Consider the following 72,089-nt stretch of genomic DNA (forward strand, 5'->3'; position numbering starts at 1 on the left):
ACTGAGCTTTATTCAGGACTTTAAATTATTAGGACTTGTGTCTGTAATTCTTGGATTATTTTGGGATTTTATTCGCAATATCGTAAGTTCTTTTTTTCTTCTTCTCATTTTCACTTTGTATTCAGGGAAATAAATATATTTGTTAAATTTTACAAAGCTTGTTGTCTTTCACTCTTTTCCGTTACAATGGGTCATCTTCGCATGCCAATTTTCCGATGTGAAGGCTTATCCACTCCTTGGCGGATCGATCAAATATTAAGGTGCTTTGCACTAGCGCCATCTATTGGTTTTAACGCTTTTCCTCCATTATTATGTAATTCCAGCTAACCAATAGCTTGTAACGCGGCGGCAGAAAATGGTTGAGGCAAATGACTTCAAATGGATACTTGGTAAGTTTAATATCCAAAGTACCAGAATGAAGCAATTACAGGTGTATTTGAGGAAAATGATTTGTACAAACACGAATAGGTAGTGGATAAACTCTTATTTATTAGTCCATTCCAGTTTTTTGTACCCCCTGGAGGAACGATGTTACGATCTGAAGAACTTGAGTTTGACTGGATGCGGTAGCCAAATACCGCATCCAATGAAATTCACGGACCCGAAGCACTGAAATATATTATCGATCCGCCAAGTAATTGATGGCTAACATATCGGAACCTTGACTTGCGAAGATGATTATAGGGATACTTTTATGACAGCTATTTTTTTAAATTTCATTTTAAATATTTGAATAATATTTTACCTCCACTAACGAAAATTGAAATTTAGATGCGTCTCAAAAAGAGTGACTCAACTGTACAAAAATTAGATCACATTGATCTAAATTTCATGCTTGAGTGACTTGGTTATTTTCAGCCATATATGTATCCTTTGTAATTTTGCCTTCATTACGTCTAGACTAATTTAACATTTATTTTAACTCTACACTAATCAAATTTAGTTCATTAATACAGCTTAATGAGTAGTATATTTCAGAAATGTATCCTTTCTCCACAAATTGTATTTTGTATTTTAAAGATTTTACTAATGTTTGGCTTTATCTTTGCGTTGTGTGTCTATAGTTGGATATCTCATCTTACGGGCATTGAATAGCCATGACTGTGATGATGTGCACTTAAACCCTGTGGTGACTGAGTCATTAATCTAGAAACACATTTTTTTTTTAGCATTGCGTTCTAATCCAGCACCAACAAGTAATCTAGGCAGGTGTCTTTGCAAGGGTCTTAACTCCCATTCCTTTAGCACCAGTACTTTATCCCAGTGTGTACAGTATAACAGCAATTATCCTTTATACCAGTGTGTACAGTGTAACATCAATTACCTCAGTATCAGTCCTTTATACCAGTGAGTACAGTACAATATCAATTGTCCTTTATAGCAGTGTTTACAGTATAACGTAAATTGTCCTTTATACGAGTGTGTACAGTATAACATCAATTATCCTTGTTACCAGTGTGTACAGTATAACACCATTTATCCTTTATACCAGTGTGTACTGTGTAACATCAATTGCCTCAGCATCAGTTTTTGTTTTTTTTTATACCAGTGTGTATAATGCCAACTACTTCAGATGTGCTCCTGTTGGAGAGGGAATTCGTGTTTTCGAGTTAACACGCGTTGTTTGGATAGATTAAGAGAATTAAAAAATAATTTAAAAAAATAATTATTAGAAGAGACAATATTTATCTTGATGATTGAAAATTCCAAATAATTGATGTATATATAATTGACATGTTACTATACCTGTATATAATTGGGTGTTTTAGCATATTGATTATTATTTTACTTGAGTGACCATATTGTAAACTTGTCAGATTTATAGTATTGCTTTTATTTGCTTATCAATCTTTTATCATCTTTCTTACTTTAGTCTCAAAACGCTTTTTTTCCCGTTGATTTTTTGATGTAGTCCCTCATGAACATGAAATTTATCAAATCTAAAGTTTCGTATTCATCTGTTTAGACAGTTTCAGTTTGCTATAGTCTATACAGTTTTCATCTGTATTGGTCTGGATGTTGAGTGTCCGTTATCTTTCAAGGAAATACGCGCGCGCGCGTGTGTGTGTGTGTGTGTGTGTGTACACATTTCAAAGTGTGGTTTGTATGAAATGAAACTTAGACTTAATCGTCTAGATCCCAATCTAATGAAAGAATAAACATCGTCACGAAGCATCACAAAATTTTGGATCCCGTCACAACGATCCACTTAGACTCTTACTTCAATATTAAAATGTGATCAATGAAATATATCTAAAACCAGTCATGCCTGCTCCAAACTTAGGGAGACGTAGTATTAACCTGTACTTGCGAAACTAAAGCAGTAAATTTCTGAAGCTTGACGTGTTTACTTGGTAGGATTTGGCTCGGGACATGTTTTAATCTTGGTACTTAATGACTTGATTTGCGTACATTTTGCCGTGGGTACGTTTTGACATGTTACTCTCGCTTCACTAAGTATTATCGGTTAGACAGGGAAGTAGATTCAAGATATATCTTTAAAATGGCAACTTGGTCGGACTGGGGAGCTAGATCCACCAAACCACAAGATCGTGATCTAGTATGTCCGATTTGTCTGGAGCAACTTAATATACCCAGATCGCTGACATGTCTACATACCTTCTGTACTAAATGTATAAATTCGCACATCACCAGCACAGTAAAAAAGGTAAACGGGTTACGCACATTTCAGTGCCCGGTTTGTCGCGCTGATATATGTCCATCATTTGGGGACACTCCGTTAACAACATGGGCGGAAAGGTTCTGTGTTGATGTCGTTCTGGCTTCTATGTTGCCTGGAAACAAATCATTAGTTGATAGAAAATGCGAACCATGTTCTATCCAGGGAAAACAAATCAGGGCGAAATATTTCTGTGTTGTTTGCAAAGAGGTTTGTTGTCAAACCTGTTACGAGCATCACAAAATTTCTAAATTGTTAAAAGATCACCAAATTCTCACACTTGAAGAGTTTCTTAGCGATCCTGCGAAGGCCGTCACAGTAGCCAACCTTATAACATGTACAGATCATGGAAATAAAGAGTTCGAGTTCTTCTGTTCAGATCATGGTAAAGTTTTGTGCGCCACCTGTCTTGCGGAAGTACACAAGGACTGTACAAATTATAGGGAAATACATCTCCATGCAAAGGATGTTATCAAAGAACAGAGGTCAAATAAAGCATTAAATAAAATGAAAGAGCTTGAGAAGCATCTTATGGAGGTCTCCGAAATGAAAAACCAAAATGTGATTGACGTGGATGTGGACATTAAAAAACACTTGGGTGAAATATCCACTCTGAGACAAAAGATAAATACTATTTTCGACAAACTTGAAAGACGTGTCAGTGAGGAAGGCAACAAGATGATCAAGGAGCAGTCGACGAGGAAACTGGATGCTGTTGCAAAAAATGAAATTGCTGTAAGTCTCCCTGATGAAATGAAAATTCATTTCCTGTCAATTGGTGAAACCATCACATTGACACGAATCATCTCCACCCCTCGATGGTGCACAGCTATCGCCTCTATGGACAATAGAAAGCTAATATTTACTGGGTGTGAGGATGACAGATATCACTGGGGAGTAATCACATTAGATGGTCATGAGGAGTCTTGCTTCTACATTCCACGACTCGGAAAGAAAACAGGTGGTACATATTTGCTTCCTAACCTATTAAAGACACGTGTATACATCTCATGCTGCCAGGATAACACTGTGTATTGTTTTGGTCTGAATGGGACGAAGTATTTTGAATACACGAACCACAGTCTAATAGGACCGGCTGATATGGCAATAGATAGGGAAGAAAACTTATTTATTGTGGGATGTGATTCTCATAACATCCATCAGCTATCGCAAGATGGATCAGTACTGCATGTTATCACAGTTAGGATTCCTAAGTTTCCAGTGTCAATTTGCCTTAAAACTTTTGGGAAGCAGTTTCTTCTTACAAGTAGCGACAATTTTAATCGGGACACATGCTTCGTATATCAGCTAAAATAATGGCCACTAAGAAGTCATACTTTGTCAAACGAAACAGAAATTCCGTTTCTAAATCAATGTTCTAAACATTACATTCTACAACGTGCTCTGAGTGGGTGTTTTATATTAAATGTTTATGTTACAGTATGTTAGGTCTGAAATTGCTTAAAGAAAAATGACGAGTGCCACGAAACGTTATCTTCATTTAAATTTCGATCGAATGCAGAGTTGCCAAAGAACAGCGTGAAGGCAAGTTATGGTTTACAGTATTCTGTGTGTTAACTGTGGGGGAAATCTTTATACGATTACACTATTTTGTGTGTTAATTGTGGGGGAAAGTCTTGATATGATTACATTATTTGTGTGTTAATTGTGGAGAAAGTCTTGATATGAATACAGTATTTGTGTTAATTGTGGGGAAAGTCTTGATACAGTTTCAGTATTTTATGTGATAATTGTGGGGAAAGTCTTGACACGGTTACATTATTTTGTGTGGTAATTGTGAGGAAAGTCTTGATACGGTTATAGTATTTTGTGTGGTAATTGTGAGGAAAGTCTTAACACGGTTATAGTGTTTTGTGTGGAAAGTCTTGACACGGTTATAGTATTTTGTGTGGTAATTGTGAGGAAAGTCTTGATACGGGTATAGTTTTTTGTTTAGTAATTGTGAGGAAAGTATTGATACGGTTATATTATTTGTGTGTTAATTGTGAGGAAAGTCTTGACACGGTTATGAGTATTCTCGTGTTGAACTGTGTATCGGATTTGTAGAATTGCTTGCATTCAATTGTGTACACGTTCTGGGATTTGAGATAATTCAATGAAAAGAAAATATAAAACATTACATACTTTATGTATGATTTGATCTATTCTGGATTTATGTTCCAATCTGCTTCAAATTATCGTTGTCTTATATTCTCCTGAATTCGATGTTTCTTCAGTTAACGACCTCAACATCAAAGGTTTTGTTTTCGGGTCTGCGAATTTTAATATTTGTATTGGTGTGTGTGTGTGTGTGTGTGTGTGTGTTTAGTTGCCGGTAATATACAAGAATGGATTGGCAGATTAAATGCTAGAGGTATATATGAAAATTCTACCAAAAAATAGACAATACGAGAGGTCTGTAATTCTTGTACGTTATGTAAATGTTAATAAAATTTTACAATGCTAATATTATTATCTATTCCATAGGAAGGATGCAAATGCTCGTTAAAACATGGCATTTATATATATATATATATATATATATATATATATATATATATATATATATATATATATATATATATATATATATATATATAGAGAGAGAGAGAGAGAGAGAGAGAGAGAGAGAGGTGCTCAAAACTCTGAAATTTACTAATTCTTATTTAATTCATGGCTCATCAACATTTTGGGAATTTAGTTGTAATCCATCATTTCTCCCTAAATATAATACCAGCTCACATGTAACTCGGTCAATTTTCCAGTCAGACGTGGGCGCCCGCACATAGGCGCAAGATGATGGGGGCAAGTGCCCCCCCCCCCCCCCCCCGATTTCACCTATAAACATGTTTTGGCCTACATCCGTAAAGTTTAATAGGTGACCACTACATGTTTGCCCGACCCCCACCTGGAATACAAACCGACACTGCGATACTAGACTTTTCAAAAGCATTCGGAATCACTCGGCCACTACACTTCTGGCTAGAGATGTTCTGGGCAAAGCTACACATGCAAGTGGTAGTGGATGCAGAATCATCGGAAGCAGTTACTGTCGACTCCGTTGTCCCTCAGGTAACTGTGTTAGGATATGATTTTTAATGCCGGTAAATGCTAACTCATGAGTATAACCAGTAAAACAACAAAATTATCTCAACTCTACACCTTAAATAATCAAATACTTCAACACCTCAGTGAAAACCCATATCTTGGATTTATATTATCTAAAGACTTCAAGTGGAAATCTCGTATCACCAAAGCGACCAATAAAGCAATCTCTTCATTGGCATTTCTCAAACGAAACCTCAGACACTTTCCACAGATATGTAGATGAACCGCTTATCTAGCAATATATCCGTGTTGAAGTATGGTTGTCGTCTGGGATCATTGTTACACCAGTGATGTCGACATAGTCAAAAAGGTTCGAGACCAGGTAGCAATATTTGAATCTGATGACTAAAAAACCAGCGAAGCAGGACGTGTCACCAAAATGTTGAGTGACCTGGGTCTACCAACCCAACAAAACAGACGAAGAATGATCGGATTGAGATACCCCTACAAAGTGGTTGAGGGTTAGTGCCAATCTCTTACCCATGTTTTTCCAAAACTATTAAGACATAAACGTCAAAATCGAAGCCAGGTCTTTTCCAAACTTCGTAACTAAATACTGTACAAAAACAAGTAGTTGAGCATTGTAGAACAGAACAATTTAGAAACTCCTTCATCGTAAAAACTGTTGTGGACGGAAATCATCTTAGCGACAGTGTTGTGAGAGCATCAACGGTGGTGAGCTTCATAATAGCTCTTCAACAGTTGTACTAATTTTTTAGCGGCTCACTCTTCTTGTATAAGTTTTTGCCGTAACTGGACCTGCACTGTATAGATTCCGATTCAGTTAAACGGGAGAAGTGAAATTAATAAGATGTCATTTTTGAACATGAGAATCGGTGGGAAAGTGAGTAAATGAAGTTGAATTTTGCTAAAATGACAAGAATATATGAAATAGGGTCCATTGAAACACCCCAAACTACTCCAAACGACCCCAAACCCTCAAAACACCCGAAACCTTCTAGTAACTCTTACATAACATACATAAGGAAATAAAATAAAACTACTCTTATATATATATAACCTACCGGAATTCCGTTACAACGCTTTATCTGTCAAAAAGATTAAAACGCTTTACAACAAAATTTACGTAGAATTACACAAATAGATATAAACACTTTACAACCTAATTGCAATGTCAAGAAATCCCTCCATTCAACTCTGTACACTAAAAACTGAAAAATAGTGGGGCGATTATTCCTTGAAAGAGACATTAAAGGAGGGAAATATGTGGGTAACGCAAACAGACAGATACATGGACAGATGCGTATGACGATTATATCAGTCTAAAATTTTACTCAAAAAGTGAAAAAGAGGGTAATTATTCCTGGAGTGACGATATGGAGGAAGGCAAGTATGTGATCAGACTAGCAGATCCATCTATCCATCCACACACACACACACACACACACACATACATACATACATGGACAGATAAACAGATGTAAACCTACCATGACTTCATTACATGACAGAAATACGGGGGGACAGAATGACAGAGGACGGATGCATTTGGGTAGGAATGTATTTGAATTAAAGAGATATATAAATAGATAAACAGACAGACAAATAGACAGACATGTAGGAAGACACATAGAAAAATTAAATGATCGCACAAACTTATCAACTGAGGGCATGAGACCGGAAAACAGACAGCTAAAGAGAAGGCAAGAAAGAAGAGAAACAACTACACCACTCCAAAAATACCTAATGTTGCACATAGAATGAGTCATAGGTACAAATGACATCGATCTAAAACTATCCCACACAACAATTAATCAAATATATATATGCTTAAAGTCATACTCTCGCTAATGTTATTTGTCATAATCATCATCATTTCATCATCATCATCATCATCATCACGAAGATGATATAAGACCACGAAGGAAGTGACAATATAGGCAAAACTCCGTAATTTATTTCCGCTGTTAACTTATATATCCAGTGTTTCCCCTTGGTACTTCATACGTAAACAAATGTATAGATACATGTTTTACTTCCCTTTTGTATATGGGATAATTTTTCTTCAGTCCTATATACTGTTTGTATTTCTTTCGGTTTTACCCACGTATAGTTTATTGCAGTCTTAACAATTACATATATAAAATTGTGCTTATCAGCAAAGATATGTTACGATTGAATTTTCAAGGAATTTGTATAGAATGCAATTTTTATTGTCATAACTTAAATTTTTATTTTTCTCAATAAAATCAGAATTGTAGTGCTTGAATACAACAGTGTTTCACATTGAAGAAAAAGAATAGGATTCCTCCAAAATGCCATGCTAGGTAAAGCAACATTTCAGTTCAGGAACATTGCATATACCAACAACTGCATTCACAGTATTCGTGTGCTGAAAACATGTACAAATGAGAGGAAGGTCCTGAAAGACATGATAGGTATTATTAATCCGTCAAAACCTCAGTATTTGTAATTTAATAATCCCATTAACGTATGTCCAGGATGAAAACTTTGTATGCAGTATCTGATGTGTGTCGGTTTCTTGGAAATGCACTCTAGTATCAAGATTATATTCGTGTATTAAGTTATTTCTGTTATGAACTGAAAAGTCTACAGTGTCTCTACTGATTTTAAAACTGAAGAGTGATGAGTATTCATCATATCAAGAGACTGGTCAAGTTCTTCCTCTGAATGTGCCCAAAAAAAGAAGAAAATATTATCAATAAATCTAGCTTTATACAATGGTAATTACCGTGTTCTAACATATATTTCTTTCTCCCGCTCAGCTACATAACTATTTGCAAAAGACTGAGCAAACTACCCTTTTTTCTGCAAATAAATCTTTCTTTTCGCATAACAGTACTTGTTAAAAGATAAAATATATTGGACTTGAATTCTTGGGAGTCAGATTGTCTCATTGTTTACCGCTCAAAAATATACTGAGTTTATAATAATAATAATAATAATAATAATAATATTGAGGACTTTGTATAGCGCCTAATCTTTAGAAGCTCTAAGCGCTTTACAACATTAGACAACACCTATAAGATAAAAGAACATATAATAATATTATTACAAAAACAAACACCATGAAATTAGAAAAAAAAAACATTAAAAAATAAAAAAAAAACATGCTGAGAATATTTCAGGTAGGAAACATTATTAAATCTTTAACTTTGTTCTTGCAGTCGAAATAAGTGAGTTTTGAGAGCCCTCTTGAATGTGATCACTGTGTCTTTGTGTCTAAGTTCAGTGGGCAATTCATTCCACGTTGCTGGGCCCTGGTATGCAAAAGAACGCTGTCCATATGACTTTGTTTTCATAGTGGGAATAATGAGTATACGATTGTCAGAAGAGGAGCGAAAGTATCTTGCTGGTGTGTACACTTGGGTGAGATCGGATAGGTATGTTGGACTAGAGTCCGACAGTGAAACGTAGCACAGAGAACAAATTTTGTGTCTGATTCTGGATCGAATGGATAGCCAGTGTAGGGGACAGAGCAGCGGGGAGGTGTGCTCTGATCGTGGTACTCTAAGTATGATCCGATCAGCTGTATTTTTAAATTTTTGAAGTTTCTGGAGTAGATATTGAGATGAACCAGACAGAATTGAGTTACAATAGTCCAGTCTTGAAAGTACTAATGAACACACAAGTGTTTTAGTGACATCGACTGAAAGATATTTGCGAATGGAGCTGATGCGTCTCAGCTCAAGATATGCAGCCTTGCATATGTTCATAACATGTTGGTGCAGTGTGAGAGTACTGTCCAGAGTAACACCTACGTTTCGTATTGATTGTGTGAATTTAATGTTGGTGTTGCTGATATTTATTGTTTGAGGTAAAGGATGTGAATGAGAAAGTCTTCGTGTTGTGATCACCATGGTCTTAGTTTTATCATCATTCATCTGCAGCTTGTTACATGTCATCCATGATTTCACATCAGAAATGCACCTCTCTACACCTTGGATGGTAGCATCAACTTCAGTTGCGTGGCTAGATTTGTATATTTGGGTGTCATCAGCGTACAATTGGCGAGACACTGGATGATGATATATCATACATGAGAGCGACTGAGTGTATAGAATGAAGAGAACAGGTCCAAGAACAGACCCCTGTGGAACACCACAACATAGATCAACTGGGCTGGAGTGTATTCCATTTGCAGACATAGTTTGTGTTCTATTGACCAAATAGGACTTGAACCACAGTAAGGCTGTATCATGAATGCCAAATACATGCTGGAGACGGTGAAGTAATATATCATGGTCTAGTATGTCAAATGCTGCAGACAAATCAAGGAGGGTGAGGACTGTAATCTTTCCGCTATCCGAAGCAGAGAGAATGTCATTAACTACTTTTAAAAGAGTAGTTTCAGTACTGTGGCAAGGGCGATATGCAGATTGTACATTGCTAAAAACACTGTTTAAATTCAGATGAGATACAAGCTGGGATAGAACAACCTTTTTTAAGGTTTTTGATGTGAATGGGAGATTAGAAACTGGGCGGTAGTTCTTTAAATCGTTATGGTCTAGTGTTGGTTTCTTCAGCAGAGGCTTTACAATGGCAGTTTTGAAAAATGATGGGAATTCCCCGAATGAGAGAGAGGTATTAATAACATCAATTGCCTCAGCATCAGTCCTTTATACCAGTGTGTACAATGCCAACTATTCCAGATGTGCTCGTGTTGGAGAGGGAATTCGTGTTTTCGAGTTAACACGCGCTGTTCGGATAGATTAAGAGATTTTTTAACAAATAATTAAAAGAGACAATATTTATATTGATGATTGAAAATTCAAAAGAATTGATGTATATATAATTGACATGTTACTATAGCTGTATATAATTGGGTGTTTTAGCATATTATTATTTTACTTGTGTGACCATATTATAAACTAGTCAGATTTATAGTATTGCTTTTATTTGCTTATCAATATTTTATCATCTTTCTTACTTTCTTTGATTTATTGATGTAGTCCCTCATGAAAATGAAATTTATCAAATCTAAAGTTTCGTATTCATCTGTTTAGACAGTTTCAATTTGCTATAGTCTATAAAGTTTTAATCTGTATTGGTCTGGATGTTGAGTGTCCGTTATCTTTCAAGGAAATACATGTGTGTGTGTGTGTGTGTGTGTGTGTGTGTGTGGCAGTATTTGTACTATATGCTCTTGTACAGAATAAATTCAAATACAGATTTAATAGACCCTGATCTGCTGTGGTATAAATGTACCAGCAGATCAATTTCTATGTTGTTTGTTCTACTGGTAAGCGCTAACAAACAACATAGACCCATATCTTCCAGTGTATTATGTGCCAGCAGATCTGGGTCTGTGCCATTTGTAGTTGAATGTAATACAATTGAATATATATAACAGCTATTATAAGTAATGTAAACAATACAGAGACAGGTCTGATGGAACTTTGTGTGTCTGTTACACAGAAATAAACATGTTGCAATCATCAAATAAGAAATTTTATATCAACCGGTAAACGGTGTAAAATCTTTTATATTAGAAGATAATGTCATTTTAGAATATGTGTGCTCTTACAACATAGCTCGTACCCTTGCTGTCAGGATGTGACAAATTACAGTAACTAATTTTGGTACAAAGAAGCATACCGAAGATAGTTCCAAAAATGTTCGGAAAAAAAAAACCTTTACATGGTTGATTTTGATGCAGAGAATTTCTTTTGGAATACAGTAGAATGCAAATTATCTGAACCTATTTGAAAAATATATTTTTGTCCTGAAAAGCATTCGTCTGGATAACCGGTTACAATGAACACACACACACACACACACACACACACACACATATATATAAGCAGCTATGGCATCCGCCTCGGATGCGGAAAGTCGCCGAGTCATACCAAAGACCTATAAAAATGGTACTTGAAGCTGCATCGCTTGGCGCTCATCATTAAGAGGTTAGTGTTAGGACTGGTCGGCCTGGTGTCAGAACAATGTGACATGAGTGGGACATGATGCTGCATGTCTGTGGCATGATGCCCCAGTGCTAGACATCATTATAAATTTCACCACTGCAGACATCGTAGCGATATGATGTTCATTTTTAAAAAGAAAATAAGTTTGCTATAATCGTACTAATCATCTCATAAAATCTGAAAAGACTGGTCTAGGTTTAAAATGCTTGAATTTGTGTCTCACTTTATTATTGAGTGGTTGCTTCTAGCTATTCTTTTTATTTTGGTGAGAGTATGAAATAATTGTTAGAATGAATTTGGTCTGAAAACAGAAAGAGCAGCAGGGAGGGCGAATCCTACAAGGTTTTTAGGCAAAGGAAGGGCGAAATAAGCCCTTTATAAAACCACGATGACGCTTGTGTGTAAACGCAATTGTCGCCGTTGTTGCTGCCCTTTGTTGTCGTTGCCCTCCCTGCTGCTTCCTGCGTCCCTTTTCGAAAACTAGGGTCTTTATCGAGATGCGAAAAATTATCCAAAGATCGCATCTAACCCGACTCGATACCGTGTCCGGGGATCGTGTAAATTTATTGTTACAAATCCATAGGGATTTGACTGAGCACGACTAAAAAAATGTTTAAACTGATTATAATCCATGTCACCGTCACACCAATTTTGGTAAATATATTGTACCGTGTACTTGCCAGCTCCGTTAAACACCGCCAAAAGATTGCAATCTTCCCTTTTCACTGATGGTATTTTTGTTAATTTTTGAGTAACATAAATTACGTCTGTATTTTTGTCTCTGCCTCTGGAAAATATCCTGGCGGGATTTAATTGTTTATCCAACATTACATCATCGTACACAACCAAATTATTAATTCTTCCGTCAAGATCATCCACAGACGGTGATTCATCAATGTCAGTAATAAATTCCACAACGTCGTCACCGTCGTTTAATGATTTTGCACTCTCATTAAAATATTTTAACAAGTTATAACATCGTTGATCGTCTGCGCTGGGTGCTATCAAATACAATTTATCCCACTTCATCCACTTCATTATCAGATTTAACAACAACTGCGTTTTACCCGATCCAGATGGACCTATAATAATCATTCGGATAGAATTTGGTAGCATCGGATGATGCTTAACTGGTTCACGTCGTTTTGTAGCTGAAAAATCAGTGATCTCCATTAGAATAATATAATATAAATATGGATTTATATTGTGTGAAATGCAGGGCGCGCACGCCAACAAGTGATCTAACAACCATTACAACAAAAAATAATAGATCTGCGGTTACGGGCAAGTGTGAGCGATGCGGTATAAAAAAGTTCAAATTTATCTCCCTGACTCCGTCAGGTGGTAAGTCAGCGCCAAAACCAAAGCCAAAACCAAAGTCAAGTGAAAAAAACAGGAGGTGATATTGCCGGAAAATTAGGAAAATTACCAGGAGATCCGTGGGCTAAATACCCAGGAGAAAAACATCTCCCAGGATATAATTATTGTGGTCCTGGAACCAGACTTGATATCAGACTTGATGACCAGGATCAACCAAAACCAGGGGAGCATCCGATAAATGCTATCGATAAAGTATGTCATGTCCATGATGTAGCTTATAAAAGTAAAAATCTACAAGATAGGCATCTCGCGGATGTGAAATTAATTCACGCGCTAAATTCCGTCACTGATAAATCTCTCAAAGAAAGGTTAGCTAGTTGGTTAATAAAATCTGCGATGAAATCTAAGCTTGTATTAGGTGCTGGTAATTAATTATAAATGGAGTCGATTTATTATTCCCCAAAAGGATATTGGAGGGGTAGCGCAGCAATTAGTAAACTCGCTGAAGCAGCAAAGGTTACGCGCGATACTGCTAAAAATTGGTTATCCAAACAGGCAATATGGCAAATTTACCAACCACCGCTTAAACAAATTCACTTTGCACATTTTGATATCAGTGTCCCTAATGAAGTTCATCAGGCTGATATATTATTTCTACCACATGATACCGTTAAAATCCGAAGACGTCAAATTACATATAAATACGCGTTAACTGTAGTTGACGTTGCAAGTAGATATAAAGATGCAGAACCGTTAACGACTAAAACAGCATCTGAGGTTGCTTCTGCTTTTGAACGAATTTATCAACGAGGCGGTCTGCGATGGCCAAATCTATTACAAGTTGATCCTGGCAAAGAATTTCAGGGTACAGTATCATCAACAATGAAGCAACATAATGTTGCCATTAGACGAGGACATACTGAAATTCATCGTCATCAGGCAATTGTTGAGCGATTTAATCAAACACTTGCTGAGCGGTTATTTGGATATCAGTACGCGAAGGAATTCATTCAGGATAAGAGATCTCGCGAATGGGTTGCAAGATTACCAAGCGTGATAGCTGCATTAAATAATGAAATTACTCGAACAACCAACATGAAACCTATTAATGCAATTACCAAAAAAAATATACCACAACGACGTGATTTTTCAGTACAACCAATACTGGGTGATGTCACTGTGAGATATTTATATGAACCAGGTGAACTTGAAGGTGGTAAAAAAAGAGCGACTGATCCTATCTGGAGTATTACGACACACAAGATATCTAACATAACTAGATCTACTGGTAGACCAGCAATCTACAGACTGGATTCAACTGCTCCTCAACGTGGATTCACACGTGAACAATTACAAGTAATTCCCGAGGACACACAATTACCGCCCAGATCACTTAACTAGCACCAAGGGTGCCAGCGCCACGTCTTCGATTACACTCAAGACATGTTAGCATCGCATTTTGTCGTGTATAACCAAGATTGTTATCCTTTCTGTCTACGGTAAATTGTTTTGGATTTTTATTAGTGTAACACCACAACATTATACAATTACAGCTCACACAGTGATTATTCTGCTGTTGCTTCAGTGTCATGATAAATTCAACATCGAGGTCAAAATCGCGATTATTTTTTTTTTGTCACTCTGTTTGTAACCAGCCAATTTTTTTCTTATTATATCGACTTGACATTTATCGTTGTCGTCAGCCATTGATTCATCCAAGACAATTCTCCACAGTTGAGAAAATCTTCTGACTCGAGACACTGCCAAGTAAACTAAGTTTGACCACTCGATTCGATCATCAACAATCCAAACAACTGTATCAGAAATAATCAAGTACAAGAATTGACTCCTCGTTGTTTCATCTTCCTGGCAAGTCTGTGTGTTGGTGTTAGCACAATCATATCTGAATCGAAAATCGATGATTTTCCACGAAATAATTCAATCGCTCGAGTTGCCTTACCAGAACCTCCCGGTCCGTTCAAATATACGGCTTGTGTCTGGTGATTGGATCATTCACAGACGGCGCCAACGACATTTCTGATAATAATGATTTACAATAATTATCTTTAATCGCAATATCAGCGGATTCACAATATCCATGTAACATCTCCTTTTTTATTCTCCACGAACTCCATGATTCATCATTGCTTGTAAAACGAGCCAGTAATTCTGAATATCTTTTATCGATATAAAATGAATCCGTTGCAACTCTAACTGCAGTATCAGGAAATCTATTTACTTGCGATAGCAAATTTATAGAAACATAAGCCAGCATCGAAGATCTTAAATGGGTGTACTGAGGTGATTCTCCATTAATATAACTAACAATTGTGCCCAACCGTGTTCCGTCGGACAAGAAAGCATCCTCCCGATTACAAAATATATTTCTCGCAGCGGCATCAGCAATTATAAAATTTAATTCAGCATCATCCATAATCAATCGTGAGTGATGTCGTTTATGATCATATGCACCACCTTGAGTAAATTTACCGATTATTCTTCTACCGAGATCTTTTGCTGTTTTTTCACTATTGCTGAGTTTAATTCTAAGAATATTAGGAGCGTTATTGTTAATGACATCCATGGTCTGATGGGGGCACTCTCGTGCATATTCTTCAATGACTTCATCGAGACTGATACGCTCCGGTGTTGGTAACCAAACCGAAGTCTGCGGTCGATATGATATGATTGCTTCACTGACCGTCAACGATACCAGTATTCGGCTGTCAAGCATATGTCGCAACAACACTATTGGTGTCCAACGTTTCTCTGAGAAATGTCTGCCAAACCAAACAACAAATTGGATGAAGTTTTTCAGCGAATTCAAACGATGTCACACGAGCAAATCCTGTCAAGTCAAAATCGGGTAAAGGACTGTTTATAGCAACTCGCGTCATCGAGTTCGTGGGATGTCCAAATCTTTTAAAATATCCACTACACTCGCCCATCCCAAGAAAGCTTCCCGGATAACACGCAACCATGTCTACGGAAATGATATCTTTGTGATCATACTTGGTGTTCCACAAACCGCCATTTCCATACTCGACACAACTCAATTGTATATCCTCGAGAAACTCACTTCGGGTTGGCTTCCATGAGTTTCTTTCTCTGGCGGCGTGAGCGGCAACACTCGGAACTGTAAAACAGTTAGTTAATAACTGCTCAGTGTTTTCTGAATATCTCTCTGCGAGTTTTTTCATTTCCTGTTGCAGAGATTACGTCCGGTATAATTCACCGTTAGATCTTACAAATTGATCATATTCGCCATCTTCGGAACTTTTGAACAACCACACCGACACAGGGTCGTTTCTGCTTATCTGTTTAATAAAATCAAACATATTTTTACCCTCCCCGGAAAACTTCGGCGGGTAATATTTCACAACACGATCCCGCGGAAATATCGTAACTGCGTTAGTCCAAGCGTGAGTGTTATGATCAATTATATTTATTAGAGCTCCGTTCCGATTATATTTCGATTTGTATAATACTTCCTCTGTTATCGTTGTTACAGTTATGGGAAATCTAAGTGCTTTTTCTAGCTCGGTAACATCGTTTATTGACGCTCCTGTATCCTTCACTTTTTCAGCCCACGCTGCTATCTTGGAACGTCTTAGATCTGTTAGACCGTTTCCGCGCATCGCATTTTTGAAATGTTCCATTACTTGCTAGGCTACACAGTTCAGCTTTGTCAAGGATGAGAATCTCATTGGGGCAAGTTTATTGATTTTTGATGTTTTTATCGGATAGATTCCATAAATGACCGTGGTCACAAGATACGCTCGAGCGTAATATGGTTTATCAATCCCAGTCAACATTCCTGGTTTGGAATCTTTACTTAACAGAACGGTTTTTCCATTAACAAGAACAGGATCACGTTTGTCACGGATAATCCACGTATCGGAATCTGCTTGCACAATAAATTTTATTCTGAAAAAATATTTCTGATTATCAAAGTAATCGATAATTGTTTTCGCTCGTGCATCATTCATTGTAGCGTCCTTGACAGAGTCAACATTGACTTCGTCGACATTGACTTCGTCGACATTGACTTCGTCAATGTCGCGTATAATTTTAAATGTAGACCATACGTGAGATGCTCCATCATTACGAAATTCTATTTTGGCATTACTGATAATATCAAACAGATCAGTCAGGGCTCGTCTCCGCGAGTCAGGAGTTAGTCTGTCAAGATCGAATCTTGAAGTTTTCCAGGACTTGATTGCAGATAATCTTTCAAACTCCTCCATATTATATTTAAGACAAACATTTAAATAAGAAATAAATATATATATATATATATATATATATATATATATATATATATATATATATATATATATATATATATATATATATATATATATATATATATATATATAATGAATCAGTGCAAGTGGTTTCAAATGGGATCTGTAACCGCCTGTAATAAATCCTGCAGGAAAGAATTCTGCGGGGAACATTCCCAAAGCATCCGAAGGGGGAGTTTAGGACCAATACCGTGTCTGCGATGTGGTGTTGGGGTCAGGAGTAAAACACAGTTATGTGCAAGTTGCGAGGGAAAAAGATACCATGAACTTAAAAGATATTATAACAAAAAAAATAATAATGTTGCGTTAAAATGTGAGCGCGATTATATAACTAAGTTTTCAGACAAATTATAAATTAGACAAATACATTATATATATGAAATGAATCAAGAATTTGTCCCAAACCCTATAATTATGAATTACGAAGCGAATCGTGAGGGAATAGTTAGGCATTGCACGTTGAAAAAACCAGTTGGTTTTGTTACTAATGCTGGTTATCTCCAATTTACTGTTGCTGGGAAAAAGGTATCTCTGTCATCGTTTCGTGTTCGAGGTATTTAACGGAGTGATCCAAGACGGTCTTGTGATCGATCATATCAACGGTGTGAAAACCGACAATAATTTATCCAATCTGAGGATTGTCACACAAAGCCAGAATTGTAAGTCTGGTAATACTGGATGTATTGTATCCATAAATTTAGATACGAATGAAGAAATAATATTTCAATCGATGAACTCAGCTGACAAGTATTTTGACATTTGTAGGGCTTCAGTACGAAAAGTCGCAGAAAATATATACAAATCTGCCATCTCAAAAAAATATAACAAACAAAAAATTGTTTTCTATTATTGTTAGGTACTTTACTAAAATCTTGAAGTTTTTTTAATGTAAATGGGAGATAACTCCGCTAAGCATATCTCATGCAATTAGTTCCCTCTCCTTGTCAAGGTGATTTCATCAGGGAGATTGCACAACACTCCTTGAGATGTCATTACAGGTAATATTATCCAGCGGGGCAGAGCGGTATGGAATTATTTTTTTTACAGCCAATTTTATACACACTGCGTCACAGTCTATAACACTTCCGCGTTTGTCAGTACAGGTAAGTGTTATTTTTCATAAGCAATATGAATTCTGTGTTAAAATTTAGATCCAACGTACATTTAATATTTAAAATCCAGTTCAGAATTTAAATTCAGAATTTAAATTCAGTGTTTAAAATCCAGTTCAGAACTTGTTAACTGTCTGTCAATAGTTACCTATATGATAATTTTTAAACCCTGTATTATTAGATGAGACCGTGGTACAGTGGTAGAGCGTTTGACTCTCGTCCCGACTCTATCAAATGCCAGCGGTTCGAGTCTCGTCACATATTGTCGACGGTGCCCATTTAGGGTTTTATAATAAAATGGGGGCTCCAGCAGGGGCCTTGTGTACATATCTCCTCCACGTCGAACCCCTGGGATTTTGATCTGGGGGGTATGTACACAGACAGTTTTACTTTCGCTTTGGAGCCCCCAAAAATAAACAGTAACCTTGGATGCAGAAAGCTCTACGTCACATGGGTCCAACAAAGAATGCGGCCATTGACTCTGTCACGAGGATGCCAAGAAGCCATTAGAAAGGCTCTGTAAGACTGAGATAAAATCTTCAAGATGAAATCTTGAGATTAAATCAAGGAAGTAAAAAAAGACAAAAATCTCAAGTCTGAAAGGACCTCGAGGCCAGTGAAAGACCCATGACTGATAACCGCTCATCATGGTTGCTGTTTATTTTTTTCTTTTAAATATATAATATTTATATATATATGAATTACGAAAATATCAATGATGTGATTTTTGCTATTAAAAAATTAAAAGAGTGTGGATTTAATATATCCGATGAGCTAAATCCTGAAAAAATCATGTCTGATTTTGACACACTACATGAAGCTAAATGCGCAGGGCGTTATATTTTGCTGCTCAGAATAGATTTATGAAGAGAATCCAGACGAATTTATATAAATCGCTGGCTACAGTAGAAGAAGCACAAATAAATGAATTTGTTTCGTTGTCTCGTGCAATTGAAAAAATTTGATTGGAATTAGCCCAAGAATATGAAACAAGGAAGGTGATAAATATTCGTGTAAGAAAGCTAAAAAATTGTATGTCCGTTGACTTGTAAATACTTGGAAATGAAACTGAAAGTAAAAAAAATATATCACTTTTTTTACTTCCTTGATACTTGGTTAGATAATATTTTCCTTAGTCGATCGGATTTAATGCAACAGTGGGCATAATTGAGAATTTGATCTCGGTCACATACAATTGAAATAATATGCTCGAGTCTGAGACTATCTAACTGTTGCTGTGTTAGTAAGAAATTTTCGTTTCCGTATTCGTCAATAATGAATTTAACGTTAATATCTTCTTGGGCAAATGCAGCCCTAACTGCTTGCTCGAGCGCTTGTTTGTCATACACAAAAACATTTATATGGTGGTACATATTTAAGATCTAAAGATTTAAGATCTAAATACACGTACATACTCTAAAATTTGAGGTATACTGCAATGCGCGATCACAATATGATCTTTTTTTAGTCTTTGTAGTTGTGTATCAGTTAATATAAAATAGTCAGTGCCGTATTCGTCAACAATTATTTTTTCCGGGGTAACTTTTCCGGTTTTGACAGCTTCATCGAGAAGTTCTTTGTTATGTATGAAACATTTTACGCGGTGGTACATTATATAATACTCACTGATTAATTGTCAGTGTGTGTGGATACTTCCCCTTGACAAAGTCAAGGCGAATTGAATGTGGAAATCTTACGATTTCTAAGATTGAAAATCTTACGATTTCACAAGTAAATTAATATGTATTGTTTCACCTCGAAAATCAAGAAGGTGACTAGATTGGTCTGTTAGTTTGAAATTTATTCTGGTCAGCCACGGATTATGACATCGTAGATAGACTGGATTGATCGGCTCTTGCACGATTAGATATCCAGGTGGTACATCTTTCGGGGTGAATGAATAAAGAACAAATCCTTGCTGGGCTTGATTTGATACTGACGTGTCCGTACTGTAGCTGCCATCGATTACATCACACACAAGATTGACCGCGACCACTTCAGTTATATTTACGATGCCCGGAGATACATGTCGTCCGTCTCCGGTTGGGCTATTGTTGTGTCTGAGGATAGTTGGCACCGGCAGTGATCGCCTGTGTTGTGAAAGTATGTCATCAAAGAACTCATTGATGAGGTCAGTAACGGATTTTCTTAGCTCGGTTGCATTATATCCCGGAAATTTAAAATTCGGCAGCGTAGCTTCTGTTGTTTTATATGTATCTAGAAATTTTTGTTTATACCGTTTTTCGTTATCAGTGTAATTAATTGTTGCCTGAATTACTCGCTGGTTAATATATTCCATGTCGGATACAAGCTGATTTAATATTTCAATTCGCGTGATGATTTCGCTGCGTGAACTTGTTATATCAAAAAGATGTTCTTGGAAACTTTGACGTAGTCGCTTTAGTTGTGTTTTATGTTCTTGATTAATGATTTTAAAATATTCAATAATTTGAGATAGGTCAACAGCAACAGAAAACCTTGTAAGTTCATCATTAAAAAACCACCGAATAAAATCCTTATCACCGAAGTAAAAATCAGTGCTTGATGGTGCTTCTTTTATATTAAGTAGATGTTGTTTATATGACGGGGTAACATCGTGGTATGATTGCCTGTCAGTGATATAATCAGACTTTACAGGCGTTGGTGGTATCGGTGGTATCGGTGGCGGAGTTTGGGGCCATCCTAACACTGTTCTGATCGAACTCTGATGTATGTCCACGGCGTAGTCTGGGGTGCTTATTTCGATGACAGAAGACAGCGTTGGCTCGTGAACAGTTATTGTTATCTTAGATTCTTTTCCTATGATATTTTTTATTCGACGTTGTAATTTCTCATTGATTTCTTCGATTTGATAGGACCCGGTTGGTAACCCAATGACATTCCAGTCTGGAGTGCCATCTTGCTTATTTTTATGTGCAAACACAAACGAATTATTCGCTGGCAATCCACCAAACGATTCTGATTTGATATTGGGCCAATTGTGGTATACTCGTAATTGTGCTAACGCGATCTCGTTTAATGGAATCGCAGTTGGAAAATTAATACTGAATTCTGGTTCAGTCGAAATTATTGTTATCATTGAAGTCTTCACCGGATTTGTATTTGCGACTATATCGAGCAGAGCTCGATGAAGTAATTCCGACATTATTATTTATCTTTTGTCGCTTCAAATTACTGGTGTAGTCTTCGTATATCCCAACCATTTGCGCAAATTTGAAATCTGATATTACTGTATCGTCGAGACTTGATGATATCAGCGACGATAATTTCGAGTAGGCGCTCGTAGCCGCATTGTTCAACTTTTCATACTCGTGCAATTTTGTTAGCGCGCATGAGGATATTTTTTTCGCGATAATATTAGCAACGCCTGCAATTGTCGTTGATGTTGAAACTGTAATTGTGACCGCGATTGCAGTTGTCACCGGTGTTAGCGCTGATAATAATACTCCCGTAGATGCAACTAAAGCGGATACTGAATACACTATTGTGTCTAGGATAATTACACGTTGCTTGTATTTTTTTTACTTTTATTGTGCATTCGTTAATGGTATTTTTTAACTCTCATTGCCATTCGCCTACTTGATCGTATCTATATTGCTAAGCATCTGACATCATTTTATTATTTTACGCAGTAACCAATTGAGGTGTTTCAGCTACAAATTCTAAACACCACCAGTAAGATGTTGTGGTTAATTTCTTGTCGGCGGATTCCAGTATAAATGTTTCTTCGATTCCCCCCGGAAAACTTGTCAGTGGAATGTCGCCAGGGGTACGTTGTGAAAATTTCAAATTTTGCAGCACTGAACACAGACAGCCTGTACACTCCAGTGACTGTTGCTGTATACTTAATAGTATTATTTTGTTTAGACCATGTTGCAAATCCAGATGATACTGTGTATACTATGTTGGTAATATGCCCGGCAGTTACTCCAGATGGGATTTTAATCAAACTGGTTTTGCTAACGATCTCAGAAATCCCACTTACGATATCTTGCTGTGTTTGTTTGATCGTGTCAATGTTAGTTTTGATATCAGAAAGTTTTATGTTAATGGTGTGCGGAGTGCCAAAGAATTCCTCTGCGGTTTCATTAATTTTTCTAAAGTTTCTACGGAGATTTGTAAACGCGTTTACATAAACACCATACTCGGCTCGCAACGTGGATAATTTACCATCAACGGTGTCAACATAATTTTTCGTCGCGGCATCTTCCGGGGATGTTGGATCTCATAAAACCACTATTTTGTTACCGTTCATGCTGAGTTCACCTGTCATTGTATCGCCAGTCTTTTTACGCGTTCCCCTGCAGCTTTCTGCGTATCATCTCTTAACGCCGCAATTGATATCAGCGAATCTCTGATTTTTCCGCTGTCAGTGAACACAGGGATGTTACTCGAAGTAGCTCCAATAACCCTACGAATTATTTCATGCCATTTGATATCGCTGGTTTTTAGTTTTCCGTGTCGGTCCTGAAAAATATCAACCTCCTCTGGGTCTATCCCGGTCAGACTTAAAAGATTATCGATTTCATCTTTGGTCGCATATTTTGATAGGTCTATATCGATGCGCTTCACATTTCTGTTGAGAAGAGATCTTCCGTAGATATCAACCATTATTTGATAGAAAACTGTTTAAATTGAGCCGCGGTATACTCATGCACGACTTTGTGAGGTGGTTTGGTTGACGCTGACATCGCATCGAGGACATTTAATACTTCACGACCACATATCGGAGGATCGGTCAGTGTTTGTGTTGGTAGCGTTGAGTACCAAACTTTCGATGGGATGTCTTTTGTATATTTTAGAAATTCAACTGGCGGTGCTAACCCATACGAATCGAAATAGATAATTCCACGTGGATGTATCGCGTGAGCAACCCAGTGAGTTCCTGGACCGTTACTGTTATCGAGATTAATAATTCCGGTTTCTGGATTATTCGGTTGTGCTGGTAGCTGATCTCGCATAAAGACACCTCTGAAATTTTTTATATTTAATTGTTTAACAACATGGAGTAAATCAAAATTTGACAATGGTGTAAAAGTGTTGGTTTTCAAAACACCTTGTGTGATGTCTAGAACCGTTTTGGGTACCATGAGGGCGGAGTTCCTGGAAGTCTTAGGCCGTGTCCTTTTTTTGTATCCTTTTCCAGTTGCTTTCTTCAGTGCCATTCCATTGGCGGTTCCAACAGCTCCTAACGCGGCGGCCTTAGCGACAGCTGGGGCAGCAGCAGCTATCAGTGCTGGTATCGCGGCGAGAAGAGGAAATATTCCACCGGTTTTAACCATATCTTTGATAGCTTTTGGAGCGAAATCAAGTTGAGTTCCAGTTTTCGCTTGCTTCGCTTTATTAAAATGTTTTAGTTGGGTTTTAGTCAGCGATAATTTGTTTGGTCCACCATTAGCGATTTGATCTTGTTTTAGTGCTATTGTTGCCCCACATGCGCTCGCGTTTTTCGATTGCAATTTTTTCGTCTGACCAGGAGTCAGAGTGACAATGTCTATATGACATTTATTTAATATGAAATTGATCTAATTGTCTACATGTTTTCCTCTGGTGTGTCAACGAATCTCATTCGGCCGTCAGCACCTTCCATTAACATTGTTCTATCGCTGAGTATCACTGCGATTGCTCTGTACTCGGCTATAGCCCCTCTATTCACATTAGCCCGAAAGTGCACATCAACGACAGACTGTCTAGTTAAATCAAGATGCTCTAGTGAAAAGTAATAGATTGGATAATGTGTCATAAAATCCAAGTGTGATATTTGCAAACCAGTATCAATATTTAGATCACGCGCTAGATATTTCGCCAATCGTTGATATGCACGTGCAACATGATTATTATCAAAATTATTATCAAAAGAAATTTATGAGACACCGAGTTTGTCAAATATCATGTGACTCCGTGTTTGTGAGTTTGTTCATGTAACATCTTGAAGAGCAATGAAAATATGTCGCGGTGCAGAAACACCCTGCTGTGATGCTATATGCCATGTAAATAAACCGTTATTGGTACTCTGAATACTATCTGTGGTTGTTGTAAACCACGATAACAACAATTTATCACCTTGATGCATAAAAGAAAGCAGTCGCTGTTCTTCAGGAATTGCCGGAGTCATTACCGGCATCCACAGTGATAGTTTTGTTATTAATACTTTACCAGCGTCACCAGCAGATCGCCATAAAGCATCATTATCGTCATTTTTTCTAACAAGCACAACCGTATGTTTTGCTCCGAAAATTACCTTTCTGAAATCTCTGCAAAATCCAAAGATATGCGACAGCGGAATGACACAAGAAAAATTTCTACTATCCCCTTTCAACATTAATTTACGTGTAGCGAAACCTAAATTAAATTGTGTTTTAGCACTATGAACCACCGGCGCTACATCAGCGTCAGCGGTGTTGCCAAAATTTCTTGGTCGTCTAATATTGTACTGATCACTGTTAGGATAATCAGAAGTGTCCTTGGCAAACATCATTGATTGATCAGCTGATCTTGTATAGTCATCAGAATATCTTGCTAGACCAATTATTGTTGTAGCAACATCGACATTATTTTCAATTGACTCAATTTTTCTTCCATCAATCATATATGTGGCGCTACTAAACAAGGCCATAATTCCGTTATTGACAAAACCGATTATATCCCCCTCGGCGTAGTCTGTGTTATCTAATTTTTTAATTTCATCTTCTGCTTCAATAAATGCTTCAGCGGCAAGAAATATCTACTTGTATCTTGAACCTGTAATTCAATTCGTCCTCGTTGATTTGGGTTTCGTACGTCATAAGAATAATACTGATAATCACGCACTGATTCATTTTTAAGGACCGGTTCGTCTATGTCGAATGCTGGGTCGGATTCCCGTTTAAACATTTTATTATAAAAGTTATCGTCTAAAACGAAGACCACTTCATGCTACCAGACTTGTGTTTATTTGTTCAGCCCCCTGATTTATCAGCGCTTCTAGTTTTTGATTTGCGGCTTCATTTATTACTTTACTAACATTTGTAGGCATGTCTGCGGTGGCTGGTAATTTTACCGGCGAACCTCTTTGAGGTTTGCATATTAATCGTTCTAGTCTATCCTTAATTTCCAAGAATGCTTTACCGGCAGCGCTACCAATAGCGCCAGTAGCTTTATCTTTAATAACATCAATGGCTTTCATCGATAATTATTTTGCGATTGGTATTGCTTTGAGTGCCATCCTCGCGAGTAAACCCCGAACAACATCGCCAAATCCATTTCCATAGGTCATCCTATATACGGGTACTAGTGAGTTTACAACTCTGATCATGACTGGTCTACGATGAGAATTGTGTACGATCATTTTGTTTAATTAGTTATTTATTTAACTAGTCGCTGTCAACAAGTTCATCAATAAGTTCTCGGTAGATGCTAGTATCCATAATACCACCTTGAAATAATCGCTGACAGATATCAGCCGCTTCATTAATTATTTCTGGCGAGTTATTTCCAGCTCGCTTTCCTCCGATGAGAACTTCTAGCCGTGATACATCATTAATGATATTATCAGGACAAGTAATTCCCAAACCACTGCCAGTTTTTTCAGATTTTTGTTCGGCCTTCCTTTCCTTAGATTCTTGTTCGACCTCTTTTTTGAATTCTTTGTATTCAGGATCCTGTGGGTCAACCGAAGATCCCTTGGAAGCAAAATACAATGTAGACATCCACCTCCCAGGATTAAGGTCTTTCATGAGTTTAGGATTTTTTCCGAAAGTTTCCCTGTCATTATAACCAAATGTAATAAGTTATTTTAAATTATTTCGATTTTTAATAAATTCAAGAGTTTTATCGGTATAAAATGACGCAGGTGAGTCTAGCATCTAATCAAGAATGGATTTAGTCTGTCGTTGTTTTTTTTTTTCTATCTGTTGCTGTGGCGGAGGAAGTTGATAGGAAGGCTCCTGTGGTGAAGGAGGTTGTTTTTCTTCTATCTATGGCGGCGAGTAGGCAGGTGGAGGCTCTTGTGGATATCTAGCTGTCGAGCGCTTTTATTTCCTTTACAAGTCTTGCATATTTTAGATCGTTAGTTTTGACCGTTTTTTTGTCGTAGTATACACGATATGCCCATTTTAAAAAAATTTCATCAGTCACGGAGGCATGTTTTGGATCTAAGACTTTGTCTTTGTTATATACACTTGCTAATATAAATTCAGGTAATTTTGCTTCTGGTGTTTGCTTAAGAACTTTAATGAAAACCGGATCAAATTTTGCAGTCAGTTCAACACTTTGTTTTGCTGGTCGGGGAGCAGCGACTTCAATACCTTCTTCGGCGGAAGGTGAATACTGAGCTGTAGGGTTTCCATCGGAAGATCTCGTAAAATACCTTTTGTTTGTTTGGTTCTTTTAGCAATCTTTTCAGCTTGTACAACAGCTTCTTTTAGCGTTGGAAGAATACCAACCCCCTTGTCGTCTCCTAGTAGAGCCCTTCTTGTGATCTCCGTAGACAACTCAGTAGCTGTCGTAACGGGTTTAAATAATTGTTCTGTACCCGTTGCAAATTCAACTTGTGCTTCTTGTCGTTCTTGAAGTTTTTGTTTGACAGAATCTCTCACGGGAAGAAAACTTTTTATTGCTTCTAGTCGCTCTTGAGCTAATCTAGCGGAATGTGCTTCTCTAATGTTGGCCATTATTGTTAACTTAAATTTTTAATTTATAACAACAGACGCGTAAATGGTACCTCGATAAAGACCCTAGTTTTCGAAAAGGGACGCAGGAAGCAGTAGGGAGGGCAACGACAACAAAGGGCAGCAATGACGGCGACAATTGCGTTTACACACAAGCGTCATCGCGGTTTTATAAAGGGCTTATTTTTCCCTCCCTTTGCCTAAAAACTTGTAGGATTCGCCTTCCCTGCTGCTGAAAGCCATATATTCTTTGCTTGTACCTGGTATAAATACAAGTCTTTTCTTAGTTGTATTTGGAATGTAAACAAAAGTTCCGTGTTTTATCTTTCTACCTGGTCTTTAAAGAAAAGGCATTGTTTTCCTTACTTATGCATGGTATCAGCACAAAAGGCATTGTCTTCTGTACTTCGAAATGGTATGTTTCCTTGTACTTGATAGAAAAAGAGAAGATCTTATCTTCGTTACTTGTACATGATATGAAAAAAAGGCCTTGTCTTCGTTACTTGTTGATGGCAGTTTCTCTTCCTTCCTTTTTTCCTGTTATGAGAAAGAAGTGGCTTGTCATCTTTACTTGTACCTGGTATTAAAACGAAAGGCCTTCTTTTCTTGTACACGATATGAAAAGACAAGGTATTGTTTACTTTACTTCTGAGGTTGTGGTGAATCAAACTGATCTTTTCTTAACCTTTCATGATAGTTGGTCTGTTCCAGTTGTTTCCTCATTATCAGTTTTACCCTCTTGTAAGAGTTAAGTGTATCATTTTTCGTACAAGTTAATTTTGAGTTAAAAAACAATGCATGAGACAAGACGTTTGAACAAAACTACTACAATATGCGTTATGGAGGGGGGGGGGATTGGGTTTCATTGGCATGTTGCATGTCAAGCGTAATAGCCAGATTTTGGGAATTAACCTGACACTATACTTGTCAGTCGAAGTCTTACATGTGCTGGTTACTAACCGATAATATTACTAGAAGTGAATGAAACATTACGTGATCCACAGATCTTCGGTCCGATACCTAGATGAATGTCACCATGTATCATTATCAAATCAAATGGTGACAACTTTAACATTTTTTAAGCATTTTTTCATGACATGAGTGTCATTATTAGATCTGTTTTAAATAATGTGATATGTTAATGAGAAGCTATTTACATTTGATGTAACAGGTCTCAATGCTGATGTGCAATATATTTCAAATATATACTTGATGAAATGTACATTTATTATTCTGTCAATTTTAAGGAAAGAAAAGAAAAATAACATTGCCTAAGAATATTTCCCTTCATGACTAGCCTGATACAACAGCTTGGCCCAACCTTCCATCCAGTCAATTAAAGCTGAAAATTAAATGTATCCATTTCTACTTAGACTTTGTTTTGCTGTTAGTATACACGTGTCCATGTAAAGGTGGGGGTATGTAGGAATACGTGTTCTCTCTCTTTCTTAGTGTAGCTAGTCCTCCCGTTTTTGATGGATTGTCTCCTGACGAGGCACAGATTGACAAACCACTTTGCTTCTGCAAGTTTTGGCATGCAGGGATTACTTTCCTCAAAGCTTATGTCTGTACTGTCGGTAGCTAAGAACAGCTTGTGTTTCTTGTAGTGTGGTGCATTCTGAATGTAGCTCTTCTAGATTTCTTGAGCTTAACAGGTCAGTTAAGGTGTGTAAAGGGATATAATAGAGTGATTACCTTCCTTGACATAGATTGATAGTTGTGGACTGAGGTCACATTACTTCCGAGTCAGTCTCCTCGAATGTTGTCCCAGTCTATTTTTAGAGCAGTGTTTCCCCTCATTTTGGTGATGATACATGAGTCAGATTTAGGAAATCTTGGTATTTTTTTCAAAGGAAATTGAGATCTCAGTAGAATATGACATTATGGTGTGGTTGTCTGTGAGCATTTTGGCCACAGTGCACAGTGAATAATATGGCATTTTTGCTGGTCCCGAAGTAAAACCTCTGATCAATTGCACTTGTTTTGTTTACAGTTAAGCCTCTGAACAAAATTCTGATTAACCTATGGCAAGAACTTCACCGTGAATTTATCTTTGAAGGTATTTTAGATTAACATGATTCTTTTGGGAATTCGACACACTGGAAAGTTCAGTACTGACAAATGTCGGGACTATAAAGAAAATAGTATGTTCTGACTCCGTATAGCGCTTCAAACCATACATGATCATTTTAATTCCCAGTTGAAAGATGTCATGTTTACCCCGACCCGGAGTAGCCCCAGTTGAAACTTGTATAATCAAGGTAATTCTGACAGGCCATTGTTTGATGTTAAACATTGCCGAAGGCTAGCACTAATCCGTTACGTAAGATTGCCGTAGTTAGAAGAGGAGAGCCGGACATAGGAGTTGCGAGGCCACAGATAGCCAATTATCACCTATGTGTCGAAATGTTTCCAAGATCAAAAGAAGTTGCCTGAAGAAGTGGGAGTGTCCTAACTTCTTTTCCCCGCAAACAGACAGACAGGTTGAACTGGCCGCTAAGACGATTGGACGGGGTCACAGCGCCACCCAATCAGAATCGAGATAGGGGAGAGACCTTGATTTGGGTAGAATGATATCCCCGCGTCTTCCGGCAAGAGTTAGTTCGCTGAGAGAAATTACCCAGTGGAGAGGTTAGCGTAACTCCGAATAGCCATTCGTTATTGGCGGGAAAATCTTAGAGCGGGAAATTCTAAGTACAGAGAGCTTCAAATAAGGTCAGTTTGATATTTGTTCGGTCTTTGTGGAATGCGACTGCATTTTAATTGTAGGTCGTATGTATACTTTATTATTACTAGAATCGTAGTACGAAGAATTACTTTGTTTTGTTAATATGTTTGCATATTTTGAAGAAATGAGTTGATATTTGTAAAGAATTATATAGTTTGCTAGCCGTCGTAAGAGTTAATATTGTACTTTGCTATGTGGGTATTTTATAGTAGACTAACACATATGTTCATATGATTATAGATTTTACCATTGTTGAATACTTGTAATGTACAGACATGCGTCTGATTGTTGTCAGATTGTAGTACGATGAGATTAAATATATATGTGTATATACTGACGTGACGCAATGTATTAATGTCTGTATAACAATTCGCTGATACCGTGTTATTACGCCATTGTTTACGTTGCAAGAAGTGTGTGGGAATTTCGATGTGTATGCATGCGTGACCGAAACAGTGATAGCTATCTGATGATTAATTGTCGATATAGTGTGAGGTGAGATTCGATAAAACATATGTTAACGCCTTGTGGTTTTTCACAGGAAGCTTTGAGGGACAGACCAGTTTCAGTTTGGTCCCGTAGTCTCAGATAGAGAGACGGAGGAAAGGAGACGAAAGGAGAAGAAGGTGAAGTTGAAGTCTGGGAGCGAAATTGGAGGAGGAGATAATAGAGAGTGAAAGGAGAAAAAAAAGGAGAAGTCGAAGTCTGGGAGCGAAATTGGAGGAGGAGATAGTAGAGAGGGAACGGAGACAAAGGAGGAGTTAGAGGAACGGAAAGAAGGAAGGAATCAGCGGGAAGAAATAGATGAGTAGATGCAAGGACAGGGGGAAAATCGAACTCACACTGTAAATCACGGGATGAATTAGGCTGTCACTTGGTCGAGGGAAAGACGAGTGATTGGAAGTTATCGTTTTAATTATTCGAATTTATTAAATTGTTATTGATTGAATTTTCATCTTCGTGTTCTCTATAATTTAACCGTCGGCATTGCTGACTGGGGGCTCAGAGCTGTAAAACTATCTCGTCACTAATTTAACTTTCTAACCTCACGAGCCAGGGTGGAACTTTCATCATAATTTAATTAAATTATATTGGAAGAACCCCACCCCAATACATGCAAACGTCACAAAAGAATAGAAACTACATAAAACACGTATAGTTAAAATTGCATATATGTAGAATGTTATACAAAAACCTGTAAATTTTAAATAAAAGATGCTGTTATTGATGCTGTTAATAAAATAGAAAACTCTATAAACAAATTTTTTCAAACACGGTTCAACTGAATTTGACTAAATTTGAGAGCATTGTGGCATTAAAGGTTTTTTAAATTCATCAAATACTAATTTGCTCTCAAATATGGCGACTGTTACTAAAACTTATGCACAATTTTTAATTGAGCTCAATTATTGACATAATGATATGACAGAAATTATACATGTAGGTTAGAAAATATTCAATAGTTGCGCGGTCATTCTAAAAACAAATCAATCATTAAATAACATGACAGCTTGCTGAAGATCAAATTTTACAATTCCACGAATATGCTTAATAAAAGAAATATGAATTTGAGAAACTGATGAACGCATGCGCGTCAACAACAATGGAAAAAAAACCTAGGCTAATACATAATAGAATGGAGATGTTATAATTCGCATGAGCAACATGTTGTACAATCGACATCGGGGCCCCGAGTGGCCGAGTGGTCTAAAGCGCTCTCCGTTACGGATCACTGCCATCTCACCTCTGTCTGCGTGGGTTCGAGTCCAAGGCTCGGCTAACGTTGGTACGTGGGAAAGCCTGCCGGTAGCTTCTCGTGGGTCGGTGGTTCTTCCCTGGGTTTTTCAGGGTTCTTCCTCCGCCAGTTATACTGGCCGCCATGTATAGCCTATCTTGTGCTGAAAAATGGCGTTAAACCCTAGAACAACAAAAACAACAACAACAATCGACATAAAATTAATGAACCTTAAAACACGGGCCGTGGCTAAATGGAAGGGACATTTTTGCCGCCCTTGTTTTTTTTTGTGTATTTTTTTTTTTTTTACTATTCTAAGTTCGGTATGTACCATAACAAGTCGCCACTTATTATACAAAATGTACCCCACAACTTAAATGGCAGAGTGACACGCCCAGGTATACATGAGCCGCTTACAACGATTCCTTATACAAGGTTGAGTTCAAAAACGTCGCACATAGTTACATGTACTTTTATCGTGGAGATCACTAAGTCCTACAGATAGATAAGAAAGGGAAGTATGTAAACGACAGCCAGATGCACATCATGTATAGAAGACATTTTAAAATCAATGAAAATTAACCTGGCTTATTCAAGCTTAAAACATATTTATTTTGTTCACTTGACTAAACTTGCAGTCTAAAAATTCAGTTCTAGAGGAACTTATGTTTTCGATGATACTGTGATCTCTTTCACTTTTTGTGTACATCTGCCTGCTTGTCTGTATGTGCCTATCTGTATGTCTTTATTAAACTTTTCTCTCTTAGTTTATTCTTCATGTATACCTAAATGATTTCTTGAGATCTGTTAATCTTCGGTAAGTATTTACATATGTTCATTGGAAAGATTGTCTTGATGAGAGGATGAATGTTTCCACAATTGATCAATACAAATATAAAAAGATTTCATTACGAATATTAAAAAATAATACATAGCCTCAATTTAGTATGAATACTTTTATCTAATTTAAATGCGGGCATAATGAAGATTTAATATTGATGGATGTATTATATATGATTATATTAAAAAGTATGGTATATTTTCCATGGTTGAAGTTGAATGCACTTTATTTGCTAATCGTATCGCTTTAGGCGATCTTGCCAACCATTTAGCGTATTGTCTGCACGTTTATGTTTATCGATTCTATGCATTGTTTCATTTTGTACGTCAACGAGTACTGACCGCTGCTGTAAATTGCTTGAGACTGACTAAATGTACTGAGAACCTATTGGTAATATAAAGTCCATACAATCTATGTGAGTGAAATACTGTTTAGGATGAAACAGATGGTGTGCACATTGCATGTTTTAAGCCACTATAAATGTCAGGGTCCATCTCTTACAGTGTAGAAGCAATATATCTACCGGATATGTAGCCACGACCATACTCATAAATGTATTGTATAACTGGGCAAATGGGTCGTCAAGAGTAATATGTACATATATATGTAACTTGCATGATTGTAACATACTTTCTAAAAAATAAAGACTACACACATATGGGGCACAACCCCTTTGGCTCCCTGCCCGGCAAGCGAACTTCGACAGGCTTTGACTAGATTCGGTGACCCATATTTTTACAAATACGACAATTGCAAAATAGCGGTTGATACGCTGCACGTCGTTCTTCTTCAATAAAGGAGAAGTAACGGACATAATGACTTTACATAATTCACAAAAAATGAAATACACGTTGTGAATAGAATCAAATCGAATAGACGCAATATTGCTCCACCTTCACTGTACTTTACCAGCTAGGGGGAACTAAAAAGATATATTATCAATATCTGAACGCTTGAGAAGTGTATATCTTAAACATATTGTATAATTCTGTATATTTATACGGAAGAAACACTAATTTAAGAACAAATATCAATGTAATTCTTTATGAGCAATATAAGACAAAGATATAAACCTATTTTCAGCGAAACTGATGCAAAAATTCAGCCTTCAACACTAGCCATATATAGTCCCTCAAAATTGAAAGCAACATTTTAGAACATTCGGGGCTTACTTATTGGAAATGAAGTTCATTTGCTTTTTTTGCAGGCTAGTAGGATTCTTTCTTAACAAAATATTTCCGACTGAAAACGAAGAAAAGGAGATATCTGTACCGTAATATTATTTTATATATTTTTTTAAACGTCATTTGGGTTTATAACATTTAATTTTAAGTTCTTTAATTCAGTAGCTGGCCTGTACTTTAGTAAAACTATATGTACAGTACGTTGTTAAATTTACATTGATAAATCGATCGCTCCGGTGGCCTAGTGGTTAGAGCGTCCGCCTCTGATGCTGGAGGTCGTGGGTTTGATCCCCGGCCGAGTCATACCAAAAACTTATACAAAAATGGTACTAACAGCTGCCTCGCTTGTCGCTCAGCATTGAGAGGTTAGTATTAGGACTGGTCGGCCTGGTGTCAGGATAATGTGACTGGTTGGGACATCATGCTACATGTCTGCAACATGATGCCCCAGTGCTAGACATCACCATAAATTGCCACACTGCAGACATCGTAGCGATATGACTGAAATTTTTTTTAATAGCTACGTTAAAAATCCAAATCACACACACACATTCATAAATCAAGGTCGATTGTCAAGTTCATGTCAACAACTACTATTTCATCATAATAGGCCAATAATGAAAGTCACGTCAGGTGCGTTTTTCCTGTTGGGCTGTAGAGATATCATGCACGCCCTAGGTGCTGATTTGCCAAGAATTTAAAAAATGTCAGATCATGACTTAAAATACTTGACAATACTGTCTTTGAATTATTGTGAATTCATTCAAGGACATTTTTTATTATATCGTTTGGAACACCACTGAATTTCATTCGAAATATTCTACACTTTTATAATTGTGATAGAACTTTTAGGACTATTTCGGATTTAATTCTCAATACTGTAAGTTATTTTTAAATGTTTACTTAATATTATAAGGAAGTAAATTATTTGTTGAATTTTACAAAACTTGTTGATTTTGGCTCTTTTCTGTTACTTAATTTAAGACCATAGATCGTAACAAGTATCATTATCATTGTCAAAAAGACTGCCAAATATAACACTATTGTTAATAATATTATCCAGATCGAATGAACTAGAGTTTCCCATTTATAAAGTGACGTGCAATGTGGAACGTGTACCCTAACTTCTGTCCAGAATTCAGTCAAACGTGTCTTTCACTTTTTCATCAAAGTATTTGTTTATTTGATTGTTTAGTTTTAAAACTGGACCTAAACGTATATAATAAGATATTCATAATGAAAATTAAATTGAATATATACTTCAAATTTTTTGTATCATCCACGTGTTTTTATAATGTTATGGGAATAAACACAGAAACCGGTATAAGCTTGGTTCTGCTTTCATTTTGCCATCACCATAGAAACCAGCTTCGGCTCGGTTCTACTTCATTTTCCGATCACCATAGAAACCAGTATAGGCTTGGTTCTACTTCAATTTTCCCATCACCATAGAAACCAGTCTTGACTTGGTTCTACTTCATTTTTTCATCACTATGGTATGCATCTAAATTAATATGTTTATTTTATTTTGCAAACAAATCACAAAACACCGTCAAGAACGTATTGCATAAAGAAATATTTATTTTAATTAGATCTCGGAATTACTTAACATCTTATGTCTTGAATCTGGAGAAACAAAATATTAAAAAATCGGTAAGAATAGACCATTCTTCTTGACTAAGTCAACATGTACAAATGTATAAAACCTAATTTTGTCAGTTGATTTCAAACTGGCGATAGATTAAGACTTTTTTCTTTACTGCTCTTCCCTCCATGGTTTAGGGAATTTGTAACATTTTTGTAATTTCACGTGCAGCTGAACACGACATATCTTAAAATTTAGGACATACAACAAATTTTAGTGCACTCGTTCGACAATAACTATAACACTACTTTGTTGAAACTGATGAATGAAACAAGAATTGCCAAGGAATATATATATATATATATATATATATATATATATATATATATATATATATATATATATATATATATATATATATATATATATATATATATATATATATATATATATATATATATAACATAGAATATACGCTTGTCTCCAGAATTTCATCAATAGGATAACCTAATAGTACTTCCTCTTTGTGCTATAATGTCTCCAAATAATAGAACGAAATCGGTGTCCTACTTTTCTGTCTTTTACCTCTCTCTCTCTCTCTCTCTCTCTCTCTCTCTCTCTCTCTCATAATAGACTCTCTCTCATAGTATATGTCGCTCTCATCATGAAACAATGTCTTAGGAAGCTCATAAATGAATAGCCTCTCTGTTTGAACCGAACCATTGGTTGTGGAAATTTCTTTCACTGTTTTCATTTGATAATATGTCATTGTGCGCACTTTGCTCAGTAGCTAAAGAGGCCATTCATGCGGCCAGGTCAGTCAGTAAGAAGCGACTTGTGCGAGGGACGGTAAACTTTAGCCACTATATGCTTTTAATATGTAAGTGTTTTGAAATTAATATTTATCTTTAGTATTGCGAAAGAATGTTCATGTGATGTTACTTTCCGTGCAATATGTTCGCAATAGAATGGCACAATAGTCTACGAGTCAGGATACAGGTCAATAGAAAAGTGGCTTTGTGAATGTTATAGCTATTTTCTTTAGCTCATAAAGAAAGTGTGCATCGATGGCAAAATGACACTGCATTAAATGATTGGAGCTCTTGTCTTACGTTACAACCTTGTCAGCCTTGAATCATTGCCAACTTTTGTATGTTTATGTATGTATGTGCCTATGTTTTCAACAAAAATTTAAAACTCATCATCCCTCTTTTCTGTGTATTTGCAAAGTATGTTTGTTTGAGGGTATATTAGTTTGTCTATAAACACTCCTATCCGTGCCTACCTAAAAGCCGGTGCTAAATTGTAGAGAGTGTGTTTGGATACTAGTCAAAAGGTGGTTGTTGGATGTGGTGTGTTGGATTGTATCTAAACATTTTCCCATAAGCATTCCCGTTTGAAGCTATACATTCATAGACTCACATATCTCTATAAAAGAGAGATACTAATCTTAACTGTCAATTATTTCCTTGTGTGTATGTATTTGTTTGTTTAACTAATTTGCTTGTCTTTGTTGTTGACAACGGAAACTTAAAGCCCCCTTTACACCTTTCCTTGTCAGACTGTGTTTGTGTGTACGGGTATAGTAGTGTGTCTATAAACCTTTCTACCCCTGTGCGTCATAGTATGTTTGTATGTAAGTGTGTGTGCGTGTCGATTTCATCCCTTTTACACCCTACACCTCTTGTGTTCTAGAATCTATTAGAGTATGTGTATATAAAAGCACCTACACATTTCGTTTGGATGGTAGGGATATATATTTGGATAGTAATCAATGTTACCGTTTGTCCCCATAAATACTTTTGTAAATATACCACCATTCCCATGTTAAACCTATGACCGCCTATATAACATGATAGGTCCCCTCAGAAACCAGTGTATGTCGAGATATGGGCACCTATGCAATTATGATTTGTCCCAAAATCGTCTCATACAACTACGTTTGTACTTTGGCCACTGTATCTAAACCAGTCCAACCGGTCATGTAGTTTTGTCGCTGTCAGGAAGTAAAAGTAAATGTTTTTAAAAAAACCTTGTTCATTATAACATATTTCTTCTACAGCAGAGAATTAGGGTAAGTAATACTCTTTCAAGATGGATACTAACCTTTAAGCTAATTTATTTAAATTTTATTTAATCGTTTAAGTATTTCATAATGTCATCAAGACAAAAACAAATGTCGAATTAGATTTTTAACTACTTTCATTTTAACGACATCCTGTATAATGTCGACACACCAAAGAAAGTAATGTATAGATTAAAAGCTGCTTTAATTGAGATCTCTAAATCAATTAACTGCATATTATTACGACGTCCTTTTCTCAGTTGCACTCTCGTTCTGAATCTGTTTGTACTTACTTTCACTTACTGAAGAAGTAATTCATTGCTATATATTGAAACATTACACGCAAATAAAATATGATATTTTAAATAACTCTTTAGAGATGGAATGTTTTATTTATGTTTCAAGTCGTTTAAATGATCAGGAGTTTTGCAAACAATGAATGAAAATGCCCATGAGCAAACCCTACACAGCGTTTGCTTTCCCTTTGTAGACTATTTTAAAAAAATAAAATGACACACACAAATGTGAAATTCATTCATCCATCCCAGAGGTGAGTATAAAAACAGGCCAAAATCAGCAAAAAACAATAATTTCTTACAAATCGCCAAAATCTACCTTTAATGGAGACTACAAAATCGGATATTTCCGGTTTTGTTTTCCTATTTGTTAAGTTCTATCAAACTGTAATCGTTGCGCAAGCAAAGAATGACGCTAATTTTATCGGTATTTTATCGGTATTATCCTCATGGGATTACTTGATGTTCATATTTACACAGAGATAAAAACCCGGAGTAGAGTGTACATTTTATAATTTGACTCGTGTCTGTAATGCACCAAAGCCGAGAACTTTGTTAACCAAGAGTTGATAAAAGTGTCAAAGTACTTGATTATTAGAACGTTTGACTCTACAGCGGAACCTAAACATAAATAACAGCGTTTCAGGATAAATTTTAGACATATGCATAAGGTATTTCAAATAGTAAATGTTAAATAATGTCATAGTAATAAACATAAAACCCATTTTGACTATTATGTACCTTCATTCTCACGACATCATGTCTTGAATTCTTGTAAAATGTTCGTATCAGTTAGTTTAGGGGACAGAACGCACAACAACGAAGGAAAGTAATGCACGGATAAATAGTTAGTCTAGTTATTTTAACAGAGCTTTCTGAATTTATAAACTGTTTACATTTAACACTTCCTTTCCTCGGAATACTAATGTAGAGGTACTTTCGTTTTGAATTCTTTAAACGTCTACCGGCTTATTACATGATATATTTTCACGTACATCTTAAAACATCACAGAAACAATGAAGCTGACATTTCAAATATATATTTATGATATAAATTAAAGTAATTTGATGATATATACGGCTGATCTGTAGCAGAGATGCTCAGTGAACGGTAAAGTCAAAATACAAGCATGTTCTTAAGCAAATTCGAGAAACGTGTTCTTGTTCCAGAAGAATGGATACAGTATTTCTATTCGCTTTAGTACGTATAGGAACGTATTTCAAAAGTTTCCACTTTACGAGTGTTATATTTTCATAACTATGGTGACAGTTTATAAAGTCTTTCAAAAATTACTGAGGGCAAATTGAAGGGCTAAGTTCAAAGTTAAACAGTGATCATAAGACTATGGGTTTTTTTTGTCGAAAAACGGTGTAGATCAAACTTCAGCTAGGGTGTTCTAAATAGAGGATCTCAAATGGGTAATGATTTAATACTAAATTTATTAAACGAGTTGAACCATGTCCAGCTTTTACTAGCCTTGGCGAGCAAATACTGGACATTATTCAACGAGTTTCATAAATTTAATATTAAATCATTACCCATTTGAGATTATTTTTTATCACACAGTTTTTATTTCAGTGGAAATTATTTAGATAGAAAGAAAAATGAATAATTTCATTAATTCTGACAGATGATGCATCTTTCATTTGTTGTGCGTTAAAAATAGTCCCAAACAAAGTTTAACTACTATGAACTTTTAAGAGTAGATTATAATTTTCATACAAACTATAAATCAAAGAACAAGCGTCCTTCCGAATAAACAAAACATTTTACTCAGACAAAATCATTTTTCAACACAGAATGTCCAATGCGCGTGATGTCGCATCGTTTGATGCAGTACCCATTAGAGGTCAGTTGACGATCCATGTTTACACAACCTAAAGTGTCACTTTCACAACTAAACATTACATTGTTGCAATATTCATGTGAAAGAAGGTTTACTGGATGCAGAAATTCCCATATTTACTGTAATGTATTTGTGAAAGGGCATTTGCAGTATTTGATTTGGAACAGTTGACTTCAGAACATGTAAACAAATTTAACTTTTAGTCGGAATTGCATCACATTTTACTGCGTAAATATGCAGTGGTTGGATAAACTACTATCAGTTTGGAGACATGTTTATGTCCACAGTCTTCTGTGTATAGAAGTGAGTTTATTTACTTCTGTAAATTAACATTTAAACCACAGCTGTATATAAGGTGAATTTCATGCTACAGGTATACCGCCCCCTCCACCCCCACCCCCCATATACCCACTTTCAACTGAGTAATACCCTTAGTTTTACTACTTTTTGATGTTCTTGTCTTGGGGTTTCAGCCATTTTCAATGTTATGATATATTATATATGACATAACAACCTCCTGTGGGGGGCAAATTGGCCATATTCAGACAGATGAGACCATTCCCACCTCCCAATTCCTTTCGTGATTCGAATCGAAAAATGGCCGCCAAAATATTCATTGAAAACAAAAAATTCCTGAAGGTGGGATTAAAAAGGTTTTCCCACGATCGCAGCCAATCAGTAAAGAGAATACTGCACAATAATTTCATTGGCTTATTTGGACCAACCAGAATCACATATAGTGATATGAAAACATGTTATAATATCAAAAATATTAAATTGCACACACTATAGGCAAAGTGTAACGACTATGTGGTAAAGTATAGTTTGAACCTCTAACGTCATTCCACTAGTGAAGTTTGATATCATAACCAAGTGTGACGTCGAGGTAGAAGCAAACTCATTGAAACATAAGCTTGTCTCAATACGGAAGAAAACTCAATAACTTCTGCTCACTCCAACGCACGCTTGGTGCAAAGGGAGTTGTGACTATTAACCTGAGCACCATCACCCAGAAGAAACGGCTAATTGTCAAACTTTCAAACCTCACCAGCAATGATGTCAGTGTGCCCGACACTGCTAAACTGGCAGATATCAGCTGTAGAATTGCATATTGCTCGGCCAAGCTTTGTCCAAAAGTTGAGTGATACGTTTGGAGAAAACGAACTGGCCTGCGTTGGAGATGCAGATGTTTGGAGTGTCTACAAGGATATTTGGCCGACGAGAAAAGAGCGGACTAACTCTACCTATCAATATATACTAAAAGGTCAACACTACCGCTATATGTATCGGCGCTGTCAAGGCTGTCGCTGCTTCCAGGCGGAATGCGTATTTATCTACATCGCTTAGAAACAGCTCGGTAGTGCCGCTCGATTTAGAACTGCTAAAGGATCGCATGCAATACCACTAACACTGGACAACAAATTTTTACAAAAGTCATGTTACTGAAATAAAATTAGTCAATTCTTATCAATTTTTATGTGCTGAACACGAATATGACAGTCAAATTGCAAAATTGGCTCTAGTTTTTTTGTAATCTGCAAGAAATTAATGTTTACATAACGAAATGCATTCCAATAGTAAAAGGTCAACTGTAATAGCCTACCTATAAAAAATCAAGTCATTGACTACATCTTAGATTTCTTCGCCTGTCTCTTGTACAGCTGTTCGGGAGCATCTCTGAGGAGTGTCCAGCAGTAGTCAGCCAGCATTGTAGTGGACCATTTTCCCTGGTATCTTTGTTCCATTGTTGCGATATCTTGATGAAAACGTTCGCCGTGTTCATCACTAACAATACCACAGTTGCTAGGAAAGAAATCCAAATGGGAATGAAGGAAGTGAATCTTTAGAGACATATTGCAGCCAAGTTTCTTATACTTCATCAACATGTCTTCTACTAGTTCCTTATAGTTTTCTGCCCTAACATTTCCGAGGAAGTTTGTAGAAACTAGGCGAAAAGCATTCCATGCTTGTTTCGCGTCACCTTCCAGCAAGTTGTTGAACCGGTCATCTTTGAAAAGCTCTCGAATCTGAGGACCCACAAAAACTCCCTCTTTAATCTTTGCTTCGCTGAGTCGAGGGAATTTTTCATGCAGGTATCGGAATGCTGGCAAAGTCCGGTCAATGGCTTTCACGAAGTTCTTCATCAAACCTAGTTTGATGTGAAGGGGTGGTAGCAAGATTTTCTGAGCCTCAACCAGAGCTGGGTGTTGGATATTCTTCTCTCCAATGGCTACATTCTGCCTGTGAGTCCATTCCTTCCTCATGTAGTGCATTTCCCTTGCTCGGCTATCCCACTCGCATAAGAAACACATGTATTTTGTATATCCTTGCTGCAGTCCCATTAAAAGGGCAACTACCTTCAAATCACCACAGAGGTGCCAGCTGTACTTGTTATACTCAATGGAATTCAGTAGCTGCCTTAAGTTATCGTATGTCTCTTTCATGTGGACAGCATACGCTACTGGAATAGATGGAAGAATGTTTCCATTGTGCAAAAGCACAGCCTTGAGACTCAGTTTCGAAGAGTCCACAAATAGTCTCCATTCTTGTGGGTCATGAGTGATTTTTAAAGCATTCATGAGGCCCTCAATATCGGAACAGAATATCAGATTACTTTCCTTTCTGAAGAAAGGCTCCAATTGCTGGTGGCGCTTTCGATATGCAGTAATTGTGACATCTTCTTCTAGAAGATTCCATTGTTGGAGTCTTGATCCTAGCAATTCTGCCTTGTTCTTTGATAAGTCCAAATCACGAATCAGGTCATTTAGTTCTTCCTGTGTTATTCTGTGTGGGGTTGATGATGCACCACAGTGAAAATCTGGATCACTGCATGCTGATGGACCAGGAGAAGAACAGGTCGACTCACCTTTGTCTTCGTCAGATGAATCAAGAGAATATTCTGCTGGAGGTTCTGGAATAGGAAGTCCCTCACCATGTGGAACTGGTCTCAATGCAGACGGAATGTTTGGGTAGACTATTCTCGACTTCTTTCGCTTCGTTATTCCGCCGGAAAGAGGAGGAACCAAGCAGAAGTAACAGTCATTTAGGTGGTTGCTTGGCTCTCTCCACACCATTGGGACTGCAAACGGCATTGATGACCTTTTGCAATTCAACCACTGTGAAAGCTGTGTTGTACATGTAGCACAGCATATATGCGGAGCCCAAGGCTTGTCTTGGTCACCAACCTTGCATCCGAAGTAAAGATGATATGCCTTCTTCACTTGAGAATTGATACTTTTCTTCTGGTTGGCAAATGTCACTTCCCCACAAATATAGCAAAAATTGTCCGCGGTATTAACACACTTTCGAGGCATTACTGTTCTTTATTGTACGTAAATGGATAAAATAATAAGTTTTATGTAACAGTAGCTTGAACTGTCTCGCACAACGTCTAAAATATTTTAAATGCTGAACCTATCTGATTGGGCTTTATATAGTACACTGCTTACGTCAGCTTCAGCAGCCGCCTGGCATTAGTATAATAGGCCTACACATGTATAGTACACTGCTGACGTCAACTTACTTCAGCAGCCGCATGGCATTAGTATTGCATTGCATCAGAAAATGATGCAATCAACTGTGGATGATGTGAGCATGATGGTATTATGCAATGTTACATCATTATTCCGGATGTTGCTGCAGTCCTACTGGAGAAATTTACACAGTGAAACATAGAAAATGAGGTATATGAATATTTTCAAAACGAGAGCCAATACAAATTTTTCACGGTTATATTCGTGTTCGGCACACCAAAATACTACAGATTAGGGCCTTTTCAAGTCAGTAATGATTTCACTGTTGACCAGTGTAATCAGACCTTTCAGACAACCTCACCGCTGAGTTGACGTTTGACGACTACGACGGGGTAATCAAGAACACTATTAAGGAGGCAAGCTTCACAATCAGTGGTATTTCTCTGGAATATGACGTTGTAAACCACGCAGAACTCGCACGCATGATCAGGCAACAGCACATGGGAAAATTGGATCTCTTGTACATTCGACATCACAAGACCGTGGTTAATAAAAGGAACGATACGTGAAATATAAACCTTAACTAGCCGGCAAAAGGTATGAAGGCGATCGTTGCACTCTTGGAAGATGCCTCGAAGCGTGCTGCGTTTGGATCTGATACGGAAAAATATATATAAGCTCGTTGTTAACAAGATGGCGATGACGATCGATGGCATCCCAAACCATTTATTTGCCATGGGCAGTTGAGATACTAGCAGTGAGAAGAGACCCTAAACTTAATGACGAGGGAGTCTATCAAGGATACGGAGATGATGGCAATTGATGCTGATGCCTTTTACAAAAATTGAGTCGCACGTGACCTCGATATAAGGTCAATAAAAAACCACATGCTACACGGGTTAGAAGGACGCATCGAAAATGCGAGCAATGGCATAACGCTGAAAATAGAACAGACATTACAGTCTGTATGTGTGTTAAACATTTGCTTATATGCCATAACAGAAAATTTGTATCGGTCATATATTAGCCTAAACAAGTACAATGCGATATTTGATAACTGATAGCCACACTGCGACATGGTTTTTCTCCAACACCGCAGCGGCAAGACTGTGTTTATTTTCGTGCTTCTCGGATCGGCATTTATGGGTCACTATGATTCCATGGTCATCATTTACCCTTCGATTCTCCTAAACAATGTATAAGACTGACCATGGGCATGTGGCAAAAACAAAGATGATAGGAGTATTATTGGTAAACCCCAGAAACCATGATCTGATTGACTTACTAAAAGCACTTGCTGAAAATTCAAAGACACCACCACGCTTTTCTACTCAACGATTGCGTTTTTCTCTATTCCGACACAAGGGATTAGCTCTAACCGAGCTCGCCTTTCTTAACCGCCATTATGTCATCAATGTGTGGGTCATAACACAAAATATCACATCTGAAGTCTACGATTTCCATTCACAGATTACATGAAGACACGTCGATTATTCCAAGGAACAAAAAATTAAAAGCACAACCGACTTCAACTTTTCGAACAACTAACTTCGGAAGTGATGCAGGTCATCAGGGTGAAGCATCCGGATAGAGCTGCTTGCAAACAAAAAATAAAAAATTCCCATCAGAGATAATGAAACAACTTTAGGCTCAGAAGAAAAAACTAAGACTGCCATCATGCATGTGACTTCAGACCAAACAGCAACTAATGACAATCAGCAAGATGCGATGCCATCATATATTCTCTAAGGCGGCCTAGCTTTAGTAGATGATCCTCTTTACACCTCATCCAATGCACCAAAACACATTTTTGGAACGCTGGTGCAAGAGAAACTTAACTAAAAAGACAACGTCCTATAACCATTCGGAACGAAAAGAACCGCCGCTGCTAGCAACATCTATTACACACAAACTTGACCACTTTCATATGGAATAGTGGTGTGTATTATGCTTGTCATTAAAACAAAACATCATAAACTTATTATTCGAGGAACGCAGGCAAATTTTCTTACACCACCATACACCAAGGACCACAGAAGCCTTTTTTTACCACGTGACCTCACGGTGATTGCTAAAATGTGATCCAAGTTAAACCAGTCGAAATGGGGCGACTTAACAGAGGCGGTGTATACGTTATAGGAATCGTAGCATTGAGCCTCTGAACGCAAGAAATGCTAATTAAACAAAGCATCATTCCTCCTAATGTCATCAAGTCTGTCTCATGACCGCAGTTGCAATGATGGCACAGTAATTGTTAACGCCCTCTCATTTGCCAGCTAAAATTACACTTTTTATTCTTGAAACCCCCACCCAAAAAAAAAGACGACACCGAATGCAAAATCTTGACAGAACTATGGACGAGTACCTCAATAAGCGGCTACGCGTCGAGCAGCTTGCCGAAAAGATTGATGATGATGTCGATGCATGATGCGACTGTACTACCGGTAACTGGTGGAAAAACAGGCAATGCCAACAAATTGACGATGGGCTTAAGCATTCTGAATTTTGGAATATGGCACGCCCTCATCCATGGAGCAAAGTACGAAATGATATTTATCGACGGGAAAGGGAAGCGGCCGGCACCCACTTGACCTACAAATTCTTATGAAACCTTTAGCGTTACATCGCTGAACACAAAAAGACTATAGCTATTCCGATGTGCACAAACGCTGCAGAATCAGTGAACTTTGCTGAGAGGGTTTATCGAGGTGTATAACCTAAAAAAGCCATTTCTCGCTTAATCTAGAGCCGTCTTTTTTCTTGTTTCCTCTTGCCGATTTCGCCTGTATAGCATGAAGTACGCTGACTGAATGACTCTTTGAGGGCTTGCAGCTGGTAATCTTTAAAGATCCTGGACACGCTTTTCAAGGTGAACGTTTGACGCGGTTTTCAGTTGGGTGGTGGCACACCAACCACCGAGGAACACTTCCTTTGGTAAACCCTACCTGTTTTGTTATGCGATGTACTATCAATCGCTTGTAATATACATAGGGCGAGAGGCTAAGAATCTTCTGTCAACACGAGAAGCCAAATGCTTTTCAGGTCTCGTTCGTATGCTCGTATCCTTTCCATCTATTTAGGACCAAATTTAACCTAAGACTGTCCGATTCCTCAATGCCTATGGCCTTTATCTCCCCCGTCAAAAATATGGGGAGAGCGTTTACCCAGTAATTTTTGCCAGCAACCGAACCCCAGCACTTCATCATGGCTCGGAGGGTAAGAGAAAAGTGGTCAAATCGCATAAGTGGGGCGTTGTGGTTCTTTTCGCTCGGCCAAGTGGTGGTCAATGCCGCTGGCTTTCATTGGGGCAGCATCGGAGAGGGAAGTGAACTTAGTCCCGCTATATGTCCGTACCTTGCAGGCTGGGTCTCAAAGTACTGCTTAAGCGAGAATAGGCGTAGACATAACGGCTTTTGGAGTAAATTGCTGTACCGAGATCACCTCTATCGGTCGTGAACTCTTTAGTCCTTACGAATGTACTTTTGTCCTTTGTTCGCTAAAATACGACTTCTCAAATAAAGACAAAAAGCACCTGATAATAAAAGACTCAGAGAAACTCATGTTTCCCTTAAAGATTTAATAGGGATATCCTTGGCAGAATTACCAACATGTGGTACGGAACCTTTCGACACGAATGGTTCATAATTCATAAATCAGACTCGGGTTTGTTTGACTTTCAATATATGTCTGTGACGACCTCTTAAAAACTAAACCATCTGGAATACATCTGTCTTTATTAAATTCTAATTTTTCAATCAGTTTGTCCTTTCTTCTTGCAATAGGTGCATGTCGGAAGAGATATATATTTCTGATCAGTCTTGTCAGAAGTTTGATTTCTAAAAGTTGTGCCAGACTGAGATTTGGAAGTATTCGTATAAGTTTGAAATGTGTTTTGATCAAAACAAAAGCGCTGAGAAAAAGACTTGTTCACAAATGAAACTTCGTAAGTCAAGGAATAATTGTCAGCTGTACGAGCAGCATATTTTAAAGTTTCGACCTTTCTTTCATCAAAGTAGGTCTTCAAAGTCACAATGTACGGATTTCTTGAGCTCTCCAACAAATATGAGGAAAATTAAATTTGATCTACTGCTTTTTTACTAAAAGGGTATACTAACCTTATATATATATATATATATATATATATATATATATATATATATATATATATATATATATATATATATATATATATATATATATATATTCCATGAAAATTCTTTAGTTTATGATGCCACACTTATAAGGCACCCTTTCTAGTAGATCTTTCTTTTCAATCATCAATATTTTATCTAGTGTAATTTCTGAAGTATAAAGGAAACAAACGATTGCAATGTATGCGATCGATATTACAGGTTTATTTCTATCTAAATGATTAAATGTATAAATGATTTTTATGTGTGACACTTCAGGATTCTTAGGTAAGAAAATGTCTGGACGACTGGAGCAGAAACATAAGAAGCAATTAGAACATTGGATTGGAGCAGGACAAAAAGACTTACAGTTATTATACAGTGTGAGGCAAAACAATGGTTGCAACACACGTACATTCCATCAGAAATGCGACAACCAGGGACCAACTGTCACTGTACTGTACAACACAAACAACTCTGTATTTGGCGGATACACCAGTCAACGTTGGACATCAAATGGCAATTACGTCAAGGATGACATGGCCTTCTTGTTCCAAATGCGCTACAATGGAAGAGATTGTTTCAGAAAATTCCCCGTGCTAATAGCCAAAACTGCAATTTATTGTAACGGTGGCTATGGCCCTACGTTTGGTGGTTATGAGGACCACACGTTCTTTGGTCGACCGGCTCAACATGCCTTGGAAACCTTCACTAACGGTCAGGTCTATACTTGTCTAAGTGGTGCTTATCGCTTAAACGGCTATCTGCAAGTAAACCAAAGTTATGATTTTCAAGGCATATCAAGTGAACAGATCAACAATGGCATCACGGATGTTATAGATCTAGAGGTTTACAAAGTTGTTGGTAAGCAATATATATGTGCAAACCGGGGCTGATTAGTACTGTATATGCAAATCCGGACTAATTCAGAAAGTATATTAGCATGCAGATATTATTACCAGATAAACAACTTAGTTTTTTTGAGTATTTATACACTGAAATTATGCTTGATTCATGAAGTCAGATTCAAGATATATCTGTTTCACTATATTTATTCCAAACGTTTATCGATTATCAAAATATTTGCCCAGATTGGACTAAAATTTCATCAAAAGAACTGTTGAATGTAATTCAACAGAATATAAGATTAGATTACTTGTTAGATCAATCATTGATCTAGTCATAAGTTGACAAAGCTGCATCGTTTCATCATTAACTATATATTGATTGTTATCGCTATATGGAAAAGAAAGCAAATCAAACTATACAAATAACAATTCCTTATCAATTATTGGTATAGATTTATGTTGTGGTCCCGGAGATCATTTAACTTAAACCGACTCTTTATTTAAATTTTGAATTTTAATATTGGATATATTTATTTATATATTTATTTATATTTAGATAAACAAGTAAACTCAACGTTTCATAGCCTTCCATGGCGGAAATCGCTATCATGGACAAAAGAGGTAAGTGTTAGTTTTGTTTACGTCTCTTCCTTTGAAAGCCCAACGGCATAAATATTATTTATTTAAGTAACCCAGTCGTCCTTTTCATTCCTCTTTTTTGTAAATAAAACTTTTGGGTTTAATGCGTACCAGAAATTTTGAAAATGTATGTGTCTTCCTTGATATGATTTTTAGACTGCAGAAGTGAAAAAGAGGATATTAAATAGTCTCTCCTTCATGAATGAGTTGCTTATGTACGTAAATTCGTTATGGTATCAAAAGAGAGGATACATAATGTGCAAAAATGAATATAAAAAAACACACGTACGAGCGTAATTTCGATAAAGTATGTGGTCTCTAAAAATTATGTTGTTGTATTGCTGATTTAAAAAAGGTTATTTAAGTAATTTTTTTAATATCGAGGTCAATCTTAGCAGAGTCCAATAAGTTTGACCGAAATTTGATCAGGGGCGCCCGCAGAATTCATTTTTGGGGGGTGCGTGGGGGGGGGGGCAAGTCCCCGATGTTTGGGCGGCCATATTTTGAGTATATACTTGAATTATCAGATCTTTGTTATAGTTATTGTGTTAAAACTGGTTAGACTTTTAAAAACTTCTACCATTTTCATAATTGTTCTAGTCACTCCAGCAGTTGATACTAAGTATCGAAAACTATGAACCATCGCGTGCAATGAAGATCCCGGAAACACGTATTCTTCTGGTGGGGCCTATAGGAGCGGGAAAGTCTAGTTTTTTCAACACTATTAACTCCATCTTTAAGGGACGAGTGACACAGAGGGGCTACACTGGAAGTGCTGAGCACAGCCTCACTACAGTGGTAAGATACACTCTTTGTTCATATTCCCTCACATTACATCGCTGCTATACTGCTTAACTCTTGGGTCATCAAAATTTAGTCCATAATCGACCCGGATTAGTTGACGACAACCTGAACAAAATATTTTTATGTAGACCTTAAGCGCGACCGTAGGTTCCATCAGCTCATACTCCTTTGAGTTATTTTCTCAGAGGGACATAACCCATTGTGGGAATTATTGCCTGTCAGAAGAGATGATCTTAAGTCCAACGAAATATTTTTCAAATGACGATGGCTGACAAATGTCAAATTCTTACGTCAGCATAATCCTATCAAAAATATGGCGGTTCACATGCTACCTCAAAATTAGAACTCTATCAGTTCTGTGCGTTATCTCTACCTAAAATGAATTCAGAAATTGTTAACATGCTGTGCGTATATTACACTCATAATCTGCACCGAAGCCGCGTCTACAAAATGAATTGGATATAATAGAACCTAATGGGCTGACAATAGCAAGCGAAGCTGCAGCGGATAGAGTCACCAAGCGGGGCCAACCGAACACGCTCTTTGATAAAAAAAAATGTCTCATATCTGTATCCTAAATTTTCATTTCAACGGAAATTTAAAAAAATACTTCTTCCAAATCACACTTTACACTGACAGTGAATTCACACAAGCCACACTTGACAGATCCATCGTCCCGTGACGTAGGTCAGAAAAGACACACACACACAGACTTGATACCCAGCAAGCTGCGCTAGTTACTAGATTTTACCTGTTTAATATTATGATTATTTAAAGTATGAGCTTCAGGTGGCATTTCACCCCCACCCGCCCCAAGGCCGGATCAGTTTAAGGTGGGAAGGTGTTTCAAAATTTCAAAAGGGTCCTGACTTTTCTCGAAAGGGCACAACAGCAAAAGTCTATGTGTCTAGTTACTCAAGGTGTGCATACTACCCAATATACGTGCTCAAGAATGAAACGATTGTTAAATTTTAAGTGACAAGTTATTGTACGTATGTGTGTGTACGTTTTCTTTATGAGGGGGGTAGCCTGGAGTAGTTCCGGACCGCCCTCCAAACCCTCCCCCCGATCCGCCCCTACCGCCCAAAAAGTGACGACATATTTGAAATGCCATAAAGGGAAATTAATCTACGCTCTTGAGTAAAACTAAATGGAAGTCTGGTCCTATTTATCAGATTATACCTATCATGTGAATGGGAACGAACTCATTTAGACAATGAGATAAATACATATTTATTTGACAGCTGGGTTATTTTACACTGTACTAAAGGGCAACTGTTTGAAATTGATTCACAACACTGTTTGAAAAAATATTATTTGAGGTCATTACGCGTAAAATGCAACACAAAGGAAGCAATTTGAATTCATCAAGTAATAGTGACAATGAAATTTAAGCAAATCATTGAGCACGAAGTTTTATACACTATGATTTATATGGTGATAATCTCCATGACAGTGGTTTAATTGACTCTGAAGTTAAGAACATAAGAGTTAAATGACGGTACCTGTACAAGCACAAGATTAGTAGATGAAGTCATATAACTAATTCAGTGAGGCATCCGACCTCCACCCTCCCGCACAAAAAAAAAACTTATAACGAAGGATTCGATGTTGGCTGATTAATGTTGATTTGAATGAATAATTGTGATAAACGATGATAAAACTTATATATATATATATATATATATATATATATATATATATATATATATATATATATATATATATATATATATATATATATATATATATATTGTGCGTTCTGTTACGTTAATGATTCAAATAGTGTGCAAATATTGTATTATTTATGAAACAAAAAGTATTTCATTAATCGTTACTGACCTTTTTAAACGCAATATCTCAATACCAATACCTCCGGTCGGAACTATTGCTTGATTGAGGCTGTATAACATGTTTTGTTTTATCATGTTGGTCCTTATTTGGTTACTTGAGTAGATACATTATTTGTTATTTATAATCCTACTTTTACATTTATTATTTCAGTACCGTCAATATCAGATTCGCTCCAGCACTACAGGGGAGAACATGAAGTTCCGACTGTGTGACACACGTGGTCTTGAGGAAAGAGAAGGTCTGGGTCTGATTGAATTCAACTACCTAGTGGAGGGAAATGTCCCAGACTGGTACCAGGTATTTGCATTTTATATATATGAACAACGAATTATAGATACCTTATAAAATTCGTTTAGAATAAAATAAACAAAGCAAAGAACAGTTTTGTACAAAACTAAGGGTGTGTCAGCACGAATACATAAACTTGTAAACATCGTTACAAAGAAAAGTATTTATCCTGATGGATGAATGCCACTAAGGATAGCTTCGATTGCAAAATTATACTAATATTTGTTCCCTGCTTAGGATTAGCCCCTTTGTGTCAATGACAGACCTAATTCGCAAAAAATCAAAACAGATTTTTTGGTGCGAAAATCTCTCCATGTCTCTGAATATCAATACATCACCGTCGTGTGTGCATGTAAATGCATGTAGCAACTTCGTCCATTAGCTGATGGACAAGAACACTTTGGATTTTTTTATGACTAAATCTCGTAAAGGCTAAAGAAATTTTTAGTTTTCCCCTGCATGCTTATTGTCAGATTTTTAATAAATAGATGATAGTGTGGGTGTAATTTGTAAACTCTTTCCAGAACTCATGACCATTCACTAAAAGCGTCCATATTGTTTGAAAACCACGTATGTTTTTGACACATTTTTCTTCTCTTTGATATGCATACAGTGAATAGTAGGTATCTTATACAGTGTGCATATTTTACACAAATGTATATTATTTAATTTCCATTGACGTTAATAAAGTCGACAATGATGGATACTACTTAATTATTTGAAATTATATTCTGCAATAATCGGTATACTAGTTTTTATCTATTTCCCTACTTAAAACTCTAGAACACATTTGTGCTTCATGTTCGATGTTAAATTCTTTGTTAAATGTTTTTATTTTTTCGAGGGTGGGGTGGGGCGATGTATATTTTAGTTTTTGACACCGTGCTATTATATAACAATTTAGACGTATTGTCCTCTTTAAAATTCAATGTCTTTGTAAACATAATTATCAAAATTATTTCTCCCTTTCAAAATTCTTTGTCTTTATAAAACCACTCCGGTGGCCTAAGTGGTTAGAGTATCCGCCTCGGATGCGGGAGGTCGCGGGTTTGAACCCTGGCCGAGTCATACCAAAGAATTATAAAAAATGGTACAAACAGCTGCCTCGCTAGGCTCTCAGCATTAAGAGGTTAGTGTTAGGACTGGTCGGCATAGTGTCAGAATAAGGTCAGGCCCGGCCCTAGGATGTGCGAGACCCAAGGCAGCATGCGGGGCCCAAGGCAGCAAGCGATGAGCGGGGCCCCCAAGCAAAACAATTGCATTGCGGAGTTGATTTCCTGAAAGTGCTGGCCCAAGGCGGTTGCCTCGTTCACCTTGCCCTAGGGCTGGGCCTGGATAAGGTGACTGGGTGGGAAATGATGATACATGTCTTCGGCATGATGCCCCAGTGCAAGACATCATTATAAACTACCACACTGCAGACATTGTAGCGATATGATTAAAATATTAAAGCTACGTTTAAAATCCAAATCTAACACACACACACACAGAGTAAAAATGTATTTCCCTTTAAAATTCGTTGTCTTCATAACGTAAAAATGCATTCCACTTTAAAATTGTTTGTCTTTTTAAACGCAAAAATACATTCCCCATAAAATTATTTGTATTTAGAAAAGTAAAAATGCATTCCCCTTTAAAATGTAAACGCTGAAACATTTTATTGATACAAAAGTAAATGATTTGCCATATGCAAATCTGAACCGACTCAACTTTTTTCGAACATTCTAAATTTGAATATCAACTTATAGCATACTAACAAAATGGGCAAACTTTAAAACTGAACGCAATGAGACCAAAGCACAGTATACATTAAAAGTTCATTGTTAGGATCCGGTATGGATGTTCTGCCCTAAGGGTCAATTTTTATGCGGATCAGGACTCTATCGATGAGTCATGATAAAGAGCAAATTTCTGTAACCAATATAATGTGTTTTTTATGTACTCCACTACTTGTATACATAAAAGGGGAAGAAAGGTGTATTTACTTTTGTTTATGCTGCACCCAAAATATTCGGCAAAATGGCGTATGGTGTGACAGAAGAATCTTTACTCATAATTCGGACGGGCACGAGCACGGTGTGAATGGTAAAACTCGACTCGTGCATCCTCTGGAGAGGGATGTTTACAAAACCAATAAACTAGTATCCTATCAAAGGAAATCGTGTTCATCAAATTGCCTCACACCATGAAAAACAAAATAATCTCTGGTCATATAGTCACTGGCAGAGGGAGATTTAAAATATTTTATTTCAGTTCAATCCAGTATTTCCTCTGAACACAGAGACTCCCGGCTTCATCCATATACCCAAGATTAACGACAAGGTCCATTGCGTGACATTCATCTTCGACTGCAGTACTGTTGATGTTCTCCCCAAGAATATACTTGACAAAATCAAAGAAATGCAGCAATGGTTGATCAAAAGAGGTAAGACAAGTAACACTGGAATAATGCGAAAACCCCTATAATTCATGTAAAATATATCAGAAAGATAATCGTTTACCTGCCATACTGATACGGATGTCTGTGTCATCTATTAAATTATAATATAGTTCTATTTAAGTCATTTGAGTTTACGACATTTATATTTTAAATTCTTTAAATCTTTGGCTCACTGGTACTATAGTAAAGTACTTATACAATATGCTGTAGGATTCTCATTCATAAATCTGATTGTTAAGGGAAAGTCAACAACTATTTCGGTAAAGTACGCCACTCATTTAGTTTGAATGGAAGCCATGAAAACATCACATGATCCTAGGATTGCATTTGTCCTGTAGAGGTGTTATGCACACCATAATTGTTTATTGGCATAATAATTTGAGAAGGTCAGACCATGATTGTTGAGTTATTACAAAATAACATAAGTGTGACGCCGCCCTCTTTGTAAGAGGGGTGGTTAATTGAATTCGGCTGGCGTTATCTAGAGGATAACCTCCCTCGATATTATAGCCCGGTGGGAGTGGAAAAATAGAATTTCAACAAAGAACTGAGCAAGAATATTGGGAAGGAATAATGCAATACGAGCCCCCTTAGACAAGAAAAATAACAAATTTAATCAAAACAAATTAATAGCGGCATTCCAATTCAGTCTAAATTATGTCAACAGAATTTAATAATGGTGTCTAATTTAGATCCATTTCATCATAGTAACGAGTGGTGAAAAGAGCGCAATGTCCACGACTGATTGCATCACCTTTCTCCATTGACCATGTATCAACGTCTTCCTGTTTCCTCCAGCCTTCCTATTCTCTACGCTTCACCCCTTCCTGGACTTCCTAGTTCTTTATTCTGAACTCGTCACTTCTTTTTTTGGACTTCCATCTTCAGACTGTCCTGTCTCTCCCCCAGAAAGCTGTTCTTTTAAGGACAAAATTACCCCTAAATCTCTGTATGTACCACTTTCTACATGTACATAAAATTCCCTCTCTTACGTTACTAGAAGCATACTAGCTATCCACACTTTATAAATTTTGAACTAATCCGATAGAACATCACCCTCACTTCACAGCGACAGGCCATAATTAACACATTAGCGGTATATCTAACGTTACCGTATCTCTTTACCTACGCTACCACATGCTCGATTAATATTGCATAAAATTCACAAAATTCTAGCTTATTTAAACATTACAAAATAAGATATAAATATGCGATTAACGTTAACTAACGATAATCAAAATCGTCCTAACAGACCAAGAAAACTATTTCATATAACCCTTTGAAATCCTACACATATGAAAACTTGGATAGCATGCAATCGTCAGTACTATCAATGAACTAGTAACTGTAAAATTAAAGAGATAAATTGCATAACAACTCTAGCATCAACAGATTTCCATGAAATTGAATAAAAACGATACATAATATGAATCCTTGTCGCATCAAACACATTTGCATAAAACAAACAATTTAAAAAAATAGAAAATTACATGTGAAATTAAAATTGCGTACCTTAATGCTGTTCTCTTTCAGAAATTGTGCGTCCTAGCACTAAACCCTGTCATTATTACAAGACAGACACCTGGTCCCCTTTTCTTATTTAACGAGGAAAGTACTATTCTTTTTAGGCTTCCTCGGAGCTAAGCTTTTCCTCTCTCATGAAATTTTAGACTAAAGAATTTCGACTAAGGTCGTCACTTTTAAATTCACATTATTTTCAAAGTGTACGCCTTAATTTACTATGCTCAATCGCAAGCAGCGGTTCTTAAATTATCCCAAGATAATCATTTCTTTCGTCAGATTTCAGATAGCATTGAATCTGTGAAGTACTTTGACATGGGTTTCTATCAAGCGGTTATGGTTGGTAGCACAAATGTTTCCGTTCTCAGGACAGCGTAGCAATGCCCTGTTCAATTAAACTGAGTCATAAATTCTAACCTTTCAAGTTTTAACACTGACATGGGGGAGAAAAGAAGAAAGGTCGAAGTGACCCTTCACAAAGACTTTTCTGGCTTAAATGTGATAAAATTTTAATGCTCAATGCATTCAACTTTAAGGTTCAATATAATTCAAAATTCGACACTTTACAATAATTTAAATGTTCGATAGTCTTTTTAGTACACTGTTGATTTGGTGCAAAACAGAGTGGAAAATATTTAATTTAAACAGTCAGTACCTCTCGGATTATGTGAAATTATTCAAAGACTTGAACGTTTAAATAATTTTGCTGGATTATGTGTAACTTTTAAGGATTTCAGTTATATTCTACTCACACGGGATTAACTTGAAGCAAAGACTTTTGGATTTAGAACTGATTCTTCAGTGGTGCAAGCACAAGAACACTTGAGAACCTTCATTCTAGGAATTAATACACTGTAAATTATTTGTAATTCTTTCACTTTGTTTGATTTTATATCTTAGGGAAATAAATTTACATTTTGGAAATTTGAATGCTTGATGAGTTTTGCTACTAAGTTTAAACACCTCGACGTAACAATACATGAAGAAATAACGCATGAGAAAATTAATTCTGTGATGATATTATTGCATTTGTACACAAACAGAAGGAAACTCCAAAAAAGAAATATACGGCTCCATGATGGTAACTTTTGGATGGTAAACTGTATAAATTCATGGAGGCAAACTGTGGAGTGATAATAGTATCAGGATACAAGTGAAAAACTGACTTTGATAGTTCCTGATGTAGTATAATGATAGAACTGTATAATTAAAATAGAGCTGAATAACAAGACGTCTAACAATTTCTACTAATCTTATTTCATTTAACATTGTATTATCAGCACGAGAGGTAGTGTTGGTGGAAAAGTGAGTTTGTTAGAGTTATGTCAATAAATGTAATGTCATTTGCGTATTTTCCATTGTTCGTCTTCGTCCTTCGAGTGATTATCGCCTGTCCCAAACTTTCATCCTCCCCTACGTTAAGTATTTGACTTAGTGTACGGGAGATCGTGACAATTAGGAGTTTGGACCTATTTTACTAACTATAAAACAATGATATAACAACCAACTTGAACATACATACATACATACATACATACATACATACTTGAACATACATACATACATACATACATACATACAACATTACACTTGCTGCCGAACTAAAAAGAAAGAAATTAAACAAATCTAATAAATGTTATTTCTAAAATGGAGAGAAAAAGCCATACAGTATAGACTGTAATCCACATAACAAGCGCTATAAACAAATATACAACACTAGAAACTAAATCACCAAACATACAGCAAATTATGATAGCAGCAGTACAGTCTTTGCGTTTTTTTTACATATGGGGCATTTACACAAGAAGTTCCCATACCAAATCTTTGAGAGGGATTTAAGATGGTAAAGCTATGAGGTTATTAGAATATTACGAACTTTTTTGAGAGAGAGAACAAGTACAGATGATTAAATTGCACCAAACATTTGGGCACAGACGGCTAATTCAATTCCCATAAACGGTAATGTTAATATTTGAAATTTGTGCTAAATTATTTAAATATTGTGGTAAGATATGAAAACTATGCTAACATTTTTATAATCATATATCCGAGAGGGAACGTTTAAAACGATGAAAATGATATGCTGCGCTCCTCTTTTTAGACAAAAATTCTCCTGTTGGTACCAAGAATACAAATCTAGCCCGGTGATATCTCTCTGTTTACATCCAGTATTACCTGTGCAGCAAAGTAATAAAATAAAACTGGTTTTGGTTTCAAGTCCACTAAAGCCTGTACAATTTACACTTACGCGGGCCTCTTCTGAGACTTTAAGTTTATCTTTTTCTGACTGTTATGTTCAGCCAATCAGTGACCTTCGTTCTTTTAAATGCAGTATTTTATATACCACCACATAGGTTGGTTACGTACCTCATAAAATAATTAGTTGCCTGTGACCATTTGCTGAATAAATATGAACCATCTGGTTATGCGTGCCACATTTCACAATCTTTCTGTATGTAACTTATTCAAAAGAAATTGGATACAAATTTTTCTGTATGTATCGCGTTCATAAAAATTTGATTCAGATCTTTCTGAATGTAACGCATTCAATATAAATGTGATACAAATCTTTCTATATGTAATGCATTCAAAAGAACCTGGCTACAAATCTTTCTGTATTTAATGTTGTTATGTAGGTGGGTTTAAACTGAATAAAAAGACAGGGTAAAACCCAACATGCATTAAATTTTCCAAAATATAAATTTATTTCCCTATACATAAAATCAAAGTTTTATAATTAAAAATAATTTAAGTGTCTGAATCTCTAGAATATTGTCCTAAATTGTAATATCAATATCACATTGATCCGGAAAATATCCAAAAGGTATTTGGAATAAAGGTTCTAATGTTCTTATGTGCTATGATAGCACCAGTGAAGAATCACGGTTCTAATAATCCATAAGTTTTTACCTCAAAGTAAATTATATGAAAATAAATTGTCACTGAAATCCTTGTAAGTCTCACATAATCCGACAGAATTATTTAAATTTTCAAGTACTTTAATAATTTCACAACATCTTCAAGAATATATTTTCTCCAATCTGCTAGTCCAAGGAACAAATTATAAACAAATCGCGATTTCCTCTCTCTCTTACAAAACTGGCACATAAAATGAAGAATCATAACTTGGTGTTTTAACTCTCTTATGTAGTCTCTATGTGCACACAAAAGGGACAAAATTTTAATCACATAAAAAAAATTATCGAACATTTCAATCATTAGATTGTGAAATAATTTAACAGTCATGTTCTAACCATCTTAAATTATTCAGTCAATCAACAACTAGGGCTTTCATGATATCTCTACAGGACAAATGTAATTTTAGTACCATGTAATGTTTTCGTGACCAACATTTAAACTAATGCGTGTCGTACTTTGACCAAAATAGTTGTTGACTTGACCTTGGCAATCGGCCTTGATTTATCGATGAAATTTCACACTTATTGTACACAAGCCAGCAATGAATTAAATCATTAAAATATAAATGTCATAAGTCCAAATGATTGAAATAAAACTATATTATGGATTAATATATATATATATATATATATATATATATATATATATATATATATATATATATATATATATATATATATCCGTAACAATGCATTTTATAGAAACTGGATGCAAATCTTTCTGTATGCAATGCATTCAATATACACTGGATAAAAATATCACACTACGTAATGTATTCAGTAGAAACTGGATGCAGATCTTTCTGTATGTAACGCATTCAATAGACACTGGATACAAATATTGCACTACGTAATGTATTCAGTAGAAACTGGATACAAATCTTTCTGTTTGTAAAGCATTCGAACCAAATTGAATACAAAGCTTACATACCCATTTAATGTTGCATGGTTGATCTGGCATTCGAGATAAATGTTCAGTCCGTATTTCCGTATCACACACCCAGAATGGAACTTCGTCGGTGTCTTTTCTGACGTCCAAGTATCGACATGTTTGGACTCAGTTAATCGAAAATAAATCACAATTCATTTTTCATTTCATTTATACTGTAAAGCTAAAAAAAAATGGAAATGTAATAATAGCAAAACCATGGTCGTGGTTTGTTCTGAGTTGGGGCGAAAGAACTCGTTTGATATGTTTAAAGATCTCTACGTATCCACATACCATATCTAACTCGTTCTTTTCGCTGATTCAGAACAAAACATGTGTGCAATTGTGCATACACATGACATTATATTCCTTAAACTATAAAACTTCCGTATTATTTAAAAAGAGTTTTCAGAAGACAAAAACATATTTTAAAATTAAAAAAACATTTTATTGCATGAAGTTTACATTCACAGGAGTTCCCCAAACAGTTATTCTGACAAAGGTTGACAAAGTTTCACAGCTGCTAGAGAAGGACATCTCGATGGTTTTCCATTGCGAGGAGGTACAAAACGTGGTCGACAAAGTTTCCCAAACCCTGGGTGTACCACGCAGTAATATTTTCCCCATCAAAAATTATGAGAATGAGACGCAGCTGGACCAGAACGTCAATATTCTGGCTCTACAGGCACTGAGACAGGTGCTCGGATTTGCTGATGATTACCTGGAAAATTACCTGGAGAAGATGGAATACGAAAAAAGGGTACAAATGAATATCAGAAAGTTGCAAATTTAATATCGGTAAAAGTATATTTTAACGGTAATGAATAGGGCTGTTTTCTGCCATATTAAAATGAAAACTGCGACTGCTATTTCATTTAGTGACCATATGAAGAAGCTTAGGAAGATTTTCCGAACTTTTCTATGATACACGGAGATTTTAATGAAGACGCACATCTGTATTTTGCATCTATAAGTGAAAGAAAAGGTCACAGGTCTGTAATTCTCTAATAGATATGTACCATTTGGAATACACATAGCTCGTTTATATTATTCAGTATGTATAGTTAAGTAGTTTTTCATGATATGAAACTCTGAAGTCACTGTTAAGTAGTGCAGCAATATATTTAAAGATAAACCTGAGCAAATAAAACAATTATTTATGAAAGTTGAGAAAGTCTATTCGTGATCAATTTCTTGTTCATTCAAGAGTAAATACTGGTACTTTTAAGCTTAAACAAAATTGTAATACCCCAAATTACGACGAAACAATAATATGACTGAAACAAGAGTAGAATAAGATATATCAATTATGATTTTTGCTGATGTTGGTCATGAGTTTATTGCCTAGACAAATCATTTTATGTATTTACTATTCAACTATATTACTCCTTATTTAATAAATTTTGTTTAGTAAAGCATTTGATAATTTGTGTATTGTGTAGCAGAGAAGTTTAGATGCCAAGTTACCAGTATTTGTTGCTAAAACATTATTGTGCCTATCAGATCCGATATTGGCTGTTCTTTTTAGGTTTCTTCATTTGCTGGAAACATCCAGTGTCTATATGATTTAACATGGTGTATATTAACTGATGCTGTGTATTTATTGACAACATAAAGGGTCAAGAGTATCTTGAGTTAGAAAAGAGTTAGAATTTGTTTGTTTTCGGCAACATCGAAAAGAGCACGTAGAAGGGCTTCAAATTAGTGGGATCATCGGAAAGAATTGCTTGAGAACTAAATTATCGAATGACTGCAACATGACTAAATGAAAGCTGAAAAAAGGCCGGGTTTCATGATGATTCATACTCGCTGCATATCTGAGCTTGTCTGATCGCATAGGTTAATCCGATATATGACACGTATGATGTATTTGTAGCCAAGTTTACAAGAGTTAGGAATCGCCTACATGTTTGCAATAAGGCTGAATACATACCGTACTTTGAGACAGTAAGTCAAAATGACCATGGTATCAATTGCAATCCTTTTTGTCGAAATTTATTCAGAAAACAAAGAGATACACTATATACTTTTTCAAAAAAAAATTAAACAAATTTGAGAGATTCAAAATAAACAAAGGAACCAACACTTTGGATGAAATTTGAACTCAATACCTCTGACGTGTTGTTCATTTACTTCATCCTAAACACACGGTACGGTGTGGAAAACTTCGGATGAGATTTGAACTCAATACCTCTGGCGTGTTGTTCATTTACTTTATCCTAAACACACGGTACGGTGTGGAAAACGTCGGATGAGATTTGAACTCAATACCTCTGGCGTGTTGTTCATTTACTTTATCCTAAACACACGGTACGGTGGGAAAACTTCGGATGAGATTTGAACTCAATACCTCTGACGTGTTGTTCATTTACTTCATCCTAAACACCCGGTACAGTGTGGAAAACTTCGGATGAGATTTGAACTCAGTACCTCTGGCGTGTTGTTCATTTACTTTATCCTAAACACACGGTACGGTGTGGAAAACTTCGGATGAGATTTGAACTCAGTACCTCTGGCGTGTTGTTCATTTACTTTATCCTAAACACACGGTACGGTGGGAAAACTTCGGATGAGATTTGAACTCAATACCTCTGACGTGTTGTTCATTTACTTCATCCTAAACACCCGGTACAGTGTGGAAAACTTCGGATGAGATTTGAACTCAGTACCTCTGGCGTGTTGTTCATTTACTTTATCCTAAACACACGGTACGGTATGGAAAACGTCGGATGAGATTTGAACTCAATACCTCTGGCGTGTTGTTCATTTACTTTATCCTAAACACACGGTACGGTGTGGAAAACTTCGGATGAGATTTGAACTCAATACCTCTGGCGTGTTGTTCATTTACTTTATCCTAAACACACGGTACGGTGTGGAAAATTGAAGATATCATCACAAGAGCATTACATGTTTTCAAACCTAACTTTTTATTTGTTTAAAAGTTATTTTTATTATTATCTGACTATTCAAAGAACAAATTCTGGAGGCACTCCTTGCACTTTATTGTAAATTTTATTTGGAGTCTGGAAATCCACATCGTAAATCGAAAATTAAACCTTCTGACATTACATGCTTTACTGAGCAAAAATTAAATCTGCAATCTCATTTTATGTCATATTTCAAACATTCTGAAACAATTTGTGCAAGATATATTTACAAAAAATTTCTTCTGAACGTCAAATGTTTCTTCTTATTATTACATGTTTATATTAAATAACCAGCGTCTTTTGGAACGAATGCCGATAAAGTTCGGATTTATCCTTAAAATATCTTGAGTCCGTTTTCTAAACAACCATACATTTCCGTCCTCAGCATCTGCTTTGAGGGTTTTACAAGACAGGTATTCATTAGACAAGCTTGATATTGTTTTATTCCATATCTTAGCTTCAAACTTTATATATTTACCCCCGTTATCTATGTGACCTTTTGGTATTATTTATTGAAGTTGTTTGGTGCGATAATTTTCTTGTGACTTGTTGTAACAAGATAACCGGGTTGGGGTTAGATTATAGCAGAATACTTTTGATGGTGACAAAAATACAATGTTTATTTATGAATGATTCAATGAAAGAAAGACTGTTTGATTTGTGCGCCAACAAAATCCAAATATTGGGTATGTAACAAAAGATGCACGAACCTGATAATGTATTGCGATTTCAATGAAATGTGAACTAATATGCAAGAAAAAAAACCTTAAATAGTAAAAAGATACAATGATTAATGATTCAAAGTGATTCCACACAAACAATGGAATACACTGACAATTTCCACACAAATAGTAATAAATGATATAGTTCACACAAATAGTGATGTATGATGAGTTTTCACTCAACTAATGATATATGATGAGTTTTCATTCAAATAGTGAAATATGAGTTTTCTCTCAAATAGTGAAATACGAGTTTTCACTCATATAGTGAAATATGATATGAAACATTGGGACATATATCTTGCAGAGTCGAACACAAATCAGAAAGGTCTTCTCAGCCCCAACGCTCCGTCGAATGGTTGGGGAGCCACCACGAACGGTCTGCCCCTCCTGATCTGCCTAAAGATCCGTAAAATATCTTGTTCTCTGCAGACCCATTGGTCCTGAAGCCTTGGTTCTTCACCACGTGCTGTCCTTTATCTTCTTCCGGGCCAACATTATCTCCGACAGCAGCACACTGGGTATAACACACACCCCAAAAAAATTTAGCACCACGGCTAAACAACACCTACAATACGTTGCATATACGGAGATACAGCATAACTATCACTCCGTCCCTCCTTCACTCCTTCAACATTACACTCATCATTCACCAGTCACCAGTCACCGATCAATCAATCACTAATTAGTCACCAATCAGTCAGCTGAAAATATAATATCCGAATCCGTGTACTACAAATGACACGGTCATGTATAACATCACGTAATAATGTTATGTAATGTAAACTTGAGTTGATTATTTTGTACAAATTATATTATCGGGACTACTTGTACAAGGTGATAATCAGGTTCAGAAGTGAACCCCTGTCTGACAAGAATCTTACAATACTTAACGCAACACCTTCTCTTCCTTAATAAATACAACATTATTGCTAATATAACCGTTCTGTTAAGTTTCATATAGGTAAATTAGGAAATAGACCATACCATTGCATTATACGACACAGGTCGTAATTACCTAAAATACAATATAAATGTGTTAGTAAAACAGTTATATTTTATAATACAAATAGGAAAATAATATTTAACTCACATACCTCAACAGCTGGAGATTGCGCATCATAAAGTGGACTGCTCACTGACAAGACACTTCGTAATGTGATGTTTAACTCTACGTTAAGGTAATTTATACACAGGCCATGTAGCCATATACTGCCTGTATGCTCAAGGTATATCGGTTTTTCCATCGTAAGCACTTTGCTCGTGCAGCATGGGATGAACCGAACTCACCATATCGAAATAATAAACGATATACATAAACCACCCTCGGGTAACGCTGTACACAAAATCGAAACCAAAGTACATATATTTAATCCAAATAAGAAGAAGAAAAAAAAAGATAAATATATACAATTCCGTGATACTTGCACAGATTGTAATCCATCTGTAGCTTGTTTTTTGCATGATTTTAAAAAGTGATTAATAAGTTACTGGCTAATTGGTCTTGTGTGATTTCAAAAAAGTGAATAATAAATTACTAGCAAATTGTTTTTCTATGATTTTATAAAGTGATTAATAAATTGCTGGCAAATTTGTTCAAAGTTTCATTTATAAATGATGCACACGTGCTAAAGACATTTGTAATGGTCCCACACAAACAGCTTCATGTTGCATAAAAATACATTTGTTCAAAATGTTTTTACACATGAATTAACTTAATTCTCTATTATATTGAACATTTTGTGATGTTATATATTCAATTTCATAAATAAATCCAGTATTATATCAGATACGCAGAGAGTTTAAACTACTACAATTGTTAGGACCAGTCTCAGTCATAAAGACGTTGGCAAGATAAAGTTATAAGTGAGTGTTGGAACCAGTGTCCCTCATAAAGAGAATGGCAGGATAAAATGTATTATTGGTTGTTAAAAACAATGACCTTCATAAAGAGGGTGGCAAGATAGAATTATACTTAATTGTTGTGACCAGTATCTCTCATACAAAGTGTGGCAAAACAAAGTTACATTTAAATGTTGGGACCAGTGTCCCTCATACAGAGCGAGGCGAGATAAAGGTATAATTAATTGTTAGGACTATAGTCATTCCTGAAGAGAGTTGCATCTAAAGTTATTATTAATTGTTGTTACCAGGCTCCATCATACAGAGGGATGTGTTACGATACTAGATCATATATATATGTTACAGAAAGAAGTGAAACCAACAATTTAAATAAAATCAATAAACAATTTATTTCTCTAAGATACAAAGTGAAAATTTAAGAGACACAGTATTATGAATTAAATCCTAAATAATCCTAAATGTCCTATCACAAGTCCATAAATATCAAATGTTCCAAATGAATTCCAATAGTCTTGAACTTCCTGATTTACCACAATGATACAATCCAGAATGTCTTTGTATGAATTCAAAATAATTCCAAAATAATGTATTAAATTAAAGCCAATGAACTCCTGGTAATTTCAATAAATAATTTATTCATCGGTAAGGGACCGACACACTACCATCATTCGCTTAAATGGTTCGTCAAATGCAGGAATAGGTAACTTATGACAAAAATGATTCAAGATCTTGTGATAAGACTAATTGACTGATAAATGAGCAGCCAATGGAGTGTCATTGGCTAGACTAAATTTTCTGTAGATATGACCTCGGAACGACAACTTGAGAGCTCAATTACCATTGGTTGTCTCCATTTTCTCATTATGACCCCATTTTTAAAATAATGGGACTGGTGTGGCTTCAGTTACACTAATAGCCCTCTGAAACAAACAGGAGATCTTGTTCCTGTTCAAAAATAAGTGATTGTCATTTGTTATCCTGATTAGAATAAAGTGAATCAGTAGTAAACAGTTAATCACTATGATCAATACTTATTGATGTATCATAACCAGGAGCAAAGGTGACCTCATCAAAAGACTGATCAATAAATTTGTCAGATAAAGGGATAATTTTATATCAGCATCATTCTCAAGAGCTCTTTTTTCTATAGCTTTGGTAATTGCACATGCAGGATATAAATAGGATCAATAGGATCCACCTTTCGATCCAAGCAAGTCTTATCAGTTACAAATGAATTAACAGTGACCGTATCTCCAGCTAAGTCATTGCATAGTTCTACATTAATACCATCAATAGGTCTCATGCCAAATTAACATTATTGAGAAGAATATAAACAAGGCCACACCTTACTCCCTGAATAAGAACACTTTTCCTAGAAGAAAACTTCTCAGACAAAGGCAACGTACCTAATATTAAAGACTGAGAAGCTTCTCTGTCCCTTAATATTTTAATAGAGATAGGCTTGGCAGAAACATCAATAAGTGATATAGAACATTCTGTCATGACTGGTTCATAAGTCTCCAAGCTTCCAAACTTGAATCTGACTGCGATTTGTTTGACCCAACAAATGTACTGTTTTCAATACATGACCGTGACCTTGACCTCTTTTGAAATAAGAACATTTGGAATAGCTCTGTCTCTATTCTGTTGCTAATTTTTAAACCTGTAGCAATCAGAAATGACCTGCCTTTCCTCTTTGCAATAAGTGCACGTAGGAAGATATCAGGATTTTTATAAGTCTTATCAGATATTCTTGAATTCTTCAAATAATATGAGTTGTGTGAGCCTATCGTTATCTTGACCAACCTTCTTGGCTAAACACCACCTATCAAACAGTTGTTCTCTTTCTTATGCGAATTCTACACGAATTTCTTTTTAAAAATGTCTTAACCTTTGTCGATATACTACAGGTACAAACCCATAACCCTTCAAGACACATCTCTTAACTGCATCATAACTAGCACTTGCTAGTACCGGCATTGAAGTGTAGACTTCACTAGCCTTGTAATAATAAAGTACAATGCTCTCTTGGCCATTGCAAAGTTTCAGCAATTTTCTCAAAATGAGGAAAATATCGATCTTGTTCTTTCCGCCTACCAGTTCTAATTCTTTAAGTCTATCTGGAATTCTTTCTCTTCTTTTTCTCTGCTTCTCTCTTTTCTTTCTCTGAATTCGTATTTCTCTCTTTTCCCCCGTTGCCTCTCCCTTTATTCTATCTGAATTTGTATTTTTCTTCATTATTTCCTCATTTGTATTTGCCTCTCTTCCCTTGATCTCTCCCTTTCCTCTTTCTGCTTTCTAATTTACATCATTTCTTTTTTAAGCTGAAGCTTTCATAATTCTATTTCCATCTGTTTTCTTTTTAACTACGATTATTTAAATTTCCTATCATCCTAAAATATTTTTTGTTCAAACAGTCGTATGAGCACTTTGTAATTCCAATAAATAATTTAAATAAATGATTCCTATCAAATGAAATATAAACACAACCGTACAAACTTAGGCAGACTGAATTTAAAATAAGAACATAAACATGAGTAGGAACATTTATCTTCTTGTATACATTCACACGACTCTGTTTTAACTCTATGTCAATACATTCCTACTTGATTGATCTCTAAATACCTCTCGACCTGTCTTATGTCGCAATACTCAATTACCAATGAAAATTTACCCCAAACTGTAAAGGGGCTCATTATCAAGACTTGGTCGAGAACCCGAACTCAGTTACACAAGCTATTTATAGCATCATTAACTTACAATATAATTTTCAATAATGGAGAAACAATAGCTAATATAATATGTTGCTTACTCACGATCATTGCAATATGCAATCATGGACAAAAAGTAAACACACAATATTGATATACATAACAATTACGTGTACATGGATGTGATTGACTGAATTTGTCAATCCAAATAGTCCTTGTAAGATTTAGATCCGTCTTCTTAATATGTTTATGTCATTCACATGTTAAACGATTTTGATTATTAGCAAAGTATACGCATGTTTGTGGTTTAACCTTGCATCTATCAGATGAACAGAGATTGCTTCCAATCTGGATACAGGATTTCTATCGGATCGTAACCCATCATTTGATAAAATAAGCTTATGTCACCATCGTCTTAGACATTTGCAAATATAGCTTTCATATCTAACGAGCCTACCTTGCCGTGAACAAAAACGACCGCTTGCGAAAACTAAAACGATAAGCTATTTCAGTCCTCAACGCAACCTTTATTAAAATTGGTCCTCTGTACTAGCTGTCATTACAAGAAATGAAGACAAATATTTTACATACTAGACTGACAAATGTTGATGGAACCGTTTTTGCCAACATCGACGCTATGTTTTCATATTGTGATAATGTAATGTGAATAATTCCGTAAGTAAGTAAATAAAGATCATTCATTATTTAATTGAAACGAAACTAACATAGTCAACATAACTAACATAATCAATCAACAATCAAAATATAGTCGCTTGATGTAGATCAGCTTTTGACTAATGCCTTAAAGGGAGACAAAATTCGAGGAAATGAAGAGAGAATGAGGTAGGGGATGCCAAATTTACGCCTATTGTGGAAGCAGCACGTAAAAAAATTGTTCAGATGTCAATGAGTATTAGACGGAATCCAAGCCAACACAGATATACAACAAATATGACATAATTCTTCAACGTTTACGTATTTAAACTTGATCCACAAAATTAAGTGGAATACACATTTTGCTGGCATGTTTGTTGGACTATTCTATACTTGTCATTTACCATGACTAGATACAATTACCTCACGATAGAGGAGGCAGAAGCACAGATCCTGGCATGTGTGAACTACTTACAACAAATCGCTAGACAAAGTCCAGTTCAAAACGTCATACATAGTTATATGTACCGATATCGCGATAATGAGTATTATTATATGCTCATTTTTATCTCCGTTAAGTTTACATTGTCAGAATCGTGCAGTATTTTATGATATTGCAGTCACTTTCACTTCATATTGCACTCAACGTTCACGACACGTGTGCCTAATAGTGTATTAGGAACTAGTTTGTCAACAAATCATGTACACTCACGTAGTATACGCTTTACGTTTCGGTTGATTAAATTTGTTTCTGAATGAACTAAAGCAGATGTTTCGTGGACTACCACATACCAGCTGCTTTGCCACGTTAACTTTTTTGATACGATGTTTCAGATGTTTCAGATTTAGGCTATCGATAGACGCCAGATAGGTCATACAATTGATGGGTCCTTACAAATAGCATGCAAGTGACAAGGCACAAAATGTCTTCTTTAACTGGTAATAAGAATGGTAAAAAATATACTTACAGTATACGTCCTAAATTTCCTCAAAATGTGATTTTTTAGTTCTGCAATTACGAATTACATGAGCCATGTCATGGGTTCTAAAGCTTGATTACACATTTCAAAACTAATATAATTTCGACTACATTCCAAGGGTAATTACAGTGTACTTACTGCACTAAAAATGAAATGAACATTATATTCCATAGCGTCTTTTCGATAATTACAATTGAAAGACTTTATATTTTCTCCACATTATGATTTCAAACATTCAGTGACAGAACAAAAACACACTTGCAGATGTCAACACGCTGCTCCACTGCTGAAATCAGATGTACTTCATGTAAAATTAGTCCCAAGGTCGTGCAGTATATCCATCCAAAACACTCGTTCATATTTTCCCATACAAATGCAATAACCTATAAGTATTATATATCGGTTGGACGGGCAAGTAGTTTCAATATCAAAGCGTACAAATGGCGACTTTGTTGGGATGGGGAGCGAGGCCAATCAAGCCACAAGATAGGGATCTAATTTATACGATCTGTTTGGACAAACTTACAATTCCCAGATCACTGACTTGTTTACTTTATTTCTGCAGCAAGTGTCTTAGTTCACACATCTTCAAAACAGCATCGAATGTAAGCGAGATACACACATGAAACTGTCCGGTTTGTTGCGCTGTTATACGCTCACCATTTAGTGACACTCCTTTAACAGCATGGGCGGACCAGTTCCCAATTGATGTTATTCTAAGTGCTATGTTGTCTGGAAATAAACCAGTCATTAAAACGTGTGAACCATGTTCTGTACAGGGAAAACAACTCAACGCGAAATAGTTCTGTGTTGCTCCAAGCAACACAAAATTTCTAAATTGCTGAAGGATCATCAAATTAAATTCTAATACTGGAAGAGTTCCTGAATGATCCCACAAAGGCTGTCACAATTGCCGACACTCTAAGCTGCAAAAATCATGGAGATAAAATGTACAAATTCTTTTGCTCAGATCATGGTTAAGTGTTTTGTGCGACATGTCTGGAGGAAAGAAATAAGGGCTGTACAAACTGTACAGAAATTAATGTACATGCAAAGGAAGTTATCAAAGAACAAAGACCAAATAAATTATTAAATAAAATGAAGGCACTGGAGAAATATCTTATTGGCGTCTCCAAAAAGAAACGTCAGAATCTGCTTGACTTTGAAGCAAATATGAATAAGCAGTTAAATGAAATATCCACACTGAGACAAACAATAAATATTCCTGACTGCATACGTGAGGTCACCATGCTGTTTGAAACTGATTTATCTGCATGTACAGTGTTGTAAAATCGTCAGACAATTCCTTTTCCTTATGACGTCACCTAATCCAATGCTAGTGTGAAGAAATCTAAACAAATGCATGCGAAAAATGTTCATATTCCATTCCTAAAATGCTCAGATGACAATAAGGTAGCCAACAAATACACTAACAGAATGGACAGAGACAAAGTTCTAGGCGTAGAAATGAAATGTAAAGACATTGTTAAGATAGATGAGTTCAAAGTACATCGTCCTAGCAATACCAAGCCGCCCGCTTACGCAGCAATAGGCTGTTTACCTGATGACCAAATTATTGTTTGTGTGATTCTTCTTACCAATACCTCTCGGAATACAAGTTTACCGCAGAGCCCAGACGAATGTCTGTTGTTACAAAAAATGAAATTGTTGTCAGTCTCCCTTACCAAATGAAGATCCATTTCCTACTAATTGGCGATACCATCATATCGAAACGAATTATCTCAACCACTAGATGGTGCACAGCGATCGCCTCTCTAAGCAACAGAGAGCTGGTTTTCACTGGGTATGAAAAGGATAGATATCACTAGGGAATTATCACAATAAATAGTGAAGAAAAATCTTGCTTCTACATTCCTTGACAAAACCACTCGTCGAATGGTACATATTTGACTATCAATTCAAAAAGATTCGTGTATACATTTCATGTCATGGTAACAACGTTGTATATTGCTTTGGCCTAGATGGGATGAAGTACTTTGAGTACACGAACTACAGTCTCAAGGGACCGTCTGGCATGGCAATAGATACGGAAGAAAACTTATTTATTCTGGGATATGATTCTCATAACATCCATCAGCTGTCGCCAGATGGATCAGTACTGCGTGTAATCACAGATGGGATTCCTCAGTTTCCAGTGTCAATTTGCCTGAAAACTTCTGGGAAGCAGTTTCTTCTTACAAGTATATCTACTAAAATAAGGTACACTGAGGAGTCAAACATTGTCAAACGAAACTATGTATTGCAACAAATTCGATGCAATTAGCGGTTACACTTTTGAAATCAACAATCTAGTCATGACCATTTTCAACATGACGGGAGGAAGTGTTTTATATCTGGTGTTTACAGTTAAGTATCATAGATGTATAGTTACTGAAAAGGAAGATCATGTGTAAAGCAAAACGTTTCTTTTTCTTTCTTTTTTCTCATATAATCCAAACTTTCTTTTTGACAGTCCGAAGGTATGTTATAACACATATAATTTTGTGTGGTAATTAACTGCAAAGTCTAAGCATGGTCAAGAGCGATTAATAATTGAAAAGTGAAAATAGTTCTAATTAACCGAAATTTTGTTTAGCATTCTAATATTGAAATGTGTATCAAATGTGTATGAATGTTTGCTTTCAATTGTATACAAATATTAGAACAAGTGGTAAGTCGTTAAAAAAAGAAACAATTAAGACATTGCAAATTGTATGTATCGTGTAATTCTCCGTGATGTTAAATTGCACTTTATTTTTAATTACACTGTATTTTAAATTGAACTGTATGCACTGAATTTCAATTGCCCTGTATTTTGAATTAGCACTGTCACATTTTCCTTTGAATACAAAATTCGCGTGGAGTAATTATGTATATTCACCTCACTTCCCAAGGTTTTCTTTTTTTGTGGGAGCAGCGAATTTTTGCTTGTGTTTGTGTTCTCTTGTGTGTTTCTGTGTTCGGTTGTGTGTTTATGTACCAATCATACATGTATAGAAAAACTGATTAGCAGATCAAATGCTG

At 36.2% G+C, this 72,089-nt stretch overlaps 2 protein-coding genes across 2 annotated transcripts; both read left to right on the plus strand.

Moving 5' to 3' along the window:
- The first annotated feature begins 2,296 nt into the window (after positions 1–2,296).
- LOC149805504 (transcription intermediary factor 1-alpha-like) lies at positions 2,297–4,829 on the plus strand. Its single transcript, XM_089936286.1, has one exon. It carries the CDS (start codon positions 2,504–2,506, stop codon positions 3,995–3,997), a length of 1,494 nt encoding a protein of 497 aa, XP_089792412.1. The 5' UTR covers positions 2,297–2,503; the 3' UTR covers positions 3,998–4,829.
- Positions 4,830–37,094: 32,265 nt separating this feature from the next.
- On the plus strand, positions 37,095–60,379 carry LOC149805505 (interferon-induced protein 44-like). Its single transcript, XM_089936297.1, has 7 exons — positions 37,095–37,228; positions 47,245–47,829; positions 48,370–48,434; positions 49,053–49,250; positions 51,261–51,407; positions 53,652–53,823; positions 59,679–60,379. The coding sequence occupies exons 2-7, from the start codon at positions 47,262–47,264 to the stop codon at positions 59,996–59,998; spliced, it is 1,470 nt and encodes a 489-aa protein (XP_089792423.1). The 5' UTR covers positions 37,095–37,228; positions 47,245–47,261; the 3' UTR covers positions 59,999–60,379.
- The last annotated feature ends 11,710 nt before the right edge of the window (positions 60,380–72,089 follow it).

This window comes from Sinohyriopsis cumingii, chromosome 2 (assembly GCF_028554795.1).
Source record: "Sinohyriopsis cumingii isolate HCF-2022 chromosome 2, ASM2855479v2, whole genome shotgun sequence".
Lineage (NCBI taxonomy): Eukaryota > Metazoa > Mollusca > Bivalvia > Unionida > Unionidae > Sinohyriopsis > Sinohyriopsis cumingii.

What these genes read in the sequence shown, in the direction of transcription:
- LOC149805505 (XM_089936297.1), top strand. Translation starts at nt 47,262, where the DNA reads ATGTCTGGACGACTGGAGCAGAAACATAAGAAGCAATTAGAACATTGG. An exon ending in AGCACAGCCTCACTACAGTG is followed by an intron (nt 49,251 to 51,260) that starts GTAAGATACACT and finishes TTATTATTTCAG; the next exon opens with TACCGTCAATATCAGATTCG. An exon ending in GCAATGGTTGATCAAAAGAG is followed by an intron (nt 53,824 to 59,678) that starts GTAAGACAAGTA and finishes TTACATTCACAG; the next exon opens with GAGTTCCCCAAACAGTTATT.
- LOC149805504 (XM_089936286.1), top strand. Translation starts at nt 2,504, where the DNA reads ATGGCAACTTGGTCGGACTGGGGAGCTAGATCCACCAAACCACAAGAT.